The following is a 61,415-nucleotide window of genomic DNA, read 5'->3' on the forward strand; positions in this document are numbered from 1 at the left end:
CTTTGTCGAATGATAGACAAGGATCAATGTTAAATCAAATACTCATTATAACGTGGACTTCACTATAGCACGTGATTATTAAACTGAATTTTGCATTGGGTAGAATCAATGGCTAGTTACTAGCTATAGTGTTTATTCAATCCACCCATTAGCTTCAGAAAATTAATTATTGATCATTAGAAAAATGAGGAGTTGAGAAAAACGCAAAAGTGTCACAATTTATCAATATTTTATTTTATAGATGGATACAACAAAATTATTATGAATGAAATTTCAAAGGCATGAATAGACTTGGGGCTTTCGGGCTTTCATGCTTATTAGTTGACGTAAGTGCTATTTATGCCTTCGAAAAGGAAAAACAAAAAGTTGTTGTATTGAAAATTATATTATAGTTTCATCAACCACATTTTCTGGGGCTTCGAACCGGTGAGAGCTGAAACTTATAACTTTAACTTATAACTTTAACTTTAACTTCAACTAATTCAGTATAATGAACATGATTACAACAGTTTTATGACATTACAATTCTACTGGGTTTCATTTCTGATGAGAGACATTTCAGCATTGCATTGCATTTACTCAAGAGCAGCAGCTCCAGAAATGATTTCAATTAGTTCTCTGGTAATGACAGCCTGCCTAGTTCTGTTGAAAGTCAATGTCAGCTTGTCAATCATTTCACCTGAAAACATCAAAAAATAAATATTAATATGCAAACCGAAAGCTAAAATCTGTACTAATAAGTATAAAGGTGTTAGGTCAGTTTTCATGATTTTTCAGGAGAGAAAAAACAAAGTTCAAAAATTCTGTATGAAATTCATGAATCATTATTGAAAGTATTAGAACGCTAATCATTGCTCTACATATTTCTTCACATGTTTACTGTGTCCAATAATGGTTTCTCACATATTGACATTTTTTATACAGGTGTAAACAAAAATGTGTACGACTGAAACCCTTTGAATCAAAGTATTTTATGACTTAACCCTTTTTGATCTTGAATTGAGTTGACTTGTATAATTTATATCAATGCCCTATTGCGGCGTCTTGAAGGGGTTAAGTTGACTGATATCATTTATATCAATACCTATTTCTTTTCTTGAAAGTTATAAGTTGCTTGTATCATTTTTACCAACACCTATTAGATTTAATCCCACCTTTTAAAGATTATGAGTTGACTTTTATAATTTTTATCAAACATGAATGATTTTTTTCTGAGATGTATCCATTTTACCCTGAGAATAACTCTAAAACAATACTACATGGACTTAAATCCTTTATACAAAAAAAGAGCAAATTTTCTGTATAAGAACATGTAGAAAAGTCAAAATCGACATTTTGTGACTTGACCCCTTTTTACTCATTATCCTTTTGAACTCATTAATTTTGAACTCATAACTTTTTTTACACTTTTGAACTCATTATCAGTACAGAAATTGAAATTGAAAAAATACATGAAATTCAATGAAATAAAATGAGAGTAATATTAGTTTAAAATGAGAATCAATTTTTAGGCAACCAATCGCAGTTGAATAAACTAACGGGCATTGGAAACTAGACGGGGCCGCTGAAAACAATGGATTACACAGGTAGAATTTATTTGTAGTGTGCAGTGTTTATTTGTATTCTTTTATTTTTTGGACAAATAGTCCTTCTTGAAGATTTCCTATACTTTGTCAAGAGTCACCAGGAAAAAAAAAAATCACATCAAATCAGAAGTTTTAGTAACCCTTCAGTGGTTGGCTATTGTTATTCAATTTCGACCTATTTTGGCCAATTGAATCACAAATCGGAGGAATATATTTGTGGTCCATTATGGTTACCTGAAGGGACTATCAGCCGTAAACCAGCGGTGGCCTGCAGTGATTGGATAAGACACACATTAATAATTATTTATCGATGATAAGTAGGCCTACAAATTTAGTTAAATCAAGAACATAATATATAATATTAAAATAAAGATTTACTTTTAAGGTTGAATTCAAGTTCATTTAAACGTTAAAAAAACTTGAATTCAAGGAAACTTGACCAATCTAAACGTAGTTTTAGGCTCAACTCACTACCTCGACTCAAAATCGTACGACTCCAATCGAGGACACTCCAGTCTCTCGACCTTACGACTTTCTTGCTCATTGTCACTACTTCAGTTCCATGCTACTCCATTTCTAACCTTACTTCATTAAAAATATAAGATCTAATTCGTCACTACTTAGCATGTAACAAATTTTATAATAATTATTATGAATATATTATCTTATCTAATTCCTATTATTGTATTATCTAAAATGATAGAACATCATTTTGAAATAAAAACACTCAGATATCGTCAAATTTTACAGTTTTAATTTTCAAAGTGGACCATTGATTTATTTGGAACATCACTTTCATAAAACATAACCTCACTTTCATTAAAAGTGCACGGTACTACGCAACTCAAGTCGAGGCTCGACCAAAATGTCGAGTCGACGCTCGACTCAGTCTCACAGTCGTCAGGTCACATAGACTAGAGTCGACTGGTCTGAGTGTCATCATTTAAAAAAAAGCTGCGTCGAGAAGAGACTAGAGTCACAGTTTCTTCTCGACTTGAGTCGTGTAAGTGTGAGTTGAGCCTTTCTTTTGAAGTTATGAAAACTTTAATTCATGTTTTCATAATCGTCCATTTAAACGTTGAAAGAAACTTGAATTCTAGGAAACTTGACCAATGTAAACGCAGCTTTTGGTGGGCCGTCCACTGGAACCAATTTCGTCCAAACTAGCATCGGCCGAAAACTGCCGAACGATCCCCCAACAAAGAAAGTTATAGATGCTCGTCCATTGCAACAGGTTCATACGACCGTGCACGGCCGATCAAGTTTTCGATCAGAATTGAATGGGATTTCCGGCTCTATCCGGCCAAAGTTGAGCTGAGACAACACAATCTTAACCTCAAAATTGTATCACAGTCTTGTCTGTTTTTGTTTTTTGAACTTGTTCTGTTTTATAAAGTTTTAACTATGGTCAATGAAAAGTTGATAAGTTTGGTTAAAGAGCATGTTCCATTGTGGGATATGCGAGACAAAAGATATCGTCTTGATGTTCAAAGGAATCTGTGGACAAAGTTTGCTGAACAAAATGGATCTGAAGGTAAGATTATTGTAATGAATAACTAATTTAGTGGATATATGTTTATTCAATTTTCAAAATTTCAATATAATCATTGTTTATGAAAACTTTTGGTGGCTATAATAGTAGTTAATTCAATAATTGGCAACCAGCCAACTACTGAACTAGACTGACGAAAACGGTTCCAATGGACGACCGTGTTCGGCCGAATTAACGGCCGGCAGATTTGTCCGATCCAACGGCTGAACGGATCGGTTGAATACGGTTCCAGTGGACGGTTAGCCTTAGGAACAAAGTTCTGTGCTTTGTCACAGTTGTTAAGTATTCTATTTGAACAAAGAGATTCTGTTCAAATGATTTGAACACAAAGTTCGACCCAAAAAATAGACAATAACAAAAAGTCGACTCAAAAAGAGATGACTGTATTATAATTAATAGGGAATTATTGTACTTGAAGGGATATTTGAGGGATAAAGAATTTGGAGACTTTTCTGACCTGCATTCTTAGTGACGTTGTCCATGGGACTGTATTATACTTGATAGGGAATTATTGTACTGACAAAAATCAACAAAATGTTCGACCCAAAAATAGACAATAACAGAAAGTCGACTCAAAAAGAGATGACTGTATTATAATTAATATGGATTTTTTTTGTTTTTGAAGGGATATTTGAGGGGTAAAGGATTTGGAGGTGATGACTTTACTTACCTGCATTCTCACTGGCGTTGTCCATGGGACTGTATTATACTTAATAGGGAATTATTGTACTTGAAGGGATATTTGAGGGATAAATAGTTTAAAAGGGATGACTTTACTGACCTGCATTCTTAGTGACGTTGTCCATGGGACTGTATTATACTTGATAGGGAATTATTGTACTGACAAAAATCAACAAAAAGTTCGACCCAAAAATAGACAATAACAGAAAGTCGACTCAAAAAGAGATGACTGTATTATAATTAATATGGATTTTTTTTGTTTTTGAAGGGATATTTGAGGGGTAAAGGATTTGGAGGTGATGACTTTACTTACCTGCATTCTCACTGGCGTTGTCCATGGGACTGTATTATACTTAATAGGGAATTATTGTACTTGAAGGGATATTTGAGGGATAAATAGTTTAAAAGGGATGACTTTACTGACCTGCATTCTCACTGGCGTTGTCCATGGGACTGTATTATACTTAATAGGGAATTATTGTACTGACAAAAGTCAACAAAAAGTTCGACCCAAAAAACAGACAATAACAAAAAGTCGACTCAATAAGAGATGACTGTATAATAATTAATAGGGATGTTTTGGTTTTTGAAGGGATATTTGAGGGGTAAAGAGTTAGGAGGTGATGACTTTTGTGTCCTGCATTCTCACTGGCGTTGTTCATGGGACTGTATTATTGACCGAAGCGAAGCTGAGGTCTTAGTTTCGACTCGATCGGCTTTTGTCTGTTTGATTGTTTGTACCGCAGTTACAGTCGCAGTTATTGTCAGATTTGGATGAAATTTGGTATACAAGTTCTTCGGAACAAGGCGCAGAAACGTATGTGTAACGATTTTTGATAAGACCTCTGGTTTTAATATAAATTGTGCCGCTCTAAAATGTGCTGTATTGAATGAATGGTATCGTTGGAATGCTATCGATAGAGGACAAGAGTTGTCAGCGGTAAACCTTGAAACCTGTGAGCCGCTCCAAATCATACTGTATTTATTAATTGAAGAAAACTTCTCACTTGATTGCACCATTTCTTCCCATTTCAACACGAAATTTCCCTGTTTCATAGATGAATAGTTTCTAGACCTACCGAACCGGCCGGAGACATCACAGCATAGTTAGTTAGCTCTTGTTTTCGTTTTAGTATGAGATCGGAAACCGACTTGTGAGCATATACATTCTGCATAGGCATAGCAAGCCGCCATAACATTGAATCCACTTTTCATGAAAAACTTTATTAGCAACCTCCTGTCATTGTCACCAACAAACCCATCATTTTCCGTCTCACTATCGTCTGTGAGACGATTCATCGTCTAAATTGCCTACTCAATATTCCATTCTTCTATCAGTTGACCGATTTCTTGTAATTGATTGTAAGAAAAATTGTAATATTGTAAATATGGGGACAATATGAAGGTACCTCCTTGAGAGACATTTGTAAGTCCGGTGTCCCTGGAAACAATGTCTTTAGCACTTTCAATGGAGAAAATAATACTTTTTGTGTAGTTGAGAAGTTGATATTGTGGTAATTATTCATATTGAATGAAAACTTTTTATTCAATGTCTTTTTCATTCAATGAGAAAATAATAGATGACATGGATAAATCTTCACAATATAGTGTACTTTCTTAATGGCCCTTCTTATTAGTTTGAAAGTTGTAGGCTATTCATGAGCGAGGTCTACTGTTCGCAGAACTACTAGTACTTAATAGGGAATAATTGTACTTGGAGGGATATTTGAGGGATAAATAGTTTGAAAAGGATGACTTTACTAACCTGCATTCTTACTGGCGTTGTCCATAGCAGTCATACGTGAGGACTGCTCGCTGCAAGCACTCTCCTTCATGGTGTAGAAAATGAGCGAAGCCAAAGAGAACTCCATGTAGCTCTTGATGACTTCATTGTCGAGTGAGTCGTACACGTTGAGTTTGGGAGCAGATTCAACCGCTGCGGCACTAAACAGTGGCAGTTCAGAAGTTGTGTATGAAACCACTGACCTGTTTCAACAAAATATGTATTATAATTAGTATTTGTATAGTATACTTTGTAGAGTACATTGATATTAGATTAAATACTTGTTACAAGTGAGTTAAGCCTCGCACACACACACATCGATTCATGTTCGTACGATATTTTGCCGTCATAAATTCTATTAGATAAAACAGATGACGTTTGTCAAGTTCCCTTCAATCTGATAGAATTCATAAGGACGGCAAAAAATCGTACGTCCAAAAATCGATGAGTGTGTAACTAAACTTACTTGAACTTGTTGTAGACGATTTTTCCAGCGGAGAGGTTCTCCTTAGTTGTTTCCGATGAAATCCTGATGTATTCTATCAGATTAAACGGAGCTTGACAAACATCATCTGTTTAATCTAATAAGGACGGCAAAATACCGAACGAACAAAATAGTTATTTGTGCAACTAGTGCGCAAAGTGACAGTTTGCTGCACCGAAAGAAACGTTTACGCCCGAGCCGTAGGCGAGGGCGGAATGGTTTCTTGAGTGCAGCAGAGGTACTTTGCGCACGTATTTCACATTAAGTTTTTCCTACAGTTACCATGAATATGAAAAGTGGGTAATTATGGATAAAATTGCCTGAAATGCATCAAATGTTTTTCTGTGTAATTTTATTATTGATAAAAGCCTTAATTTATTGTCAAATTGAATAAAAATGTTGTCCTTGGTTATAATATAATAATGTAATAATTTGCGCGTTGTGCTTGGTTGCACCTCTGCTCACTATAGCAGCCACAGCAGTCACTGTTACCAACTTCATTTTGATTTTGCTGCACTGTTTCTCCATATAACCTACTGAGTATTTTGCGTTGCCATGTTGCAAATCTGGAGTGCAGAAAAATTTTTCCCGCACTAGAGCGGAAAAGTGATTCTTTGCGTCCTGTAATCAGTGCAGCAATGGCCACTTTTCAACGTAACTGTAGGAAAATCTATTTGAGTGTGCGGGGCTTTACAAGACATTCCTGCTATAGTATATTATTACGCTACAAGCACAGAAAGTTAGTGCTTACGGTATGAGGATAGTTTCCCGGGCGAGGCTTGCCGAGTTTGCCGAATTTGTTATCCGAATACCGTAAACACCTTTCTGAGAGAGTCGCGAACGATATTTTTCGCCACACTACAGGTATAGCTGACGCCAAAAAGTTAGGCGGTTTCGTGGATCTCTTGTGCATTCCAACAGCTGATGTTGTCAAGTAGAGTTGTCATCTAGCTTGGCTTAGGTGATGATTTTTAAATCAAAAGAGACAATAAATAGATGCATTGCATCAGCTGTGAGTAGGTTACACCATGCGACCCACAAAGCCTTTGCTTTGCCAAACTTTTTGGCATCAGCTATATTAAGAACAATAAATTGAATAAGAATGTTTTATGAGGGGGGGGGGAAACTTTTATGTCTCATATCTCAAGAACCAGACGTCGTAGGGTACTCAAAGTGGGGTGGAAATTTCCGATCTCACCCTCCTGAACACAATGCACCATATGGCACAGTTGTCCAAACACATTTTCAAAAAGCGGAAAGCCGTTAGCCAGAAAGAAACCTGTTCTGACGTCAGACGAGAGTCGTCTGCAAACTATGTCTTTCAGATCTACTTAGGGACTGGAAAACAGCTGCTTTCTGTGCAGTGTGGCGAAAAGTTAGTTATCGAAGAAACTCCAATCCTTGTAAAAGTGAATCCTTCTTATCAAAATTTTACTGTTTGGCTCAACTCACACTTACGCGACTCAGGTCGAGAAGAGACTGGACTCTAGTGGAGAGCATGTGTTTCCAAATGGTGACAATCAGACCAATCAGTCCGTTCACACAGTCATGCTCGACACACTTCGTTAGTGGCCACCCTTAGGCTCAAATCACACTTACGCGACTCAGGTCGAGAAGAGACTCGACTCTTGTCGAGAGCATATGTTTCCAAATGGTGACAATCAGACCAGTCGATTCTAGTCTCCGCGACGTCACCAATTGGAAACATATGCTCTCGACAAGAGTCGAGTCTCTTCTCGACCTGAGTTGCGTAAGTGTGATTTGAGCCTAAGGGTGGCCACTAACGAAGTGTGTCGAGCATGTCTGTGTGAACGGACAGGCAACGAACGAAAAAAGCATTCACGCGAAAGGCTTTGATCGAAAAACAGCTGTTGACAGCAGCTTCTAACATGGAATAAACTATTAATCACAATAAATAAACGACTGGAAAATTACAAACTATGACGCTACAAAATTAATTCAACCTGAAATGGAGAAGTGAGTGAAAAACAAACAGAAAAAAATTGAAGATACAAAACCTAACCTCAAAAAATGTTGCTGATGAAACAACATGCATGACAAGCATATGTGGACACATACATGTTCAACACACTTGCCCTGTCGTTAGTGGCCACCCTAATAACATGTGATACTCAGCAATGAAATTAGGAATAATGAATAGATTGACAACAGGAATTGAAATAAATTTCAAGAGCCAATGATCTCCCCAAAGCATCCTTCGTAGAAATTGGACCGTTTTCAAACTGGCCCAATCAAACTGTTGCTGCACTGAATGAATTACTAGACCACACTGTTATTTCATGATTATTTCAATTAATTGACACATCATAGAGTAGAAAACATTGAAAAGGTCGTCTTAGGGTCAACTCACACTTACGCGACTCAAGTCGAGAAGAGACTCGACTCTAGTCGAGAGCATGTGTTCCCAAATGGTGACACTCAGACCAGTGGACTCTAGTCTCCGCGACCTCACGATTGTGAGACTGAGTCGAGCGTCGACTCGACATGTTGGTCGAGCCTCGACTTGAGTTGCATAGTACCATGCATTTTTAATGAAAGTGAGGTTATGTTTTATCATTTTAGATAAGACAATAATAAGAATTAGATAAGACAATATATTCAAGGTGATGATTTCTTGATCCATTCCGAGCTGCTTTGTATAAACACACTTTTTCTATGTATTTTAACACGACATGCAGTCAATTATTGAGTAAATATTAAAAACTTTTACTTACTGACTGGAGTACTTTCAATTGCTTGGCAATCATTTTCAACAGTGTAGACCGGAAATGTTTTGATGGTTAGGAAGATGGTTGCCAAAACATTTCCGGTCTACACTGTTGAAAATGATTGCCAAGCAATTGAAAGTACTCCAGTCAGTAAGTAAAAGTTTTTAATATTTACTCAATAATTGACTGCATGTCGTGTTAAAATACATAGAAAAAGTGTGACAATATATTCATAATGATTATTATAGAACTTGTTACATGCGCAGAAGTGACGAATTGAATCTCATATTTTTAATAAAGTGAGGTTAGAAATGGAGTAGCATGGAACTGAAGTAGTGACAATGAGCAAGAAAGTTGTAAGGTCGAGAGACTGGTGTATCCTCGATTTGAGTCGACGTATTGTAAGTTGAGCCTTAGGCTAGTTACACATACACATCGATTTTTGGACGTACGATTTTTTGCCGTCCTTATAAATCCTATTAGATTAAACAGATTATGTTTGACAAGTTCCGTTCAATCTGAAAGAATTCATAAGTACGTCTAAAATTCGATGAGTGTGTAATTAGACTTACTTGAACTTGTTGTAGACGATTTTTCCAGCGGAGAAGTTCTGCTTTGTTGTTTCCAATGCAACCTTGGATGCATCAAGGAATGAGGGAGGCTTCCTACCAACTTCGTTAGCGACCAGGCAAATGTTCTTTCCATACAACCTGCAACAATTATTTGATTAATTATAAAATTATATTGAAACAACTCATGAAAAATTTAGCAAGAGAACCAGAAGAAACAATTATTAACATTAATTGAACAACCAAATAGAAAAAACTTAAATTTAAAGTAAAATAGAAAAGACAGATCAGTAGCTCGGTTTACATTAATTGTTTATTGAATAATATTCTGAGTTAGTAAATAATAGATTAAAAACGAGAAGTTGAAGCAAAATTAAAAGCAGAATGACAGCTCTGGGCCTTTGAAACTTGCACAAGTCAATCATGAAAAAAAGTTTAGGTACACTGTTTGATTAATGTCTCCATGTTGCTTTAAATAACTGTGAATGTGTGTCAAGAAATTTTGATATATTCTGTGATATAATTCCTAATGATATTGGATTGGCATTAAAAAATGTTTTCTCTAAGAGACTTCAACTTTGTTTTAGAAACCTTTGCTGACACAAAAAGTCTATTCTTTATGAATTTATTTGGGCTACCATATATTCACATTACTATATTATTAGTAATTATTTTGGCAGCAATGCTACTTTTGTTTTAGAAACCTATTATTATATATAACATCACCTAGTAGTCAAGTATATTATGCATTGTATTGCAATAAGTAGGTTATCTTATTGAATTCTTGGGAAAAATAACTTTCATTAAATTTTATATTATTCATCTAAATTCAAGGTTTTGACAAAAGTTATTTTCTCCTCAATTGGCTTGAAATAATACAAAATTCCATGATGCATTATACTTGATACATGTATCTTGTTCATGATACAGACTTCTGGAGAAGATTGCTAGATTTGTCTCCGAAAAGCGTGCTTGCTATTGCACCAAGTGCATGATACATAACACTTGATACGTGATACATGATACTTGATACATGTATCTTGTTCATGATACAGACTTCTGGAGAAAATTGCGAGATTTGTATCCGAAATCCTTTGAAAAGCGTGCTTGCTATTGCACCAAGTACATGACACGTACAGTTCGGGTACTGTAACAGTGCCTATCGGCGGAGGGCCTCTAGACTACAATACTACCCGTTCAAAAACATCCAACATTTTTGAAAATTTATCTTTACATAAGCAACAGAAGCTCTTTTGTATCTTCTCAAAAGCAACGTGTTGCATCCGAAAAGATACACAAGGAGCTTATTGGAGTTACGTCCTTTTAGCACAACACAGTTTACAGTCCAGGTCCTGTGTAGCTTTGCCTACCGGCTTAGGCTAGGGCCACACGAGCGCACAAAGTGCGTCCATTGCAACTTACTTTTTGACGTCCGTTGCAGAAATACATAGAAGTGAATTGGTGACAACACACGAGGTACGTGCGTACCAGGTAACGGAAGTCGTAACGGACGGTGATTTTTGAACTGCGCAGAAATGCTACAACGCACGTCGAGACATGCAAAAGTTATTGCTTCGTCTGGTTCAATTGCGTAAATCCAACTGACGTTGACGCACCACACTCAACGCTCGTGTGGTGTCATTGGCGACGGCCGCAAAAAGTAAGTTGCAACGGACGCACTATGTGCGCTCGTGTGGCCCTAGCCTTATACTTGAACATTTTCAGTGGAAGCCTATCAGCTAACATTCGTTCAACATGCTATTTTAATTGATGATGATACGTTGCAACTCTCATTCATGAAGAATCTCTGTGTGTATGGAGCTTCCTCCATCTAGGGGTCTAGGGTCTCTGAAGCCTGGTGTTTTCGCAAAGCCATGAATATCACCTCGCGAACCATACCTTGCCTATATACCGATTCAAAGTCACGGGACGCGTACTGTAATACTTGATACGTGATACACGATACTTGATACATGTATCTTGTTCATGATACAGACCTCTGGAGAAGATTGCGAGATTTGTCTCCAACGCAGACGACTTGGGTGTTGGAAGAGTCCTCAGCCAGTTCAGTACGGATAGACCTTGCCACTCCAGTGTGGACAGCTCCACACAGACCTCTGTCCGATGTGATGGCCACAATCAATTTTCCACCTTCTGCCTTTTCCGGGACTGTTACCTCAGCTCTTTCGTAGAAAGACTGAAAACCAATATCACAACTCAGTATATTACAAGTTATCTTACGCCCTACCAATCAATACCAGTAAATAAATCAATCAATAAAACTAAAAAAACAATTACTATTATTAAACGAAAATCCTAATTAAATAATGTAATTCACCCCGAAGACTTCTGCTACTGCAGACATTGACAACAGGGTAAACAGCTACATGGAAATTCGATTAGCGCTACTATTCAAAAATTATTTGTCAGCCCGGGAAGTCTTCGGGGTGAATAATAGCATTTAATTTGGATTTTAGTTTAATAATAATAATTCATTCATTAGCATTTGAATAATTGCAATATCTCAGTAATTTCCATCTGTAAAAAAACAATGAATTGAAATGAAATGAAATGAAAAAGATTTTATTCATCCAAAAACTAGTACAATACCAGGAAAAATCTGTTTCTTATCATCTAAACATAGACATGTACAGTTATAATGATGTAACAAGATGATAAGATTCTTTTATAAGAATGAATAAAACAAAAAACGCCCCGAGGACTAGCCTGTGTGGGGTAATTTCTTTATCCATTACGAACTACTATAGGTTTCATCAAGTTTTAGCACTGAAATTACGACTTGCAGACTATAATAATTGTGAATATATGAAATATTTACTCACTGACTGAAGCATGCTTTTGAATCGCAGTGGATTCACTGTCAACTGACAATTATTGACATAAAATAATTGTGATAAATATGAAATATTTACTCCCCTACTGAAGCATGCTTTCGAACCAAAACTGACTTCTCTTCATTCTAAAATATCGATGCAATAATGTCGACATTCTAAACGTCGATGAAAATATACATTTTTGTGTAACATTTCTCCTTTTTAATGCTAGAATGTAGCTCTACAGTTTCAGACAGAGAACTATTGAAGAGTGTTCACTTCAAGTGAATAACAGCTACATGAGAATCAAGTCTTTTGGACGCAACTAATAACTGAATAGACTTAATTAAATTGATAAGTCTGTTGAACGTAATACTTTGATTAAACTTAGCCCCTAAATTGTGTATTTCTGGGCAACTGACATATTTCCAGAAATCGTTATGAGCCTTGCTTCTGTAATAATTGAGAAAATATAAATACAGCTGTAGTAGCTGGAAGTTTTTATTCGTGTCAAAAAATGTTGAAGAGTTTTCCATCTTGCTGATTTATAAACTTAATAAATTTTCAATATTTATCAACCTACAAAATTGACAATTCTTATACATTGAAATCTTTGGCGAAACTAATAAAAGTCACTATGGCCCATATGCACCATCTACGTGTGGCGAATCATCTGACTGCCACCTGTGATGTTTTCAACCGGCATAGTTTATTTATAACAGTTTATTTCAAATTTTATCCAGAGTTCAATTTTGTCATTCCAACATTAAAAATATTTCATCATTCAACTAGTTTCATTTAATCAATTTCAACATAGGAAATCAACAGATTAAATTCCTATATACGTTAATCTAGGATTACATGACGGCATGGTCGCATTTGATATAATTTAATCTTCCTGGTTTAAATCAACAGATTCCTTTGTTTAAACTGGAACGGTGCATATGGTCCTATTAATAATATAACGGACCAAATTATAATAATTATGTGGTTCGTACAGCAGCTGTTTGTAAGGTTAGTTGTCCTAGATGTTTATGAGCAGGCTTTATTTTCATATTGTGAATATTACGTTCATTGGATCAAAATGTAAAATAAGTTGAGATGGCTTTTGACAAAAGTGCATCATTGAATTAGGCCCAGCAAATTTTTGGACAATTTCTATGTAAATTTGGGAAAGGAACAGTTTTGGGCTTTAAGCCTCTTGTTCCTTTCCCAATCATGAATGATTGTCCAAAAATTTGCCGGGCCTAATTCAATGATGCACTTTTGTCAAAAGCCATCTCAACAATTATTGTTGAGAATGATAGTGTATGTATCAATGTATAAATAAATAAATAAATGCTAGAGGTGTTTGGCACGTAGGGTCCAAACTATAGTATAATAAAGGTCTTTGTTTTCAACGTGAATAAGAAAATAGTTTTTCTGTGTTACATCATCTCCGTTTCATCTATTTATGAAAATTGAGGAGAGCTTTTTCACTATAGTAAGATTCAGTTTTCTATGATGAATATATGGATACAAATGGGAAAATTTTCTTGAAACTTGATTATGTTGGTAACAAATTACTGTAGTCCTATCATTTTCACTGACTTGACAACTTCTCTATAGATCTGTTTTCTATGATAAATAAGTGATTTCAAACGGGAAAACATTCTTAAAACTTGATTAAGTTGGTAATAAATTACCTTTCTATTCTATTGCCACTAACTCAACGTAAACTTCTCTATAGATCTGTTTTCTATGATTGACTAATGTATTGAAACGGGAAAACATTCTTAAAACTTGATTAAGTTGGCAATAAATTAGCTTTCTATTCTATTGCCACTAACTCAACGTAAACTTCTCTATAGATCTGTTTTCTATGATTGACTAATGTATTGAAACGGGAAAACATTCTTAAAACTTGATTAAGTTGGCAATAAATTACCTTTCTATTCTATTGCTACTGACTAATAACATGAACTTCTCTTTAGATCTGTTTCCTATGATAGATAAATTAATTGAAGTGGGGAAAACATTCTTGAGACTTGATTATGTTGGTAATAAATTACCTTGGCACCCTCTCCGAAGCCACGTGCTTGCCTGAGGTCTCGCTCAGCCCTGGAGTACTTGGCAGCCGACACCATCTTCATGGACTGTGTGATCTTCTGGATGTTCTTCACCGACTTGAGACGGATCGAGATGGCCTTGAGGGTGGCCATGCCACGGGCCGATTGGCCCAGCTGAGGCTGGACAGCACTGCAACAAAAACAATTATTTACTCTTTATTCTCTATCAAAATCTGATGTATATTTGTTATTTTCTTGTTGCAATTTGTATTTGTTTTCTTTCATCTTATACTTGAAATCTTTGAAGTGTCATATATTCATTTTGTCCAAGTTTATTTATCTTTTGTAACTCGTTTTTTTGTAACTGTACACCCGCCGAAAAACTTTCGGGTTTGGCAGGACCATCAATTGTTTGAATTGCGAATAAAATTCTTGATTTTATTAGCTTACAAGATCGATTTATATTAATTCACATTCCATCTTCTATGAATCCATAGGGATTTTGAAATTGAAATTTATTCATAACACTGACAATTTACAAACAAATATGAATGAACTTAACAAATCAGTACAATAATTTTGAAAAAATAATTAACTAAAATAAATAATAAAATATTAACTTCTAATTCAAGTTATATGAATTAAAATAATTCAGAGCTAACAAAATCATTATGTAGCGTCAGAGTTATGATTAAGGTACTTCATAAGCTATTTGCTGAGTTGAAGTTACCTACTCTGAAAATTAAACTAATTTGACCTTTGTTGCATATTCCCTATAATAAAAAAATACATTGGACTAGATGAATAAATTGCCTTTTATTAACTGATCACAAATATTGAACTGAAATATTTATAAGTTAGATGTTTTGTTGCATACTTCCTATAGGCTAATGAAAAATACATTGGACTAGATGAATAAGTAGACTTTGAACCCCCCGGGCAGACGATGTGAATATCAGACAATTTAAAGTTCATGGGTCCGGGATGACTCAAATTGTGGAGACTGTCAAAGACTTGTCGTCTAAAAAGTTGTATAATAAATGGTCGAGGTTTCCCCGTAGATACACCACAGAGCACAGTGAGTGGTGATCCATGAATGGTCACGTCGGGGTCACCAATATAAAAATTTTGCTGCCTATTTCCTATAAAACAAAATACATTGGACTAGATGAATAAGTTGACTTAAATGAAATGATAACAAATATTTTCACTGTTCACTGTCGTGTGTGTACCCAGCCTTCCTCTTTAAAACTGAAAATCTTATCAGAATTCTAGCAGTATTCTCACAAAATACTTATGATTCATCTCTCTAACAGTTTCAAACTACCTTTATGAAATGTCTTTATATCGAGGAATTGATATCCCATTCCGAAGATGACTGTAATGGCAACCTACTGATGTTTCAAGAAAATCAGATGCCATATTAATCATATATCAGTGACAGTGAAAGTGACCGGCACAGTGAAAATATAATTTCCAAGAGTTCAAATAGGACTATTCATACTCGCTCGGCCGGGCTGAGTGTGAACAGTCCAATCAGAACTCTTCAAAATTATATTATTACTCTGCTGGTCGCTTAGACGGAAATCCAGCTTTAGTGTCTGAGGGAGTCACGGGGCAGTAGATCTAATTACGCTCATTACACCAGTGTCACCAGCCAGATTTTGACGGCCGATTACTGTCGCAAGCCCGGCCACCAATACTGGTCTCACTGGTGTCCCAGCTTGATTTATACTGATGGCTCTCAGGTGAGCCACTGGCGACCCAACCTGGTGGCCTAGTGTAATACGGGCCTAATGACATTCACTCATTACAAAACCGTAGGGCACCAAAACAGGAGAAAGCTGTACAGGGAACCACAAAAGCACGGTGGCCTTCATGTAAGTTAATACCCAAGTACTGTAATATTAATCAACGAGTAATTCACATAGTGAAAACATCGAATTATAACCTTGAATTGCTCTAGCAGACTCAAGCTCCAGACGAGCCTTCATTCATTAGCACTCCTAACCTAACCCATCATTAATAGGGTGATTCCGATGTTTAGACATTTCATAAAGTAGGAGAGGATCTATAAAAATGAGTTAATACACAATGCTAGTCATAGGATAGCTGTTGGATGGGTGAAGTTGAGCTAATAGACTAAAGATATGAATTGAATGATAATGAGTTTTGAAATCTTAAACTCCTATAAAGCGTTTAGAATAGATTTGTAATTAATACCGGGATAGATTGGTCTATGGACATTCAATAATCAAGATTGAATGATTTATCAGAGAATGCAGCCATGAACGATGAACCCTGAAGAACGAATTCCCAAGCAAAAGAAGACGTGGCTCTTTCGGTTCCCATGAATCTAAAATGTCTTTAACATAAATAGAATAAATCTAAATCAACATATTGAAATAATAATTAATTAAACTTACTTGATAGCAAGTAAAGACTTTCCTCCAGCCAACATCATTGTAATTCACTCCTTGTAATCGCCTTTCTCAAGGTGGAAGAGAAGTCGGTCAAATGATGAATTCAGGTTAACCTCAAAATGCATACAAAACTTCCCTTTGACATTCGGATTTATCAGTTTTGGATTTTGGAAAATTGATTTTAATCTCTGTGAATAAAGTGAGAAAAAAATGTTATATGATTTCTAATGTGAGAAATATTTTAATTAGGTATTTGAATAATTGGAAAGTTTATGAAATCCAGGAGATCAGATGATCACAAGTTACGTTGGTAGTGTAGATCTTGTACATTCAAAACAGTTGTACGTCTGTATCTGTAAACCAAGATTACCAAAAAGTTCCAAGATCTAAATTCCAACTTCCAACTTCCATTTCGAATGTTAAATATTTTTCCAAGTAAATTGTGTAGAATTTGTTGTTAGTTAGTCTAGCTGATTTATGTACTTGAGCGATGATGGCTGTCAGTATAAAAATAATGTTAAATGCTGTAGGCACAAAGAATTTGAAGTATTCCAGCTTTCTAAGGTAATTTTATCACTTGTTCCTTTTCATTGATATTATTGTCATTTTTGAAGTTATAATGGGTTTATTTCAGCGAGTTTGGCTTACTGATTAAGTCTGGATTGAAATGACTAAAGGCTTCTGTCACGGGTTTTGAATCACAGTATGAGAAGATCCTACTGCATCACCTAACCAATCATGATAAATTTGACACTTCAATGTGCATTCCGCATTGCAACTCTCCATTGGTCGTTTTCTATTTGTACCCACAATTATATATCAACTTATTCTAGCTCTATATTTCTGTAGATTTTCATGTGTAATTAAAAGTTATGCTGTACTTAGGGTTGATTCATAACACTAGTGTTAATGTCAGTGTAATCATTAGCCTATTGATTGGCAATGAAAATGCAAAATTAAAAATATCTTATTTAGGTTATTTACCGGTCTGGTATGGATGTATAGCTGAAGAACGAATGAGCCCGACTGTAGTATATAATGCCGCATCCACACTCTCGCCCAATGCGTGTGGATGGCTGCTCTCGCCTTCACTGGCCTTCGCTCGACAAATGGCGATGACAAGTGGCCAGCCGAGCATCCACAAAGGGTCACATTGCAGTGTGGATGGCAAGACCAACGTGGCCAGGCTTACAAGCTTGGCCAACGACTTGGCGATAGTGTGGACTAGGCATAAAAGATGTCCAGCAGGCACCGCCTGACCGGCAATCAGAGGGTGCAGGGTTCAAATACCAACCTGGACAAATATTCTTTTTTTGTTCTACATCAATTGAAAAATTATTATCCTTGCACAATATACTGGACACTCTAGTATTAGTTATGGATGCTTCCAGTGTTCTTTCATACGAGATTTTATTCAATACCTTAATACCTTCTTCTTAATTCTGTACTTGTGGTATCGTTGGCGTCAATACAAAAACACTAAAGTCTATGAGATATTACTTTTAACACGGCTCTTTCTGGATGACGGAGAGGTCCGATGCTCTATCCTCCACTAATCACTCCCACTACCTAGCAGCATTCTAATGCGTCGCGCGCAAACACCTCCCTCCAGCTATTGCCTGGCATTGGTCCAAAGTTGTTTACTGGTCAGCAGGTATATTTGTTTGTGTGATTACGAAGATATCATAAGAACGTAAAGCGAAATGACACGGCGCATCCAAATGTGCGCGGGATGACCGTCTCTGTCTATGCTACAAACTGTGGAAGGAGAAAAGTGTTTCTCCTCTTCATATTAAAAGTAATATCTCACAGACTTTACATAACACATGATTATGATCGATATGGCTGTGTGTGAACCCAGGTTTCAAAAAAAGAAAAAAAAACGGGCTAACAGGCCAAAATCTGAGTCAAGCCGTCGTCTAAACTGAAACTCTCGAACTTAACCTTTATTTGGACAATTTATTTTATGAAATTGGGATGAAAAGAAGTTTTGGACTGTAGTCTGTTTCTTTGTCCTTGAGTTGATTGTAAATGATAAATAAATAAACACTATTAGGCTGTGACCTTCAAGGATTTGGTTACTAATCTCTCAAATGCACCCCTGCTTCACCAGTGCTGGAAGGTTGTTGAAGAAGCTTAGCGCTCCTGCAGCACACCTACGGTCTCTGGATACGCACCCTGGGAATATCAATTACCTCTCGATGCCTGGTACTGTAGTGATTCACATCTGACCAGGTTACCAAGTCTTGTTGGTTCTTCTTGATGTACATCAGGTCAAAAATGAAGTGGCTGACAACTTTCAAAATTCCCAACCTAACAAAAATGAGCTTCCAGTGTGCAAGATGTTCACTTTCAGTGTGCAAGACCTTCACTTGCAGTGTGCAAGATGTTCACTTGCAGTGTGCAAGATGCTCTCTTGCAGTGTGCAAGATGTTCCCTTGCAGTCATTATCCGGGCAGCTTCAGTACGTCCACAACCTTATTTGAATGACCCCACAAGAGTAGACTGTAGGTAATATGACAGTGGAGAAGGGTGTGATACATCATGACCATGTAAGCCTCTGTCACATGTCCCCGCAGCTTCAGCAACAGGAAACAAACTCTGGACTGTCTCTTGGTCACCTGCTGAATGTAGCTATCCCAGCTTAGTCTTGTGTTCAAAATTTCTAGTTTATTTATTTCTGGACAGAAAAGTGGACTCAAATCAATTCAAGTGGATAGCATAACCTATAATTTGTTCATTCATAACTCTACCTTCATTGTATTATCATTCATCTCATCATCATCACCTATGGTTAAAATACTTCTAGAAAGTTCAAACTTCTAGAAAGGAAACAAACTCTGAACTGTCTCTTGGTCACCTGCTGAATGTCGCTATCCCAGCTTAGTCTTGTGTTCAAAATTTCTAGTTTATTTATTTCTGGTCAGAAAAGTGGACTCAAATCAATTCAAGTGGATAGCATAACCTATAATTTGTATTCATTCATAACTCTACCTTCATTGTATTATCATTCATCCCATCATCATCACCTAGGGTTAAAATACTTCTAGAAAGTCGCCTTTGTAAAATAATAAATAAATAAAGCATAGCAACTTCACAGGGTCTTGATTATCAGGCAGACTTCGTTACATAGAACAGATGATATGCTGGTTCTTGTTTCCAGTCAGATGAAATCGGCATTGTACAGAGGAATAAAGAGTATCCTCACTGCAAAACATAATCATGCGAATAAGTATATTGAGGTCCACGTTATAATGGCAGTGTTTGATTAGCAATGCTATTGCTATCCTTGTCTATCATTCAACAAAGCCAATAGCGCTATCTCTTTTTTGCTTTGCTCTGTTGCCATATCGACTTTTAACAATGTAGAATTAATAATTAACAAAATAATTAATATCAATTATTAAAATTCATTATGGAATTATTGAATAAAATTATTTATTGCTTGATAAAATATAATTGTTTATTGTGAACGAGAATGAACAGTTAATAATTATCACATCAATAAACCTGTATCAGCTACCGTCTTTAGAAGACATTGACAAGACAGAAGTTCGGCAACGTTGTTCTCCTATCTTTCTCCACTGCCATTATAACGTGGACCTCACTATAGTGAACATCACATCGAAGATCGAACTACCTTGTAGAAAAATATTCAGGAGGTGAAAGTATTCTGATTGCATCTTATTACAATAAGGCTTTACACAAGTTTGTGTTTTTTCAATGGTTCCAAATTTTCTTAAATAACTCAATATTATTTGTTACGAGTGGTAATTGAGTGGAATATTTCTAATCAATTTAATTATTCAAGCCTTCTAAATTCAAAATTTATAGTTTTCATGTTTATTTTGGACTAGAATTTTGTGAAAATTATACACGTGAAATTCTAACCTCATCTTGGACTGTGTCACCTACAAATTTGGAAGAAAATTTTTTTTTTTTAGATTACGTCTTGGGGACCCCAGGATGGAGTATAAGACAAGTCAATATACCATATAATATGCATAAGTAATATATATATATATATACATATGGTTTGGATATAACTCGCAGTATGTACCTAAGTAAAATGCTGTTCAGTTTATTTATAACATAGAAAATACTGTGTATTCAAAAACACAGAATGTCAAGACTTTGGAACCAACCCAGATATTCAGATGGAAAGGAACTCTTGGACACTATAAAATGTTCCATCGACCAAAAACTTTTTTAGTTAATTCTTGAATAAATACTAATAAAGAAATACATACTTTCCTGATTTTCCTGAAAATAGCACAAGGACTACCTTATTATTTTATCTACCAATGTTATTACATTAGTCTCATTTGTATTGCAAATAAATGAAATGAAGCTGTTTGTGAGCCTTTATTCGAAAATTATTAGTAAATATAGTCAAATAAACTTGTAAAATTGTGCTTTTTTTAGGTGTTTATCCACTAGTAGCACCGCTAATGATTCCAGCGAAGGATGGCTGAGTAAATTGCTGGTTCGTAAAATAGAGCCAACGAAAGAGTCACACTCCAGGATGCTCTCCGACAAGGAAGTTATATATGAGCTGCAGACTCATAATGTGCAACCTAGTGCTGTTGATCAATATCTCACCAATTAGTAAGTATTCAACTCATAAAACTCCCAACAAAATATCGGGAATTTTCTAAAGCGTTTTCAAGCTCCTTCTAGTTTTTAAATCTGTGACTTCACAACCACCTTTTGGTTGAATTCAAGATGAAAGAATTCTCAATTCAATTCGTTTATTTCCACTTGGCATACAATACATGTACATATTTATATTTGATATTCAACAAAATAAGAATCACATTTTTACAAAAACAGTTCAAAGAACATATTGATTGAGTGGAATTCCCCCAGTAAGACTATGCGTCTGAGATTGGGGGACAGTTCCTGCAAGCAGTATTATTCAGTAGTTATATGGTATTGTGTGTTATTAAGCATCCCTGACTGGCAATTGGGAGGTACCGGGTTCGATTCCTGGGCTGGCAACTAATTTTTGGATAGTAGTTCGAATTTTCATCTAGCTGTTAACCCTGTTGTCAATGTCTGCAGTAGCAGAAGTCTTCGGGGTGATTTACAGCATTTATTTAGGATTTTCATTAAATAATAATTATATATGGTATTATATTTACTATAAATTACAATATGTGTGATTAAAATTACAAAACTAAGATTCAGATAACAGTAGGTGAATTATAAGTGATTAAATAATATATTGTTGGGTGTAGCTTCATATCTAGAGTGGGAGAGCAAGAGGACCCAAAAACCGGAGGTAATTTATTGTATAAGCCTCTATTATGTTTTAAATCTCTAAATAGTTGAACGTGAGGTATGAGTGTATATTAAATGAATTTAGCATTTTGAAATATTAATGTATAAAGTTATTCCCCAATGCATTTACTCTTGCTAGGTGTAAGGTGAGTGAATTAGCCTCTCAGCTCCAATCCAGCCTATGCTGAGGAGCCATTTCATCAACGAGCTTTTAAAAATCACATTGCTGCTGCTCTCGGCCTCCCTCATATTATCTGCAACATTCCTGTATAAAACAGATAAGGTCCAGATGGACAGCGAGGTCAACGTTATAATGGCAGTGGAGAAAGACAGAACAGCGTTGCTGATTCTCTGCCTTGCCACTGCCTTCTATAGATAAAACTCCAATAAAATATTGGTAATTTTCTAAAGCTTTTCCAAGCTCCATCTAGTTTTTAATCTGTGACTTCACAAGTGTTGGTTGAATTTAAGATGGAAGATTCTATAGTGAGGTCCACGTTATAATGGCAGTGGAGAAAGACAGGAGAACAGCGTTGCTGATTCTCTGCCATGCCACAGCCTTCTATAGATGAAACTCCAATAAAATATTGGGAATTTTCTAAAGCTTTTCCAAGCTCCATCTAGTTTTTAATCTGTGACTTCACAAGTGTTGGTTGAATTTAAGATGGAAGATTCTATAGTGAGGTCCACGTTATAATGGCAGTGGAGAAAGACAGGAGAACAGCGTTGCTGATTCTCTGCCTTGCCACAGCCTTCTATAGATGAAACTCCAATAAAATATTGGGAATTTTCTAAAGCTTTTCCAAGCTCCATCTAGTTTTTAATCTGTGACTTCACAAGTGTTGGTTGAATTTAAGATGGAAGATTCTATAGTGAGGTCCACGTTATAATGGCAGTGGAGAAAGACAGGAGAACAGCGTTGCTGATTCTCTGCCTTGCCACTGCTTTCTATAGATGAAACTACAATGAAATATCGGCAATTTTCTAAAGCGTTTTTAAGCTCCTTCTAGTTTTTAATCTGTGACTTCACAAGTGTTGGTTGAATTTAAGATGGAAGATTCCATAGTAAAGTAAATTCGTATGGCTTTTGTTGGTGGGGAGTCCCTTGCGGGAAGGTCCCACCCCCACCTCGCCTGAATTAAGCCGTCAATGGGCCTTACGACTGTCATACTTCAGCCGGGACCATAGAAAAGTCCACGTTATAATGGCAGTGGAGAAAGATTGGGGAACAGTGTTGCTGATTCTCTGCCTTGCCACTGAACAAGATACAATAATAAGGCAAACTTGAAAAATAAGTATGGTTCACTGTCTTATTTATTTTATAGAAGAAATCTGATACTGGTATATCTGATGTAATATCAACTGTTCATTTGTTTGAAATGATCAATATTACATTTTATTCGTCAAGATAATATATTTTACAATAATTAAATAATACATTAAGTTTCTTCACGTTTATTATGATTATTAATAACCTAAGTAATAATTGTAAGAAGTTGGCATTTGTAAGAAAAATATTCCATAAAGCCATTCTGAAAGTAGCTCTGAAAAAATTCACGTTTCTCCACTAACATTCTCTTGAAGGAGAGTGCGGTCCTGACTGTAAGACAGCTCTTCATTAAAAACATTTTAATCTATTTATTTTCCAACATGAACATTCTTGGGCCCATTACACATATGCATCAAACGCGGTATGCTGTTAACACTGGTATTACAGCTATACCCCTCCAGAGATCTCTTACACAAACCAATTCCTTCTATATTTCACATGTTCTGTATCGTAACTTGGCTCGTCACTTCCCACATCAGATAGTATCTCAGGCCGTCTCGAAATCCTTATTTCAATTGAAATTTTATACAACTGGGAGTGAACAAGGCAGAAAACATCACAACAATTATAACACCTACCTTGGCCGATAAATTCGCTGGTGGTGACAACCCGTCTACTGTTCTAGAAATCTGTATGCACCATTACACTAATTAATATTCTTTTTCTTGAGCTATTCAATAATTTATTCACTGTATTTAATAATATTCAATAAGATTCTGAATGCATCAACATTGTTGTTTCCTTTCTCACTGTAAAACTTTTAATATGCAACTCTGGTTTGCGCACAGGCATTTTTTGCCCATGCAGACCATTTCCTAAAGATTTATTTGGCTTAGTATATTCATGAGGTTGTTTTATTCTTTGTTGCTGTTTTATATTGAAAATGAGTACATACGATTTTTGCTTTGTAAATTGCATTTTTTTAAATAAATATATTTTGTCTGTCTGTTATCCATCATTAAGATTTAGGAGAGCCTCTGAAGCTTGTACACCAATGAAATTGATTTTATGGTCGAAAAATTACATACACTCTCATTTTTGTAAATCATTCAAATGAAAATCTATTACATACCTTTTACATCTATTGTGACAAGTTGTGTACATGATTCAGCATTTATCTTCAATTTTACCACGTACTAAACATAAGTTAAGGCAGTGAAACCATATGTTGGCAAGTTTTAAAAATCAGACAAATAAACTATTTCTAGTCTCAAATCAGAAGATGATCAAAGGAAAATTTTATAAAAAAAACTCATATTTTTTGCAATGAGACTCCAGTGAGAGCTGACAACCGAAACACAAGCTCAAATTATTTCCTTTTTTCCTGATGGAAGCTTCTTTTTGGAATGAAATGTTGATAAAATATCTTGATTACCTTATATTTTCAGTACTACTTTGACGTGTTGCCCGAATTCCCTATTTTTTAAAATTGTGTTTGATAGAAATTGATAGATGTAGAAGCTTTTTTTAAATAAATATATTTTGTCTGTCTGTTATCCATCATTAAGATTTAGGAGAGCCTCTGAAGCTTGTACACCAATGAAATTGATTTTATGGTCTTAGGTTGAAATTAAAAGAAAAATTACATACACTCTCATTTTTGTAAATCATTCAAATGAAAATCTATTACATACCTTTTACATCTATTGTGACAAGTTGTGTACATGATTCAGTATTTATCTTCAATTTTACCACGTACTAAACATAAGTTAAGGCAGTGAAACCATATGTTGGCAAGTTTTAAAAATCAGACAAATAAACTATTTCTAGTCTCAAATCAGAAGATGATCAAAGGAAAATTTTATAAAAAAAACTCATATTTTTTGCAATGAGACTCCAGTGAGAGCTGACAACCGAAACACAAGCTCAAATTATTTCCTTTTTTCCTGATGGAAGCTTCTTTTTGGAATGAAATGTTGATAAAATATCTTGATTACCTTATATTTTCAGTACTACTTTGACGTGTTGCCCGAATTCCCTATTTTTTAAAATTGTGTTTGATAGAAATTGATAGATGTAGAAGCTTTTTTGAAACAAAATTTTAATTTTTTGTTGTGTTTTGATAGCCAAGAACTGGTAAATGTGATGAGTGCACGGCAAAAAGAAACTAGTTACGACTTGGTGGCGTCTTGGGATGTCCAGGTTGGAGATCAGGACCAATCTCTGCACTTATGGAGGTACACTGGTGGATTCTCAAGCGTTGACAAAACGAAAAAACTTCTTGCACAAGACAAAGTAAGGACGCCATTTCAAATTTAATAAGGATGTGATTATATAAATTATATTAGATGCCTATATGTATACCTATTTCAGACTATGTGTAACCTTATCTAAATTTTCACTTTTTGTGTAGTTGAGAAGTTGATATTGTGGTAATTATTCATATTGAATGAAAAAGTCTAAGAAATTGTCAAAAACCACAGATTAATTGATACTTGGAAAGACCGGTTTCGGTTATTACACCATTGTCAATCTCTGATAAACTGATAAAATAATCGAAACTGGTCTTTCTAAGTATCAATAAATCTGTGCTTTTTTGACAATTTCTTAGTCTTTTTCATTCATTCTCTAAATTTGGGAGAGTAATAGCACAAAGTTACCTCTTTTCTCTCTCCCTATCATTTTTGATGATGTACTTATTGTATGAATCAATAAAGAATATGTGCAAGTGCACGCTTGGTTATGCATGACCAGATGAGAAGAAATCTGGAAAGATCCATAGGAACACTCACACCGAAAGGAACACTCACACTCACACTGTAAGCGTGCACGAGTTGCGTTCAGTGTAAGCAGCTACATGCAAGTCACAACGTGTTTCAACGGCACTTTCCAGATTTTGTTTTCGGCTCATGCATGATTCGACGTGTATTTGCACATAAACGCATTCAATGTGATCACACCCTTAGAATAGAATATCTTTATTTCTTCTTTATTAGCAAATTCCCTACTGGTTCAGAGGGGACTAGTTTTCGGGACCGTAGACGACAACCAAGCTCCTCGGACGCTCACAACCAAGCTCCTAGTCAGTCAAGTTCCTCTCTCAGGAGCTCAGTTGACGCCGTCAGTAGATCCCTCGAAAGTGGTTTTAAAAGGAGCTTTACTGTCGGGGAGCTTAGTTGGCGCGTTCCCGTTTTTATTATGAAAAATATATTTGTAACGGTCACTCAATGTGACTGGTGTGTGGGAATCAAGCTTAAGAGTTAACGAAAACTACTGAAAGAATATGGTGTTTATGACTCTATAATAATCATTTTAAATATCCAATGAATTATTATACAGTATAATGAAATCCAGAATATTACAGCAGTTGGTTAAACTGCAAAAATCTTTCAGACTCTGTTAAAAATCATGGTTCAATCTCAATAATTTATTATCTGAATCAATAATAATATTTGAATAAAAACACAAATATCTTGTCAAATTCTACACTGTTTTATTTGGTACACGACCAAGGTTTCGTGACCACACCGGTCACATTTTCAAGCTGACTAAAGCTAAAAGGTTAAGGTAAACATTGAACATGAAAATTTGTACATGTTAGCCAACATAACTTAATACATTTAGTAAAGAGAAATAGTAATTGGAAAACTCTAATTTACTGTTGTCTGAATATATTACAAAGAATGTATAAATATATAAATTAATTGAATATAATATAATCTATGAAATTAATCTATAAACTTAGTCTGAGTTGGGGACCAGCTGACAAGGGTCATCAGTGGTTTGTTGTCATTTAAAAGAAGATGCTAAACATAACCTATATTATGGGAGTTTGAATAAATTATGAAAATGTTACATTGAATAATAAAACTAGGCTCTAAGTTGAAATGAAAAACTCAAATAAAAAAAAGTTTGCATAGTAAAGTTGGTATACGGGCGAAAGTTTTACGTGACAACGACTTTGAGTGGTAAAATAATTTTAATGTGAATATTCATTCTTATAGTAGGAAGAAGGATGAAATAATAGTAACAATTTAAAACATTTATTTATACAAAGAATTATATTTAAAACATTAATTTATACAAAGAATCTCGCACTGAATTTCATATTAACAAAATTTTATTTTACCTTCACTTATCCTCAACAAAATCACTCTGTCTCTCTCGCTCTTAGGCGGGCTAACTGTGCTCGATTCAATATTTTAGATAGCAAGTCGCGCTCATTTTTTCAAGTTAAACAAATTATTATTGGCTGAGAAACGATTTATACTACTTTTGTGATTGAAAACTACCACAACATTGTGATTACTACAACATAACCTATTCACTTAAACCTATTATACTTACACTTATACCTATTCACTTATACTTATTCACATAACCTATTCACTAAGTAGTGGCGCAGTCGCAGGAGATTGCTCCGTTTCACTCTCTCTCCAGGTGAATGCCTTCGGGTTGCTGCTGCGTTGCTCGCCACTGCTCCTATTCGTGCTCTTTCTAGACGACCGTGAACCGAAACGAACGCTCTCACTCGCTCTCATTGTGAGCGCATAACGTGGGAACGTAACGCAGTTTCTTGAAGTGTCACCCGGCAAACCAATTTATAAGACGTTGTCACGTCAAAATGAAATATAGAGAATTGGTAGCCTCTTTGTAGGTTGAACGAAAACTACTGAAAGAATATGGTGTTTATGACTCTATAATAATCATTTTAAATATCCAATGAATTATTATACAGTATAATGAAATCCAGAATATTACAGCAGTTGGTTAAACTGCAAAAATCTTTCAGACTCTGTTAAAAATCATGGTTCAATCTCAATAATTTATTATCTGAATCAATAATAATATTTGAATAAAAACACAAATATCTTGTCAAATTCTACACTGTTTTATTTGGTACACGACCAAGGTTTCGTGACCACACCGGTCACATTTTCAAGCTGACTAAAGCTAAAAGGTTAAGGTAAACATTGAACATGAAAATTTGTACATGTTAGCCAACATAACTTAATACATTTAGTAAAGAGAAATAGTAATTGGAAAACTCTAATTTACTGTTGTCTGAATATATTACAAAGAATGTATAAATATATAAATTAATTGAATATAATATAATCTATGAAATTAATCTATAAACTTAGTCTGAGTTGGGGACCAGCTGACAAGGGTCATCAGTGGTTTGTTGTCATTTAAAAGAAGATGCTAAACATAACCTATATTATGGGAGTTTGAATAAATTATGAAAATGTTACATTGAATAATAAAACTAGGCTCTAAGTTGAAATGAAAAACTCAAATAAAAAAAAGTTTGCATAGTAAAGTTGGCGAAAGTTTTACGTGACAACGACTTTGAGTGGTAAAATAATTTTAATGTGAATATTCATTCTTATAGTAGGAAGAAGGATGAAATAATAGTAACAATTTAAAACATTTATTTATACAAAGAATTATATTTAAAACATTAATTTATACAAAGAATCTCGCACTGAATTTCATATTAACAAAATTTTATTTTTACCTTCACTTATCCTCAACAAAATCACTCTGTCTCTCTCGCTCTTAGGCGGGCTAACTGTGCTCGATTCAATATTTTAGATAGCAAGTCGCGCTCATTTTTTCAAGTTAAACAAATTATTATTGGCTGAGAAACGATTTATACTACTTTTGTGATTGAAAACTACCACAACATTGTGATTACTACAACATAACCTATTCACTTAAACCTATTATACTTACACTTATACCTATTCACTTATACTTATTCACATAACCTATTCACTAAGTAGTGGCGCAGTCGCAGGAGATTGCTCCGTTTCACTCTCTCTCCAGGTGAATGCCTTCGGGTTGCTGCTGCGTTGCTCGCCACTGCTCCTATTCGTGCTCTTTCTAGACGACCGTGAACCGAAACGAACGCTCTCACTCGCTCTCATTGTGAGCGCATAACGTGGGAACGTAACGCAGTTTCTTGAAGTGTCACCCGGCAAACCAATTTATAAGACGTTGTCACGTCAAAATGAAATATAGAGAATTGGTAGCCTCTTTGTAGGTTGAACTAAAACTAAACAAGGTATCCTAAATATCTAAAAAAATATCCTAAATATTTAAAGTATCCTAATATTTAAAGTATTAATATCCTAATATCTAAAGTATCCTAAATATTTAAAAAAGAAAAAGGTGATTATAAGGATAAGTTGACTTAAATACTGTTAGAGACTGTTAGAAAAATGAAAATTGAAAACTGGTTAGAATAGAGTGTACAACTCATATTATGTAAAAAGGAGACCTGTTAATTGTTGTAGGTGAATAGAAGTGATAAGATTTGTAGTTTCTTCATTTCTTTATCTTAGGTTTTTTGATGGTGATGACTCTGATGTTTACTTTTTGTTATCATTTTACTGATGTAGCAGTTGACAAATTCTAACTGTTCTAATTAATAATTATATTCTTATGTTTCAGAGTTACCAAACACTACTGAAAGAACAAGGAAAACTGCTTCGCTCAAGACACGTTCAGTACCTGCTGGCGTTCAGTTATTGGCCCAGCATTGAAGCGAGAACCGGCGGAAATATCTACGAGATACGCAGCTACAGTCTGAAGCCAGGAACAATGATAGAGTGGGGCAACAATTGGGCCCGAGCTATCAGCTTCCGCAGAAACAACGACGAGGCTTTTGCCGGCTTCTTCTCTCAGATTGGACGTCTTTACAACGTTCATCACATTTGGTGTAAGACATACTTCTCCATTTCACATTTTGAGCTCCATAGCACAAGTTTCTTATTTACCGCTCTACACAGTATTAAATTTGAGCATAGTGTCACATTTTTTTATTTTATTTATTTATTTATTTATTTATTTATTCCTTGAAAAAGCATTACAATAATTCACAATTAGAAATATAACAACAAAATGAATCAATAGGAAATACAAATAAACATAAGGAACTACTTCCCCAAAAGAGCAAGCTCGAGCTTGGGGAAGGAGCAGCCGTACCTTGACTACTTACTTATTATTAATTAACATTACAGTATATACATTAACAACTAAAATCAAATCCTTTCAATAAACAAGATAAATCAGTGATGCTATAATAGATCAATATATTTACATACAATATGTGTTAGATGCAACAAAATTTGTAAATTATAATAATGACCGGATATTGCCTAGCCCAGTGTATAACATCATATAAGATGTGTTAGTAGAGGTTAGTCTATTAGTATACAGGGTATCTGATAAGTCACTCCATATTTTTATAAAGCTATGATTTCTTTATTTATGATCTAATTTTGTATTTTTGTATTTATGATTTAATTAAATAAATCCTTAGTTTAAATAATGAAATTAACGTTTTGGTAGAGAGTTAGTGGGGAGGATATTTTTAATATTCTTTCCGAAGAATGGACATTGATATGTCCAAAGCTCCGCCAATTTATGTAGATGCATAACAATATAATTATTATCTATAGTTATTATATTACAAATTGCTTTTTCATATCATATACAGTTCAATAATTATTTTCTTAGTCTATATCATGTAAATTCATCTATAATTTTGCTGTATTGTAAGCTATTGTATATTAAGACAGTATATATTGTAATCTACATAAATAAAGTTCTCAATCAATCAATCAATCAATTTTGTTAGAACTACATTTGTTAGAGCACTCTTGGAGGTTGTGTTTATCACCAATTTTCATTTGTTTGAATTTAAAAATGCCCCCTCTCTTGACTGGAAGAACGAGCCGAAATAGCAGCTCGTTATGAGCTGTAATTTCTCTATTTATGAACCAATTTTGTTAAAACTACATTATGTTAGATAGAGCACTTCTTGAGGTTGTGTTTAACACCGATTTCCATTTGTTTGAATTTAAAAATGCCCCCTCTCTTGACTGTGGAAGAACGAGCCGAAATATCAGTTCGTTATGAGCTATGGGGATCTGTGGTGCGAGTACAAATGTGGTGGAGGGCTGAACGAGGGATCCATGCAACATTGGATGCAAAAATACTGAGATCTTTCCTAAGAATCGTTGCAACAAAGTAACGTGAAAGACTAATTTCACGAGATCCTTGACGCAATGATTTCTAAAGGTCTGTACAGATATACGCGCCGCGAACATGAGCAATTCACTTTTAATCAGCTGTTGCCAAGCTTTTTATATCTGTATCTTACCGTTTCTGTAAAAATACAGATATAATCAGCTGATTAAAAGTGAATTGTTCATGTTCGCGGAGCGTATGTCTGTACGCACCTTTAAATATACAGGTGTCAGATATTATAAAAGGCAGTGCAAGGCCGAGAATTGGCAATACTGTACTCTCATCTTTCCCCACTGCCATTATAACGTGGACCTCACTATAGCTATTTAATTTTTTTTTTGAAAATTAACATTTTAATATCGGATATCAGGTGATGATTATCATTTAATTTGATTATCATTCAACTTCAACTTTGTTAAGTTTTTAAAGTTGCCACATTTAAATAATTTTCAATTTCAATTTTTTAAACAATGGTCTTTAATATACTGAAAAATCGTTCTATAGAAGACTGCATAGATTAGTTTTATTACGTCGAAGCACTATGTGTGTTTTTTCTCATGCATTATTTTGTTCAGTATATAATATTAAAATACATAAATCTAGTCATATTATAGAATAGAATAGAATAGTGTCTTCATTGAAAACAACAAAAATGGATCAATCTAGAATGTTATTAATATACATTTGTGATATCTTAAGAATTTCTATGTTTTGAAGGTTCATTTTTTAAGGTTTTTTCGCAGACAATTAATGAGGTGTGTCGACCGTGTGAGGTGATTTGAGGTTGGTAGCATTTCTGAAAGGTCCCCTCCTAGTATTGTGCATAGTAATGGTCTCTGATGGTAGTCGAACATCGGTGGCAGTCTTCTCATCCTAGTAGTTGACCTCCATGACAAGCTCGTACTGTACTTGTACCTCCACACCTCTCGGCAATGGTGCGCCACTGACAGCCAATCCTCACCACTGAGCAATCGTATCAGCTGGGCTCTGGCACCTCCAACACAGAACAAACCTCTCTGTAAGTTTGAGAAATTCCCTGATCCCCTCAGCCACAAAGTTGTTAATATCATCTTCCTATCTTAGATTGCACATGGAACACAACTTTTGTGTGGCGGTGATGGAATACTTATCAGCTGACTATATCTGTATTTTTACAGAAACGGTATAAGATTATAGATATAAAAATCTTGTCGTCAGCTGATTAAAAGTGAATTGCTCATGTTCGCGGCGCGTAAATCTGTACGCACCTTTAGGGCTCCTCATGAGCCCTAAGGTGCTGCCTTGACGTCCTTTAGGCGTACCCTAAGGTACTGCCTTTCTCTGCTGTCCTTGACGTTGATGGTCTTCCTGATCGCCTTGTATCTGCGACACTCCCTGTTGTTAGTAATTTGGAATGGAAATTTTTAAAAGTTTTTGAATCCAGTTTTGCATGGATCCCTCGTTCAGCCCTCCACCGTCGTTGTACTCGCACCACAGATCCTCAGACCACATAACGAGCTGCTATTTCGGTTCGTTCTTCCACAGTCAAGAGAGGGGGCATTTTTAAACCGAAACAAATGAAAATTGGTGTTAAACACAACATCCAAGAGATTTGGAACACAACATCCAACACATTCTAACAAAATTGGTTCATAAATAAATGAATTATAGCTGCATAAAAATAGGGAGTGATTTATCAGACACCCTGTAGTTTACATTAGCACTAGTTTCTCATTTACCGCTCTACACAGTATTAGATTTGAGCATAGTGTCACATTAGTAGAGGTTAGTCTATTAGTCTAGTTTACATTAGTTGACAGCCTCCACGCTGAATTTAAGCCATAGTAATTTCTATTACTAACCTCATGCCTCTATGCTGAATTCAAACCATTCTTTAAATCATAGAAATCTTGAAAATACTATCTATCTATCTATCTATCTATCTTTGCGCCACTCATCTCTCATCATCATCCATCTCACCCACGCACAAGCCTAGAACTCATGTGGGCATCATCCTCAGCAAAAAAGAAAGTATTTTCAAGATGAAGTTTTATAAAACTGTTCAGCAACGCATGATCATTATGGTCCGTACAAAATTACTTCTGACTTGGAGGAATATGCGGCGCAGAGAAATGGAGAGAGATCAGCCAATTACAGTGATGGATAGAGTCATAGGTAGAAGCGCAGTTGCCAATTTGTCAGTCGCCTGACTGCTTTCAGACAGGAAACTTCGCATGTGTAGCATGAGCACATAAACACATAGTGAGCACATACATAGTCATGCACATAGTGAACACGCATGAGCACATAGTGGATCTCTATATATTCAGTAGCCATGTTCAGACTCATAAGTATCAGTAAACGCTCCAATCTAGATCGAACGTTCATGGGATCAATATTGACATAGGCATGACATCAACATTCCTTTTGTCCGTCTGGAGAGGCTAAGGTCCAGCCATCTGATAATGGGTAGACGTTTATTTAATAAATTGCCCAAGTTTAGAGACATGGGAACCATAGAGTTCAAAAAAACTCTACATACGTGGCTCTGCTCAAACCCTTTCTATCATGTTGAAGAGTTTTTCAGCTGCCTGAATCCAGCATAGACCTGTAATGCTATAAAAACCATTGAAACCATAAAGGCATAATAATTTGACTAGTACTCTATTATGTATGAGTTCTAATATTTTGACGTGATCTTATGCATCTGTAGATGTTTTATGGATCGAGAAATCTAACTATCTATCTATCTAATAGTCACTAGAAGTTGGAGAACGCTGGCCGCTTCAAAACAGCAACATCGCGCCTCTGTATCCCTCCCGCTGTATGGTTTCTCTACTGCGCATGTCCATCCCAAGTCTAAAGTAATTTTGTACGGAGTATAGGATGTAAGCTGTTAAAAAGCAATTAGAATGAGCAACAGTCCAAGCTGAATTTATACATGAAATTTTATAGGACAAGGTTGGAAATTTTCCTAGTCTTATCTAATTTTACAATATATATTTTATTATAGAACATATTTGACGCTTTAACAGCTTCTGATTGTAAGCACAGAAGGGCAATCAGACTAATTTCAAATTATGTATTTTTTTCAATGTTGTTTTCCATCACGAACTGCTTTGTATTAAATCACTTTTTCCTATTAAAAAGAACGACTAGAAGTAAGATATTTTACAATAAATGAATTAACCACTCACTGTGACAACGAGATCTTTCGGCAGGTCCGCCATTTTCCTGGTTGTCATGTATACATGTATTTTTTGTTGATATCACCTCTACCTCTTGTCATCTTCTTCTGATTCATCTATTTCCTCTTATCCCTTATGTATTTCTTTATCTTCTCCGTGTTATTGTAGTTATTTTTTCTAAAACTCCATCACATAACGCATGAATCCAAAAATTGTACCTAATGAGATAATCGACAAGATGGCAAAGAATCAATCGATTCAAAAACTTTACTATGATCGTAATGTATCTAAAAACACCGAAGATTTTGTAGTTGGAGAGGAGATATATATGCAGAATATTCATAACAAAGAATGGGAAAAAGGAAGAATAATTGAGAAATTACAACAACCACGTTCATTGCTGGTTAGAAACAATAATGGCGGTGTTCAGCGAAGAAACACAATTCATATACGAAAAATAAAAAGGGGAATATAGGATAATATATGACTAATATAATGTCTCAAAGAGGGAGATGTTACAGATGATATTTATTATTATCATATGATTTCAATATCTCCTTGTTCGTGTTTCATTTTTTAAGCTATTCCATCTTCACGTCCGAGTAAGACGGACGGACTCCTCTGAATGTAAATCAGAGGAATAATTGTAAAATGTATTTGAAATAAGTTGAACGCTGTTTTAAAAGTGAATTGTTTATTGGTGAATTATAATTTAAATGAATAAATATTTTTCTTTCAGGCTATTCTGACTTGCAGAAACGCAAAGACACAAGAGAAAGTGCGTGGAGGTCCCCAGGTTGGGACGAGTGTGTAGCATACACTGTGCCACTCATAAGAGAAATGCAGTCTCGTATTCTGCATCCTTACGATTTCTCGCCTACTCAATAAAAACTTTCTTCAGTTACCATTCGATGATATTATTTACTGGCACTCAGCAGGTTTACTCAACTCAAATTTCAAGAATTCTATTCATCAGATGTACTTTCAGTTGACTGATCATAAGCTTGACATTCGCCTCCAAGGTACAAGTTAATATTATGGACTGAGTTGGTCTGTTCAGCCTTTTGCTACACAAATTTATTCAATTTATTTCTTCAATTCTTACTTCAGTTACCACTCTGCAGGTTTAATACTCAACTAAAATTATAAGATTTCTATTAACTGATGTACTTTCAGTTGACTGATCGGAAACTTTACATTTACCTTTCAGGTCCCAGTTAATTATGGACTGAGTTGATCTGTTCAGCCTTTTGCTACACGATTTTATTCAATTCCAATAATCATTTAACAATGTTTATTGTAAATTTAATTTGAATTTGTGCATATTTTACATTCCATTGTTGTGTTTATTCTATTGCAGTTTTTTAATTTGATTGGTTGAATGAAATTCATTTAGTCGACTCATCAGGATAATACACCAAACACCAAATATATTACAATGAAGATTGTAAATGAAAATATTGCGAATGATATTACAAAATTAAGTGTCTTAATGTTGAAAGTTGTTGGTTAATGTTGTCATTTTTCAACTGGTTTGATTGAAAAACAGTTGGGTACTGAATATTATTTCTCATTTTATAGCGCTGTTGTTCTATTTATTTTTCTTATTTGAATTATCTATTAACTGTTGTCATTTTTCAACTGGTTTGATTGAAAAGCAGTTGGGCACTGAATATTATTTCTCATTTTATAGCGCTGTTTTCTATTATATTTTTCTTATTTGAATTATCTATGAACTGTTGTCATTTTTCAACTGGTTTGATTATTTATCATTTTGTAACGCTATTGTTCTATTTGTTTTTTCTTATTTGAATTATATAATTATATATATAAATTATATATACAAATATAGTTGATGTATATCAACTATTTTGATAAAACTTATGTTAAGAAGGAAATTGTGAATGAATATGATTTATTTGATGTTATGAGAGTCAATCGTATGTAGAATAGTCAATCATTGTACTGAATATTAATTGTGAAATGAATAAAATGATGAAAAATAATGTTGTTTACTGTCTAAAATAATTTTAGGAATATATTTTACACTAGCATTCACTCCAGCTTACACTAACGTTTGCGCTTGTGTAAGTATAAAAATTGCAATAATCAATAATCATTATTGATCATGGTAATCATATTTATTATAATATATAATAATATTGCAATAATTTATTGTGCAGTATCCAATGTGATCATAGCCTTGTGCGCATGTACAGGTAACTTTTTGTTTCAACTGTTCCGTTTTCTGTGATTACTGAGCAGTAACGGTGACGGATCGTGGAACACATACGAGTGTGATTTGTTTTTACTGGTTATTATAGAAACATTTGGAAACACTATGAATAATCAGCATACTGCTATTTAAAAGCAAAAGTTTGATCACCTAGAAATTTATGGAACTCAAGATAAGTTGACAGGCGGAACTGCGAATATCGTGCAGGCCGGCGGAATTCATAATATCTTGTCGGCTGGTGGAATTGCAAATATATGGAACTCGCAATATCGACCGTTATTAGCGAGACTGTGCAAATGTGGGCGGAAAAAAGTTCTCGTAAAACAAATGAAGGGTCCTACAAAATAATAGTGATTCGCTTAAAGTTAACCTAAAATAAATTCAACAACAACAGTCTTGTTTGAAAAGTTGGATAATGTATGACTTTGATTTATAGACCAATAGTTTTAAGACTGCTCATCCTTTTTAAACAACATTGAAAAACAAACTAGAGCAGCAAGAAACATGAAAACTTCTACAGCCTTTGTACAACTCTACAAAATAATACCAATCAACCAAACATGACAAAGTCAAGTTGGTCACAAGATAAACCTGGAGATAATATTGCATGAGAAAGTGGCCAAGTTGACTTGGGCAGAACCACTTGTTCTATTATAGGTTATATCAGAGGAAAATGATCAAATCCAGATGGTCATTTACAGCTGCATAATAATCTTGTAACTGAGACTTGGTAAAAACACTTTTTAGTCTTTTCAAGCCCACAGATGTTGAGATACTGACTTGAGCATTTTTTCATGAAGAATTTACTTCAGTATGGTACTGTCTGTCACAAAACCCCAATTTCGCCAAAAAGTGACTTGGTCACTTTTTGCAGTACACCGACTTTACATTTAAATACAATTTTTGAAATATATATTCATTTTGATTGAATAGGATAATCAAAATAGCAAATTAATTCGATTTTTTAAATTATAAATAAACAGTAGAAAAGTGAGGAAGAAACAATAATTGTGATGTAGTCCACCCACCATTAGCTGAGCTATGGCTTAACAAGTTGCACAACTCAGTATTAATGGATTATGAAGTAGTTGATTTCAATTATTATTAAACGAAAATCCTAATTAAATGCTGTACTGTAATTAATTTCCATCTGTAGTCAAGTTTACAGGAAATGAAGTTAGAAATAGAAAATAAATAGAAATTTCTTTATTGACATAAAACATTTAACAAAATGTATGGCTAATCGTCACATATATTATACAAAATTACACATACAATCAATACAATTCTACAATATAAAGTAATTTACAAAACCATTTTCATTATTCATACATACAAAAATCAATTTCATAAAAATCAGCCACTGTATTCTTGCTGCAGGATAAATTTAACAGTTTTTTTGAAACTCATACAAGAAATGCTTCTAATAGATAGTGGAAATAAATTGTACAATTTTACTCCTGTAAACATCAAGCTTTTTTGAGATCGTGAATACCTGAGGTATTGTTATTATGTTATTTCTGTGCCTCGTGTTTTGATTATGGACTTCAGTGCTAGTAGCCAACTCCCCCTTATACTTATGTATATAAAGAAGCAGGCTCATCACATAGGAGGACGGCAGAGTCAACAGTTTAAGCTTTTTGAAAAGAGGCCTACAATAAGATCTTTGTCTTTCATTCATTATTATTCTAGCTGCCCTTTTCTGAAGCCTAAAAATCTCAATGGACCTACTGCAATTGCCCCATACAATTATTCCATAAGACAATAGTGAGAATATCTGAGCATAATAAACATTTAACACAACATCAACAGCTCCACGCAATCTTCTTAACATATATCAAAGGCCTTTAGATAATTTCTTACTTAGAGACTCTACGTGCTAGAACCTATTCAGTCTGTTAACAATATATATACCTAGGAACTTTAGTGATTCAATACTGCTTCGTTATTATTATAACTAAAACTAATATAACAGATTTTGTCTATATTAAGTGTAAGATGATTTGCTGAGCACCAATCAGTCACAATATTTGTACTATCTACAAGTAGATGATCCAACTCTAATGTGATATTAAACAAGAAACCCTCTCTGGTAGCACAATCAACATTTGAAGGTAAGTCATTTATATAACTATGAATAATAGTGGTCCTAGTATGGATCCCTGAGGAACACCATACAATACACCATTGCCACTGGACAGAAATCCAGATTGATACACAATCTTAGTCCTCCCCTTCAAGTAAGATTTAATCACTCTCACACACTGAATTTCCAAACCATAATATTCCAATTTTCTTAATAACAGATCATGGTGGACTGTATCGAATGCATGACTCATATCAAATGATCTGAAAGTAACAACAAACCTACTCTCAAGATCCAACTTGATTTGTTAATTTCTGCACAGCCTTACTTGTGCTAAACTGTTTTCTGAAGCCAAATTGCTTATCTGAGAATAATTTAAAATTTTCCAAATACTCAGAGAGTTGCTACTGCATTATCATCTCAAATAATTTAGATAATAAAGGCACTATTGATATTGGTCTAAAGTTTGATGGATCATCTTTGGAGCCTCTTTTATGAATAGGTATTACTTTTATTTTCTTCAACTCAGGAGGAAAATCAGAACAGGTAACAACATATTCATTGAATAGGTAGCCTAATGAATAATGAATTTATTGACAAATACAAGAAATATTTTTACAAATAAAAATAATAATTAAATTACAATAGCATTTGGCTTGACTGGAAAAAGAAGCCTTGAGCTCCAGCCACGAGTTCTAAAATTAAGAAGTACATTTTTTACATCTAATACTTCGCAGAGATAAAAGAGAATTTAGTGGGTGACAAATTCAAAATAAATTCGCAATCTTACAAACTAAAAACTGAACTATACTTTTACAACAGTTGGCCTCTTCAACTCCCCTATAGCCAACCCTACCCACCTCAAATTACCGTATTTGCTTGTGTATGAGCAAATACAGTACTTACAATAGACAATTGTATTTGTTTAATTTATTCACTTACAAACTAACTAGAGCTGAATTCACAATAGCTGGATTGGAGAAATTTAATAACAGACAACAATTTATATGAATTTTTAACTGTGACTTATGCTAAAATATATATTTAAATACAATTATTGAAATATATATATTTATTTGGATTGAATTGGATAATCAAAATAACAAATTTATTCGATTTTTGAAATTATAAATAAACAGTAGAAAATTGAGAAAGAAACAATAATTGTGATGTAGTCCACCCACCATGAGCTGAGCTATATGGCTTAACAGCTTGCAAAACTAAGTATTGATAGTTATCAATGAATTATGAAGTAGTTGATTTTAATTATTATTAAACGAAATTCCTAATTAAATGCTGTACTGTAATTAATTTCCATCTATAGTCAATTTTAGAGGAAATGAAGTTAGTAGATGATAGAATCAGTGAGGCTTTGGCTTGTTAATATTTAGAAAGATTAGTATTAATAATTTTGAAATCAGAAGCTAATTGAAGAAATATTAGAGTAAAGAGTATTAATATAATTTGATGGATTTATGAAGCAATTAATTACAGAGGAATTTATGTCAGTATTATGATATCCCTGACTTTGGATCCGAGCGACTTTGGTTTGCCAATTTGAAGAAATTATAATATTTTGACAACATGATCTGAACTAGAATGGATTCACAAATTAGAAAATGGATCATCATTTGAAATTTACATTAATAATTCTTGAATGAATTGAAAGGTAATTGATTTTATATGAATTTATGTTGATACGATTATAAAATTACTATTATTATGAATATTAATTCATGTTAACCAGCCATGGCTCAGCTTATAGTAGGTAACAATAAATTCACTAAAAGCTAAATTATGTTTACAATAGCTGGCCTCCTCAACACCCCTTATAGCCAACCCTAACCACCTCTAAATATTATTACAATAGACAATATATTTATTTACAACTAATAGGAACAAAGTTTATATAGTTGCATTAGACAAATTTAATAACAGGAAAATCTTTATATGAATTTTCAACTAAAACTTCTGTAGAAAAATAATATTCAAAAAATAATTATTATTTCAATTGAATAAGATAATTATAATAGCTATAATCAATTAAATTTTTGGAATGATTATTCAACATTAGGGAAAGAAAACAATGATGTTGTGATAAAGTTTAACCGCCATAAGCTGGGCTATGGCTTTACAATTTGATGAAATTGGTATTAAAAATTTTCTAAAAGATAAGGAAGTTATTGATATCAGACGAGCTAATTTTGGTTAGGAATATAGAATCAGTAAATCTAATGCTTGCCAATTTGAAAAAAGTATTCATATTTCATATTTTTTAAAGAAATATGAAGTGATTAATATAAGAGGAACTGATGGCTAAGGCTTTGATTTGTCAATTTCTAGAAATTAGTATTATAAAAAAAGTTAATTTTGAAGTGATCAATGTTGAAGGAATTTATATTATTATGATTGTATAATCAGTGAGGCTTTGTATTGTCATTTTGAATAAAGTAGTATTAATACCTATTTTATCAACATATTGATATTGATATTTTTTCAAATGAATAATTATGAAGTAATTTATATTAGAGGAATTACTGATTTTAGTATAATTATATGTAGAATCAGTGAGTTTAGTATCATAGTATGTTTATAATTTAAACAGACAAGTTAAGTTTGGTTAGGAATATAGAATCAGTAAAGTTAAGGCTTGCCAATTTGAATAAAAAAGTATTAATATTTTCAAACTAGATCACAAAATAATTAATATTGGAGGAATTGTTGTTACCATGAATATAATAATTATTATGGATACTCATTTATTTATGCTCAATAGACCAGCCAGGGCTCAGCTTTTAGTGGGTGATAAATTTACAATAAATTCGCAATCTTAAAAACTAAACTATATGTTTACAACAATTGGCCTCCCAACACCCCTACAGCCAACCCTAACCACCTCAAATTACCGTATTTGCTAGTGTATGACACGCACCTATTTGAAAAAAATTAATAAATTTATTTTTTACTTTTCAAAAAATCCAAAGCGAAATTCGTTGGTTCGCGTAATTTTCCAAATTGAGACAGAATGCCGGTATGTACAGTTTGACAAAAATGTTCACGATGATCAGTCAACGATAATCAACAAGTCAGCTTTTCCTAATGTGTTTGTTACATGTATACTAAGTTCTAAATACAGTATTTTACGTTTTTCAAACATTAATTGAATAGAATTTACACTATGAACAGATATATTGTGGAATTTCTCCATATTAAAGTGGAATAAAACGATATTGTCAGTTCCACACAATTTATTTGAGCCAAACTTGAGTTTCAATGCACTTAATGAACCATCTTAAGATGAAAAAAGACCACTGAAAATGATGCCTTAATGCATTGAAACTTAAGTTTGGCTCGAATAGATTATGTGGATCTGACAGTATCTTTTTTTTATTTCAACTTAATTAAATGAATATTTTGTAGATCAATAATCATTATATACATTGTTTCAAATAATGCTTTGATAATATCTTTACTGTATTTTTTTCATAAAAATGTACCCTAGTTTTTTGGGGTGCGCATCGTACGCGAACAAATACAGTAGACTACTTACAATAGATGATTTTATTTTTTTATTTATTCACTTACAAACTAACTAGAGCTAAATTGACAATAGCTGGATTGAAGAAAATTAATAACTGACAAGAATTTATATGAATTTTCAACTGTGACTTCTGCTAGAATATATATTTAAATACAATTTTTTAAATAACAGACAAGAATTTATATGAATTTTCAACTGTGACTTCTGCTAAAATACAGATTTCAATATGATTATATCAGCTCAGAAATCGAAAGTAATGGCATTTCGGGGCAAGTGGCCCTTACGTTCCAAAATAGTTGTGAATAATATAATAATGGAACAGGTGAGCAACTTTAAATATCTCGGCTGTGATGTATCCTATGACAGAGAATGTGATATACCTCAGAAAATAGGAAAGTTTAACTCAATTTGTGGAGTCATTCACCGAACATTAAAGGGTAAGGCCAGAAAAGAGACTGAGATTAAGTTCTATAGGACAATGGCCATCCCTTTAATGACATACGGTAGTGAGGTATGGACAAAGACCAAGAATGATGACTCACGAATTCAGGCATCAGAGATGAGGTTTCTGCGCAGCATTCAAGGATACTCGAGACTAGACCACATAAGTAATGAAACAATTCGAAGTGAGTGCAATGTGCAACCACTAACAGCAATCATTAAAAAATACAGATTAAAATGGACAAATCACCTGCGCCGTAAGCCAGCAACTCGTCTTCCACTACAAGCTTGGAAGTTACAGTTGGATGGGAAAAGGGACGTTGGAAGACCGAGGAAGCGGTGGACACCGGAACAGGCTTTACAAGCCTAGTCCATGATGGATGATGATGATGATGATGATGATTTCAAAGAATAATTAACAAATAGGGTAACTTAATAATTAACGCTACATAGAAATTGTATTTGGATTCTTATAATTTTGTTATGAAGTATTCATGCTTTTTCTAATCATGACTTATCAAAGAAGTAGATTAATTGAAGTGGGAAAATATATGATACTTTAAAATTCCTGTTCAATGAAAATTAAAAGAGACCCGAAATTAGTAGCTCAGTACTAACTATATTGTAGTGGGTTAATGTGAACATCTACATCTTCCTAAGTTAGCACCTTTTTTCTCTATTACCTTGTTAGCCACAGTTAATATCAGTATTTGATGTATGTCAAATTGCATGACAAACCATCTTCTATAAAAATTATAAGAGACTCAAAATGAGTGGTTTAGTATTAACAGCTGTAGTGGGTAAATGTGAAGTTCTAAATCTTCCTAAGTTGGCACACTTTTCCTCCATTACATTGCTTGCCACAGTTAATATCTATAGTTGATGTATGTTAAATTGTATGATAAACCCTCCTATGAAAATTAGAACATACCCAAAATTAGTAGTTTATTAGGTCTACTAACAAATGTAGTGGGTAAATGTGAACATCTACATCTTCCTAAGTTAGCACCATTTTTCTCTTCATTATCTTGTGAGCCACAGTTAATATCTATGTATGTTAAATTGTATGATAAACCCTCCTATGAAAATTACAACATACCCAAAATTAGTAGTTTATTAGGTCTACTAACAAATGTAGTGGGTAAATGTGAACATCTACATCTTCCTAAGTTAGCATCATTTTTCTCTTCATTATCTTGTGAGCCACAGTTAATATCTATAGTTGATGTATGTTAAATTGTATGATAAACCCTCCTATGAAAATTAGAACATACCCAAAATTAGTAGTTTATTAGGTCTACTAACAAATGTAGTGGGTAAATGTGAACATCTACATCTTCCTAAGTTAGCATCATTTTTCTCTTCATTATCTTGTGAGCCACAGTTAATATCTATGTATGTTAAATTGTATGATAAACCCTCCTATGAAAATTACAACATACCCAAAATTAGTAGTTTATTAGGTCTACTAACAAATGTAGTGGGTAAATGTGAACATCTACATCTTCCTAAGTTAGCACCATTTTTCTCTTCATTATCTTGTGAACCACAGTTAATATCTATGTATGTTAAATTGTATGATAAACCCTCCTATGAAAATTAGAACATACCCAAAATTAGTAGTTTATTAGGTCTACTAACAAATGTAGTGGGTAAATGTTAACATCTACATCTTCCTGAGTTAGCACCTTTTTTCTCTATTACCTTGTTAGCCACAGTTAATATCAGTATTTGATGTATGTTAAATTGCATGACAAACCATCTTCTATAAAAATTATAAGAGATTCAAAATGAGTGGTTTAGTATTAAGAGCTGTAGTGGGTAAATGTGAAGTTCTAAATCTTCCTAAGTTGGCACCATTTTTGCGCCATTACCTAGTTTGCCACAGTTAATATCAATAGTTGATGTATTTTAAATTGTATGTTAATTGTAATTAGAACATACCCAAAATTAGTAGTTTATTAGGCCTACTAACAAATGTAGTGGGTAAATGTGAACATCTACATCTTCCTAAGTTAGCACCATTTTTCTCTTCATTATCTTGTGAGCCACAGTTAATATCAATAGTTGATGTATGTTAAATTGTATGATGAACCCTCACCATCCCACTTATTATTATTGTGACATCTCCCCAATCCCCGCCACTGACATTAAATCACTATTCACAAACTGGGATTCTAATTCAAAAGATTCTATTGTTCCACGCTTTTGAATCCAAAATAGGTCTGGCAACACTTGAAAGCTATAACTTTACTCTATAAGCTATAAGATTCACTGAGAGGAAACACTTTAAGCAGTCAATTTGAGGATGAAGACTAATCAATTACAGTACAGGACAGATTGAAAGCGCACACTTCACTAATATGTCACTAGTTGAAAATTAAATTTGAATGGAGTTTTGGTGGTGGGGAGCTCTGTACAGGAAGGTCCCACTTAGCCTGAATATATGCAGTGATATTTGAGCAGACAATGGGCTGTTTTATTTCAGCCGGGACCGACGGTCGGTATACTTGCACATCCTCTAACACGTCTATTCAGTTGAAACCGTCAATATGTCAACCCAAAAAACACTGAATAACCCAGTTCATTTAAACACTAATAACACTGTTTGAAAATATGTACTGTCATTCTTAGAATACTGTTACCTAAGTTGTTTAATGAACTGTCCAAAACAACAATATAGCACACTTTAACTCATTTGGCGGCAGCATTTCATGAAGAGGGTTTTGGTAGGCTGGTCCACTGACAAACACTTCGATCTTCACAGCAATATTATGTTGGTCTAATGTCTGATATACAATCACAAATACAACTTCCCATCATCATTGAGGAACAATAGATATTTGGAGATGCACTGATGGGGTTTGTCAACGTAACTGCATTCACAGTTGAGACTCAAATATTCCGATGACAATATCACTGACAGGTTGGTCTAGTGGTCTGGGGCGTTATAACGTTCAGTCTGCTAGCACAGCTTGGTCGTGATTCGGATCCCACCGGTAGGCATGGACGTTTGATCATCTCATAAATCAGCCATGCACAAGCAAAACGATCATGTGGGCATCAACCGCAATAATATATTTCGTGGAACAACGAGACCTATGAAAAAAAACTCCCTCCAACCAAAACTTCTGTGTTCAAGACTGCAAATCGTTAACTATTATAATAACCAATGAAGCTAAGCTGTTATGTAGCTAAGGTGAACGTTATATTTTCGAGCTCAAAATTTAAGTGGTTTTATTCTTTATTTTGTGAATTTAACGTTTTTTTCCATGTTTTTACAAAAGTGTTACTATCAATCTATACAAATTTAAAATTGTTTTTATTCTAATCTATACTCTCAGAATGTGATTTGGTGTAGAAAATTGAAATGGACATAACCTATGTATAATATTTGGACAATTTGAAACTAAATTAGGAAATTGAAAAAGTTTTGGGCAATAACCTGTTTTTTCTTTCCCGATCATTGTATTGTTTGTGCTTACCTAATAAATAAATAAATAATTAATTAAAAATGAAAACAAATATACTTACTTACTCCTTGGCAATACAGCTAATTCAGAGCCTTGACCTCCTTCAGAAAGCCTCTTCATCCGTCTCTATCAGCCGCCTTACGTCTCCATCCCCTAACACCCAGCTTCCTAATATCGTCCTCCACATCCTCCAGCCAACGCTTTCTCAGCCTTCTCCCTCCTGGTTTGTTTCTGAGGACCTGTTTTACAACTCTTGAGTCACTCATCCTCTCAACGTGTCCCAGCCACTTCAAATGCCTCACTTTCAATTTGACATTTCTGGAACAGATAACAGAAAACAAATATTGTCAGTCAAAAAACACCCTCCAACCAAAACTTCTGTGTTCAAGACTGGAAATCGTTAACTATTATAATAACCAATGAAGCTAAGCTGTTATGTAGCTAAGGTGAACGTTATATTTTCGAGCTCAAAATTTAAGTGGTTTTATTCTTTATTTTGTGAATTTAACGTTTTTTTCCATGTTTTTACAAAAGTGTTACTATCAATCTATACAAATTTAAAATTGTTTTTATTCTAATCTATACTCTCAGAATGTGATTTGGTGTAGAAAATTGAAATGGACATAACCTATGTATAATATTTGGACAATTTGAAACTAAATTAGGAAATTGAAAAAGTTTTGGGCAATAACCTGTTTTTTCTTTCCCGATCATTGTATTGTTTGTGCTTACCTAATAAATAAATAAATAATTAATTAAAAATGAAAACAAATATACTTACTTACTCCTTGGCACTACAGCTAATTCAGAGCCTTGACCTCCTTCAGAAAGCCTCTCCATTCGTCTCTATCAGCAGCCTTACGTCTCCATCCCCTGACACCCAGCTTCCTAATATCGTCCTCCACATCCTCCAGCCAACGCTTTCGCGACCGTCTTCTCAGCCTTCTCCCTCCTGGGTTGTTTCTGAAGATCTTTTTTACAACTCTTGAGTCACTCATCCTCTCATCGTGTCCCAGCCACCTCAAAACACCTCACTTTCATCTCGTCAACAATTTGACATTTCTGGAACAGATAACAGAAAACAAATATTCCCAGCCAAAAAACACCCTCCAACCAAAACGGAGATTGAGTCTCAGTTGCACAAAATCCTGTTAAATTTAAACCGTGATTAAATACCCAGAGAAGCAATCAGAGGAGCCTTCTTCTCTGATTGGTTTTCGTGGCATTTAATCATGATTTAAATTTAACAAGAATTTGTGCAACCAGGCCTGAGACTGGAAACCACTATTGACACAATAACGCCATCTTCACGACAACGACGAAAAATCAACAACAGTGAGTAACTAGTAGTTCTGCGAACAGTAGACCTCGCTCATGAATACAACTTTCAATCCAATGAGAAGGGCCAGTACAATAAGTACAGTATATTGTGAAGATTTAGCCATGTCATCTATTATTTTCTCCATTGAAAGTGCTAGAGACATTGTTTGAAGGGACACTGGACTTATCAAGGAGGTACCTTTATATCAAATACATACAAATGTTACCTCTTAAATGAAAAAGACTAAGAAATTGTCAAAAAACCACAGATTCATTGATACTTAGAAAGACCGGTTTCGGTCTTTATCAGAGTTTATCAGAGATTGACAATGGTGTAATCACCGAAACCGGTCTTTCTAAGTATCAATGAATCTGTGGTTTTTTGACAATTTCTTAGTCTTTTTCATTTAATATAAATAATTACCACAATATCAACTTCTCAACTACACAAAAAGAAAAACAAAATTAATCTTTATACCTTTACATACAAATTTTTTCTACAAATGTAGTATTGGACTCAATACAGAAAATATTTTTTCAAAATAATTTATCCAATTAATTTGATAAATCGATTTAATAATATTAGGATGATTCAATTTAATTATTCTATCTAATCATAATAATTTATTTTATAATGATATATTATTAGTATAAGATAAAACAATTAGTATCATCTGCAACAAAATTGGTAGGAACGAGAGCTGAACCTGGGTCCCACAGTGTGAGAAGCCATGGTCTAACCAACTCGGCCACCATGTACTTGTAACAATAGATGCGAAAAATTATGAACATGAATTGCTGTATCTTCAAAGACACATCCTTTCTGGATAGAGTTAGTCTACGGTTTTTTAAATTACAAAAAACAAGGTCTTATCAAAAATCGTTACACATACGTTTCTGCGCCTTATCTCAAAGAACTTGCATACCAAATTTCATCCAAATCGGACAATAACTGCGGTACAAACAAACAGACAAAAACCAATCGAGTCGAAACTAAGACCTCAGCTACGCTTCGGTCAACTATCAACTGCAACAACCACAAGAAAATATCAACAAGGAGAAAATAGTAACAAAGACGAGGAAAGATAAACATCGTTGACAGAAGATTTGATCAGAACTTCCGCCAGTGAAAAATATTGACAAATTAGGAAACGAAAGCAGTTGGTAGAACCAATCCTACTACAGCGACCACAAGATGAATGCATATTTGGGATATGTGACATTTGGGGTAACACCTTGTAACAGAATATGCCGTTCAAGGTAGTGAGCTGAAGCAGTCATATGAGCTGGAATTGCTACCTCAAAAATCTGATTGATTGATACTTTTGAAAGCTCCTCTGTGAAAAGAGATCTGTAACTTTAAAATCTGAAACGAAAATAACAATTAGTTCAACTGTGAAAACAGAATACTAAAAGCGTGAACAAATAGAATAATATACTATAGATGAGGACTTTAATGATAATATTGACGTTGTCGATCTTCATTTGATTCAAAGGCAATAATTTTTTTATTTATTCGATATGATATTCAATGGACATGCAACTGGACACGTTCCTTGTATTGGGAACTGAGAATTAGAGGAGCACCTGGATGTTCAAAGCAGGGACAGAGCTGATGTACCTCAACAAGTCTTCCTTCACCGCCACACAAAAGTTGTGTTCCATGTGCAATCTAAGACAGGAAGATGATATTGACAACTTTATGGCTGTTTGTCGTGCCTTGGAGGAGATCAGCAAGTTTCTCAAACTTCCAGAGAGGTTTGTTCTGTGTTGGAGGTCCCAGAGCCCAGCTGATACGATTGCTCAGTGGTGAGGATTGGCTGTCAGTGGCGCACTATTGCCGAGTGGTGTGGAGGTACAAGTACAGTACGAGCTTGTCATGGAGGTCAACTACTAGGATGAGAAGACTGCCACCGATGTTCGACTGCCATGAGACAGCTGTCGCCACCATTTCTATACACAATACTAGGAGGAGACTTTACAGAAAGACTACCAGCCTCGAAACACCTCAGACGGTCGACAGACCTCATTAATTGTCTGCGAGAAAAACCTTAAAAAATGAACCTTCAAAACATAGAAATTCTTAAGATATCACAAATGTATATTAATAACATTCTAGATTGATCCATTTTTTGTTGTTTTCAATGAAGACACTATTCTATTCTATAATATGACAAGTTTTATGTATTTTAATTATATACTGAACAAAATAATGCATGAGAAAAAACACACATAGTGCTTCGACGTAATAAACTAATCTATGCAGTCTTCTCTAGAACGATATTTCAGTATATTGAAGACCATTGTTAAAAAAATTGAAATTGAAAATTATTTAAATGTGGCAACTTTAAAAACTTAACAGAGTTGAAGTTGAATGATAATCAAATTAAATGATAATGATCACCTGCTATCCGATATTGGAATGTTAATTTTCGAAAAAATGTAAATAACTATAGTGAGGTCCACGTTATAATGGCAGTGGGGAAAGATGAGAGAGCAGTGTTGCCGATTCTCGGCCTTGCACTGCCTTTTTTAATATCTGACACCGGTATATTTAATGTGATATTAACTGTTCATTATTGTTTAAAATAATCAATTATATTTTATTCGTCAAGGAAAAATATTCTTGAATGATCTAATGAAATATTTTCAGGATTGAGTTTAAGTATGTTTTCAATTGATTATTATATATTTCTGCATTGTTAAAGAACGAACTGGGAACGTTGCGGAGCTAGTAAAGGATAGCTCCATCTGCTTTGTTGGATGATAGACAAGGATAGCAACGCCAATATTGATCAGATTCTGCCATTATAACGCAGACCTCACTATTTGCTTGAATCCTATCAGAATGAAGTGATTGAGATAGAGATTTGAAAGAATCAAAGTTAATTTTGAAATAAGAATTCACACTTGAAAGGAAAAGAGACTTCTCCACTAACCTTTGAGTCATGAAGTAGGGTAGCCAAACCTTCGTCTTGAAGTTCAAACAGTTATACATTTATTTCACTAACCACTGAATTATCACTGTTGTTATTGCACTAATTAACTTCGGTTCTAAACTTCACTAATAAAATTCCGGACGTAACAACATAGGCTTCACTATAAGAACTGTTGAAGGCTTCACTCTATAGAAAGTATTCCAATGTTCGTCTATGAGAATGAAGGTGGAATTTTATAATCTGAAACAAAAAACTTCATAAGTTTAACTGAAAAACACAACAATGCAACAATCTAGTATAAAGAAATGATTGAGAAAAAGAAATAATTATTGAATGAGAAAATAAATTATTAGTGAATGATAATGATCAGCATGATGTTATTTAAGATGATATGGTATATGATTTGTACTCGCAATGCACATTGAATATATGTACTTCCTTATAAGATGAATCAACATTTGACAAACAGATTTCAATAAACAGATAACAAATAGATGAACAAATAAACAACAGATGAACAAATAAACAACAGATGAACAAATAAACAACAGATGAACAAATAAACAACAGATGAACAAATAAACAACAGATGAACAAATAAACAACAGATGAACAAATAAACAACAGATGAACAAATAAACAACAGATGAACAAATAAACAACAGATGAACAAATAAACAACAGATGAACAAATAAACAACAGATGAACAAATAAACAACAGATGAACAAATAAACAACAGATGAACAAATAAACAACAGATGAACAAATAAACAACAGATGAACAAATAAACAACAGATGAACAAATAAACAACAGATGAACAAATAAACAACAGATGAACAAATAAACAACAGATGAACAAATAAACAACAGATGAACAAATAAACAACAGATGAACAAATAAACAACAGATGAACAAATAAACAACAGATGAACAAATAAACAACAGATGAACAAATAAACAACAGATGAACAAATAAACAACAGATGAACAAATAAACAACAGATGAACAAATAAACAACAGATGAACAAATAAACAACAGATGAACAAATAAACAACAGATGAACAAATAAACAACAGATGAACAAATAAACAACAGATGAACAAATAAACAACAGATGAACAAATAAACAACAGATGAACAAATAAACAACAGATGAACAAATAAACAACAGATGAACAAATAAACAACAGATGAACAAATAAACAACAGATGAACAAATAAACAACAGATGAACAAATAAACAACAGATGAACAAATAAACAACAGATGAACAAATAAACAACAGATGAACAAATAAACAACAGATGAACAAATAAACAACAGATGAACAAATAAACAACAGATGAACAAATAAACAACAGATGAACAAATAAACAACAGATGAACAAATAAACAACAGATGAACAAATAAACAACAGATGAACAAATAAACAACAGATGAACAAATAAACAACAGATGAACAAATAAACAACAGATGAACAAATAAACAACAGATGAACAAATAAACAACAGATGAACAAATAAACAACAGATGAACAAATAAACAACAGATGAACAAATAAACAACAGATGAACAAATAAACAACAGATGAACAAATAAACAACAGATGAACAAATAAACAACAGATGAACAAATAAACAACAGATGAACAAATAAACAACAGATGAACAAATAAACAACAGATGAACAAATAAACAACAGATGAACAAATAAACAACAGATGAACAAATAAACAACAGATGAACAAATAAACAACAGATGAACAAATAAACAACAGATGAACAAATAAACAACAGATGAACAAATAAACAACAGATGAACAAATAAACAACAGATGAACAAATAAACAATAGATGAACAAATAAACAACAGATGAACAAATAAAAATTAGACAAATAGAATAGTCTATAAATTAAATTGAAAGAACAATAAATCATACAAAAAACTTATAACAACTACTCATTGACTCTACGGGCCTTGAAGAGCCTTGGCCTCCTCCACAAGCCTTTTCCATGAATCTGTGTCCAGTGCTCGGTGTCTCCACCTTCTGACGCCCAAGGGTTGAAGGTCTGCCTCCACGTCGTCCAATCATCTGTTGCGTGGTCAGCCTCGTTTCCTTTGTCCCCCTGGTTGCTGACATTATTGTACATCTCTACTCATAACCAACCATTCTTCAACAGTGACGACATATAATCTGTGCAATTATCTGTCCATATCTGTGCAATTATTTTTACAAAACAACGATTTCTGTACTTGAATAACAATTGAAAAATGTATTGCTTGAAGAAATGAGATCATACAGAACTAGGAATTACCATAATATTTGGCCTCCACATCTACCCTCATATTATATAAAACAGTATAAATATTTTTTGATGGATTAAGAAACAGAAAAAAAATAATAGACGAATAGATGTTAGTATGATTGGGCTTGTCAATTTTAAGAAATTGGTTTTAATATTTTTCAAATGAATTATGAAGTAACTACCTATTATTAGAGGATGGATGTTACTACTATTATAGAATCAATAAGGCTTTAGCTTGTCAATTTGAAAACAAGTAATTTTGACAATATGAGCTGTGTGAGCTATGGCTTAACAAATTGAAGAAATAGGTGGTAATATTTTTTTAAAGAAATATGAAGTGATTAATATTTTAGGAACTGATGTGTGTATAATTATAGAATTAGTAAGGCTTTGACTTGTCAATTTCTAGAAATTAGTATTATTAAATAAATCGATTTTGAAGTGATTAATGTTGAAGGAATTGATATTATTATGATTGTTTAATCAGTGAGGCTTTGTATTGACATTTTGAATGAATTAGTATTGATACCTATTTTATCAACATTTTAATATTGATATTAATATTTTTTCAAATGAATAATAATTATGGAGTAATTGATATTGGAGGGGTAGCTGATTTTAGTATGATTGTATGTAGAATCAGTGAATTTAGTATCATAGTATGTTTATAATATATTATAAACAGACAAGTTAATTTTGGTTAGGAATATGGAATCAGTAAAGCTAAGGTTTGCCAATTTGAAGAAAAAAGTATCAATATTTTCAAACTAGATCACAAAATAATTAATATTAGAGGAATTGTTGTTACCATGAATATATAATAATTAGTATGGATACTCATTTATTTATGCTCAATAGACCAGCCAGGGCTCAGCTTTTAGTGGGTGACAAATTTACAATAAATTCGCAAAATTACAAACTAAAAACTAAACTTTACGTTTACAACGATTGGCCTCCCAACACCCCTATAGCCAACCCTAACCACCTCAAATTACCGTATTTGCTAGTGTATGACACGCACCTATTTAAAAAAATACTTTTTACTTTTCAAAAAATACAAAGCGAAATTCGTTGGTTCGCGTCATACGCGTAATTTTCCAAATTGAGACAGAATGCCGGTATGTACAGTTTGACAAAAATGTTCACGATGATCAGTCAACGATAATCAACAAGTCAGCTTTTCCTAATGTGTTTGTTAAATGTATACTAAGTTCTAAATACAGTATTTTACGTTTTTCAAACATTAATTGAATAAAATTTACACTATGAACAGAGATATTGTGGAATTTCTCCATATTAAAGTGGAATAAAAACGATATTGTCAGTTGCACATAATTTATTTGAGCCAAACTTTAGTTTCAATGCACTAAGGCATCATATTCAGATGAAAAAAGACCACTGAAGATGATGCCCTAGTGCATTGAAACTTAAGTTTGGCCCGAATAAATTATGTGGATCTGACAGTATCTTTTTTATTTCAACTTAATTAAATGAATATTTTGTAGATCAATAATCATTATATACGCTGTTTCAAATAAAAGCTTTGATAATATATTTACGGTATTTTTTTCATAAAAATGTACTCTAGTTTTTGGGGTGCGCATCATACGCGAGCAAATACAGTAGACTACTTACAATAGACAATAGTATTTGTTTAATTTATTCACTTACAAACTAACTAGAGCTAGATTCACAATAGTTGGACTGGAGAAATTTAATAACAGACAAGAATTTATATGAATTTTTAACTGTGACTTCTGCTAAAATATATATTTAAATACAATTTTTTAAATAACAGACAAGAATTTATATGAATTTTCAACTGAGGTTTCTGTAAAAATGAATCTTTTGGTAAAAGTTATTGAACTTGGGAGTTGGGCCTATAGAAAATTTTCAAAAATTGAAAAATTAATTGAACTATAAATCGAACAAAAATATAAGTTTACTAGACTTGATAGTCCTGGACATTTTCATTAATAAGTTGAAAGAGTTGAAAACATGGAATTTGGAATTACAATGATAGATATCAAATTTTGGTTTTGAGTTTTGTGAACTCAATTACAAATAGCATTATATGTGGTACTCAAAATCATTTAAAAACAAATAATAATTAATTTGAAAAGATAAATATGATGATATATCGAAGATAAAATGTACCAACTAGACTTGGGGGTCCCAAGCCTTTACAATGTTGGGACAATGAAATATAAATGGAAGAAATAAAACTTGAAATATTATTTTAAATGAGAATTGAATGGAACAATAAAACTTCTAGTTATTAATATTTTTATACAAATTTTGAAAAATTACTGAAGTTAAAAAACTAAAATAGCAGTTTTATATAGAACATTAGAAGGCTAAATACCTTTATTCAGCTATTAATTACAACTTGGCTGGAGGTCTATAGACTATAGGTCTATAAAATTGGGTTGTCAACCCTTTTTACTGGAAATAAACCTATAGTTCTACTTGAAGAAAGTTGTCTGTCATAACTAAGAGGAAAGAGTTTCATGCAAGAATTACATGCTGTAAATTGGAAAAATTTCATTAAGGGAATGGTTCAAATCTTTGAATGATGTAACATCAAAAAAATTATAAAAGAGATAGAACATGCTGTCTAGAAAAATGTGATAATATTTCAAAGAATTAACAAATAGGGTAATAATTGGCGCTACATAGAAATTGTATTTAGATTCTTATAATTTTGTTATGAAGTATTCATGCTTTTTCTAATCATGACTTATCCAAGAAGTAGATTAATTGAAGTGGGAAAATATATGATACTTTAAAATTCTTGTTCAATGAAAATTGTAAATTAACTGTAAATTAAAATTGTAATTAATTGTAAAATAGTAAATTAACAGTTGGTTAATGTTAACATCTACATCTTCCTGAGTTGGCATCTTTTTTCTCTATTACCTTGTTAGCCACAGTTAATATCAGTATTTGATGTATGTTAAATTGCATGACAAACCATTTTCTATAAAACTTATAAGAGATTCAAAATGAGTGGTTTAGTATTAAGAGCTGTAGTGGGTAAATGTGAAGTTCTAAATCTTCCTAAGTTGGCACCATTTTTGCGCCATTACCTAGTTTGCCACAGTTAATATCAATAGTTGATGTATTTTAAATTGTATGTTAATTGTAATTAGAACATACCCAAAATTAGTAGTTTATTAGGCCTACCAACAAATGTAGTGGGTAAATGTGAACATCTACATTTTCCTAAGTTAGCACCATTTTTCTCTTCATTATCTTGTGAACCACAGTTAATATCTATGTATGTTAAATTGTATGAAGAACCCTCACCATCCCACTTATTATTATTGTGACATCCCCCCAATCCCCGCCACTGACATTAAATCACTATTCACAAACTGGGATTCTAATTCAAAAGATTCTATTGTTCCTCGCTTTTGGATCCAAAATAGGTCTGGCAACACTTGAAAGCTATAACTTCACTCACAAGTCTGAGAGGAAACACTTTAAGCAGTCAATTTGAGGATGAATCAATTATAGTAAAAAGGACAGATTGAAAGCGCACACTTCACTAATATGTAACTAGTTGAAAATTAAATTTGAATGGAGTTATGGTGGTGGGGGGCTCTCTACAGGAAGGTCCCACTTAGCCTGAATATATGCAGTGATATTTGAGCAGACAATGGGCTGTTTTATTTCAGCCGGGACCGACGGTCGGTATACGTGCACATCCTCTAACACGTCTATTCAGTTGAAACCGTCTCAATATGTCAACCCAAAAAACACTGAATAACCCAGTTCATTTGAACACTAATATTTTACTGTCATTCTTAGAATACTGTTACCTAAGTTGTTTAATAAACTGTCCAAAACAACAATATAGCACACTTTAACTCATTTGGTGGCAGCATTTCATAAAGAGGGTTTTGGTAGGCTGGTCCACTGACAAACACCTCAATCTTCACAGCAACATTATGCTGGTCTAATGTCTGATATACAATCACAAATACAACTTCCCATCATCATTGAGGAACAATAGATATTTGGAGATGCACTGATGGGGTTTGTCGACGTAACTGCAATCACAGTTGAGACTCAAATATTCCGATGACAATATCACTGACAGGTTGGTCTAGTGGTCTGGGGCGTTATAACGTTCAGTCTGCTAGCACAGCTTGGTCGTGATTCGGATCCCACCGGTAGGCATGGACGTTTGATCATCTCATAAATCAGCCATGCACAAGCAAAACGATCATGTGGGCATCAACCGCAATAATATATTTCTTCGAACAACGAGACCTTTGAAAAAAAAACTCGCTCCAACCAAAACTTCTGTGTTCAAGACTGGAAATCGTTAACTATTATAATAACCAATGAAGCTAAGCTGTTATGTAGCTAAGGTGAACGTTATATTTTCGAGCTCAAAATTTAAGTGGTTTTATTCTTTATTTTGTGAATTTAACGTTTTTTTCCATGTTTTTACAAAAGTGTTACTATCAATCTATACAAATTTAAAATTGTTTTTATTCTAATCTATACTCTCAGAATGTGATTTGGTGTAGAAAATTGAAATGGACATAACCTATGTATAATATTTGGACAATTTGTAACTAAATTAGGAAATTGAAAAAGTTTTGGGCAATAACCTGTTTTTTCTTTCCCGATCATTGTATTGTTTGTGCTTACCTAATAAATAAATAAATAATTAATTAAAAATGAAAACAAATATACTTACTTACTCCTTGGCAATACAGCTAATTCAGAGCCTTGACCGCCTTCAGAAAGCCTCTTCATTCGTCTCTATCAGCAGCCTTACGTCTCATCCCCTGACACCCAGCTTCCTAATATCGTCCTCCTAATCCTCCAGCCAACGCTTTCGCGGACGTCTTCTCAGCCTTCTCCCTTCTGGGTTATTTCTGAAGACTTTTTTACATTTCTTGAGTCACTCATCCTCTCATCGTGTCCCAGCCACCTCAAAACACCTCACTTTCATCTCGTCAACAATATTGACATTTCTGGAACAGATAACAGAAAACAAATATTCCCAGCCAAAAAACACCCTCCAACCAAAACGGAGATTGAGTCTCAGTTGCACAAAAGCCTGTTAAATTTAAACCGTGATTAAATACCCAGAGAACCAATCAGAGGAGCCTTCTTCTCTGATTGGTTTTCGTGACATTCAATCATGATTTAAATTTAACAAGAATTTGTGCAACCAGGCCTGAGACTGGAAACCACTATTGACACAATAACGCCATCTTCACGACAACGACGAAAAAATCAACAACAGTGAGTAACTAGTAGTTCTGCGAACAGTAGACCTCGCTCATGAATACAACTTTCAATCCAATGAGAAGCGCCAGTACAATAAGCACAGTATATTGTGAAGATTTAGCCATGTTTTTTTGTGCTAGAGACACTGTTTGAAGGGACACTGGACTTATCAAGGAGGTACCTTTATATCAAATACATACAAATTTTACCTCTTAAATGAAAAAGACTAAGAAATTGTCAAAAAACCACAGATTCATTGATACTTAGAAAGACCGGTTTCGGTCTTTATCAGAGATTGACAATGGTGTTATCACCGAAACCGGTCTTTCTAAGTATCAATGAATCTGTGGTTTTTTGACAATATCTTAGTCTTTTTCATTTAATATGAATAATTACCACAATATCAACTTCTCAACTACACAAAAAGAAAAAATTAACCTTTATACCTTTACATACAAATTTTTTCTACAACTGCAGTATTGGACTCCAATACAACAAATATTTTTTTCAAAATAATTTATCCAATTAATTTGATAAATCGATTTAATAATAATAAGATGATTCAATTTAATTATTCTATCTAATCATAATAATTTATTTTATAATGATATATTCTTAAATGATCTAATGAAATATTTCAGGATTGAGTTTAAGTATGTTTTCAATTGATTATTAATATTTCTGCATTGCTAAAGAACGAACTGGGAACGTTGCGGAGCTAGTAAGGATAGCTCCATCTGCTTTGTTGGATGATAGACAAGGATAGCAACGCCAATGTTGATCAGATACTTCCATTATAACGTAGACCTCACTATTTGCTTGAATTCTATCAGAATGAAGTGATTGAGACATAGATTTGAAAGAATCAAAGTTAATTTTGAAATAAGAATTCACACTTGATAGGAAAAGAGACTTCTCCACTAACCTTTGAGTCATGAAGTAGGGTAGCCAAACCTTCGTCGTGAAGTTCAAACAGTTACACATTTACTTCACTAACCACTGGATTATCACTGCTGTAATTGCACTAATTAACTTCGCTACTAAACTTCACTAATAAAATTCCGGACGTAACAGCATAGGCTCCACTATAAGAACAGTTGAAGGCTTCACTCTATAGAAGTATTCCAATGTTCGTCTATGAGAATGAAGCTGAAATTTTATAATCTGAAACAAAAAAAACTTCATAAGTTTAACTGAAAAACACAACACTGCAACAATCCAGTATAAAGAAATGATTGGGAAAAATAAATAATTATTGAATGAGAAGAAAAAATATTAGTTAATGATAATGATCAGCATGATGTATTTAAGATGATATGGTATATGATTTGTACTCGCAATGCACATTGAATATATGTACTTCCTTATAAAGATGAATCACAAATTTGATAAACAGATTTCAATAAACAGATAACAAATAAACAAAAGATGAACAAATAAACATTGGACAGATAGAATAATCTATAAATTGAATTGAAAGAACAATAAATCATACAAAAAACTTATAACAACTACTCATTGACTCTAAGGGGCTTGAAGAACCTTGGCCTCCTCCACAAGCCTTTTCCATGAATCTGTGTCCTGTGCTCGCTGTCTCCACCTTCTGACGCCCAAGGATTGAAGGTCTGCCTCCACGTCGTCCAATCATCTGTTGCGTGGTCGGCCTCGTTTTCTTTGTCCCCCTGGTTGCTGACATTATTGCACATCTCTACTCTTAGCCAACCATTCTTGAACAGTGACGACATATAAAACCGTATCTGTACAATTATTTTTACAAAGCAACGATTTCTGTACTTGAATAACAATTGAAAAATGTATTGCCTGAAGAAATGAAATCATAATGAACTAGGAATTACAATAATATTTGGCCTCCACATCTACCCTCATATTATATAAATCAGTACGGTATTAATATTTTTTAATGGATTAAGAAACAATAAAAATTAGAGTAGTAAATGTTAGTATGATTGGGCTTGTCAATTTGAAGAAATTGGTTTAATATTTTTCAATGAATTATGAAGTAACTACCTATTATTAGAGGATGGATGCTACTACTTTAAAAGAATCAATAAGGCTTTAGCTTGCCAATTTGAAAAAATAAGTACAAGTAATTTCAACGAACCACAACATCGGGAGAGGCTTCAGGAATGATAACTGTTTTGAGGTGAAAGATGATTTTGTATACCTGGGCTCCCTCGTCGATGGTAAAAAGAACTAAAAGGAGGTGGAAAGGAGAATTCTCCTGTCCAGCAGATGCTTCTATGGTCTCTCCAAGTATATAAAAAACAAAGTGCTGAGCAGAGCCACAAAGTTTAAAATATATCGTTCGCTAATCCTGCCAGTACTCATGTATGGCAGTAAACATGGACACTGTCCAAAAAGACGAGAGCCAACTCAAAGTTTTGAGAGGAGGGTACTGCGAAGCATCTGTGGTGGGTAAAAGTGGATGAGACCTGGCGGGGAGGAAGAATGAGGAGCTCTACCAAGTATATTGTGAACCTGATGTGGTCAAATGATAAAAATTGGTAGACTGCGATGGGTGGCCACCTTATTGGGCAGATGAGACCTACCCACCAAGGAGACTCATGCTGTACAGGATGGAAGGGAGGCGAAGACCAGGAAGGCCGAGACTGCGCTGGATGGACGGTGTGACAAGGACGCACAAGTGATTGGAGCCAGAGGTTGGAAAGCGAGGGCGAAAGACAGAGACGAATGGAGGCGAATACTGGAGGAGGCCAAGACCTGTAGCGGGTTGTAGCGCCACTGATGATGATGATGATGAATTTTAACAATATGAGCTGAGCTATGGCTTTACAAATTAAAGAAATAGGTGGTAATATTTTTTAAAGAAATATGAAGTGATTAATATTTAGAAATGATGTGTGTATAATTATAGAATTAGTAGGCTTTGACTTGTCAATTTCTAGAAATAAGTATTATTAAAAAAATAATTTTGAAGTAATCAATGTTGAAAGAGTTTATATTATTATGATTGTTTAATCAGTGATGCTTTGTATTGACATTTTGAATGAATTAGTATTGATACCTATTTTATCAAACATTTTAATATTGATATTGATATTTTTTCAAATGAATAATAATTATGGAGTAATTGATATTGGAGGGGTGCTGATTTAGAGTTGATGTAGAATCAGTGAATTTAGTATAATAGTATCTTTATAACATATTATAAACAGACAAGTTAATTTGGTTAGGAATATGGAATCAGTAAAGCTGTTTGCCAATTTGAAGGAAAAAGTATCAATATTTTCAAACTAGATCACAAAATAATTAATATTAGAGGAATTTTTGTTACCATGAATATATATTATTAGCAAGGATACTTATTTATATTTATGCTC

At 33.8% G+C, this 61,415-nt stretch overlaps 2 protein-coding genes across 2 annotated transcripts; one reads left to right on the forward strand and one right to left on the reverse strand.

The window, feature by feature from the left end:
* Positions 1 to 210: 210 nt before the first annotated feature.
* On the reverse strand, positions 211 to 17,027 carry LOC111046915 (ATP synthase subunit gamma, mitochondrial). Its single transcript, XM_039442235.1, has 6 exons — positions 16,693 to 17,027; positions 14,270 to 14,456; positions 11,382 to 11,581; positions 9,388 to 9,525; positions 5,585 to 5,805; positions 211 to 679 (listed from the first exon to the last, which is right to left on the reverse strand). Exons 1-6 carry the CDS (start codon positions 16,728 to 16,730, stop codon positions 576 to 578), a joined length of 888 nt encoding a protein of 295 aa, XP_039298169.1. The 5' UTR covers positions 16,731 to 17,027; the 3' UTR covers positions 211 to 575.
* Positions 17,004 to 36,066, forward strand: LOC111046924 (protein NipSnap). The gene is made up of 5 exons (XM_022332579.2): positions 17,004 to 17,253; positions 21,115 to 21,297; positions 25,369 to 25,537; positions 29,702 to 29,969; positions 35,189 to 36,066. The coding sequence occupies exons 1-5, from the start codon at positions 17,180 to 17,182 to the stop codon at positions 35,335 to 35,337; spliced, it is 843 nt and encodes a 280-aa protein (XP_022188271.1). The 5' UTR covers positions 17,004 to 17,179; the 3' UTR covers positions 35,338 to 36,066.
* Positions 36,067 to 61,415: the final 25,349 nt, after the last annotated feature.

This window comes from Nilaparvata lugens, chromosome X (genome assembly GCF_014356525.2).
Source record: "Nilaparvata lugens isolate BPH chromosome X, ASM1435652v1, whole genome shotgun sequence".
Lineage (NCBI taxonomy): Eukaryota > Metazoa > Arthropoda > Insecta > Hemiptera > Delphacidae > Nilaparvata > Nilaparvata lugens.

What these genes read in the sequence shown, in the direction of transcription:
- LOC111046924 (XM_022332579.2), top strand. Translation starts at nt 17,180, where the DNA reads ATGATGGCTGTCAGTATAAAAATAATGTTAAATGCTGTAGGCACAAAG. An exon ending in AAGTATTCCAGCTTTCTAAG is followed by an intron (nt 17,254 to 21,114) that starts GTAATTTTATCA and finishes TGCTTTTTTTAG; the next exon opens with GTGTTTATCCACTAGTAGCA. An exon ending in CAACGTTCATCACATTTGGT is followed by an intron (nt 29,970 to 35,188) that starts GTAAGACATACT and finishes TTTTTCTTTCAG; the next exon opens with GCTATTCTGACTTGCAGAAA.
- LOC111046915 (XM_039442235.1), bottom strand. Translation starts at nt 16,730, where the DNA reads ATGATGTTGGCTGGAGGAAAGTCTTTACTTGCTATCAA. An exon ending in TCTCGCAATCTTCTCCAGAG is followed by an intron (nt 9,526 to 11,381) that starts GTCTGTATCATG and finishes TAATTGTTGCAG; the next exon opens with GTTGTATGGAAAGAACATTT. An exon ending in ATCGTCTACAACAAGTTCAA is followed by an intron (nt 5,806 to 9,387) that starts GTAAGTCTAATT and finishes TTGTTGAAACAG; the next exon opens with GTCAGTGGTTTCATACACAA.